We start from the raw sequence: 72,089 nt of genomic DNA, 5'->3' as shown, positions 1-72,089 counted from the left end.
CCAAGACATCACAACTTTCCACATTTGATGAATGTTATAAACCTTTAATACTTTTTACTCATTATCACAATCTTAACTTTAAGACTTGTTATTGGAACAAAGTATGATTGTCTTCTTGATTTGACCATTTCATCAATCTTTGATTCCTCTTCTTGGACATACAATTGTACCAAGACTCACTTAGAGGATCAATTGAGATATGGTTCTTAATCATTAAGACCTATCATAAAGCATAAAAGCCACTCTCCCTTCTTCTTAGAATGGAGAAACTCTTATCTTTCTGCCTATTTGATTCTTCTTATTCGTTTTGCTATTGATCTAAACCCTTTAATCAATTCAAAATTACACTTAATCTTGTAAGTATAATCATATTTACTAAACCTTTAGTAAATGATGACGAATATCTTTGTTACTCTTATGGTGAACTTGATCAACACACAACTTTGTGTACTCGATCTCCTAGTCCTTCACTTGACACTTTGTCAACGAATTAGTCTAATTAACAAATATGAAATTTCTCATTCATCATGCAACCAAGTTGCATGATTCCAAGTTTCTGTCCAATTGAAACTTGGGCGATGAGAAACTCTCCCTATTTGGTAAATTCTTGACTTTCCATAACACAATAAGAAACAAATCCATTATTGCTAATAATTTTAACATCAATTTTTCATACACGCCATTGTAAGTATAAATAAATAAAATTTAAAATCAAATTTTATTTTATTGCGGAAAAATTTGTCCTTCACAATGCAACTCATTGAAAAACTTATGCGAATAAATCTTTCTTAGCAATCTAATTCTAACTCTAAGTAGTAGCTCAAGAATCTAATCTTCGAGAAACGCAATCGAAATCCATTCCTTCACGGTTAGATTCTGCTCACTTCTTCCCTTAAGCTTCTTTTCTTTTCTTTGATCCTTCTAAACATCAATTGTAATCTTATCACATTATGTATTCAGAACCTAGAATGAAGCTTAAAAGAGTTAGTCAATGGATTTTACCTAAATTAGAGCCATACGTTTCGACTCTCCCATCTCTTAGATCTCTTAGGTAAATAGGGCAGCTTCGTCTCCAATGCCCCTTCTCTTGGCAATAAAAGCAAATTGACTCTTTTTGGAACAACACATGGAACTACTTCAGACATCGCCTTTCTCTTATGATCAAACTTTTCGATCATTGCATGTCTTTCATTGCCATTGTCTATATCCACAGAGGTCTCGAAGGCAGATTCACCAATCAACTTTGCTTTTCTATTGCGCCAAACCATTGCTGATTCAGCAGCAATAAGCATATAGGTGAGATCTATAAGGGTCACGTTGCGGTTCATCATATAGTACTCTCTTACGAACTCACTATATGAGTTAGGAAGTGATTGAAGAACCCAATCAACAGCCATCTCTTCACCGACAATGGATCCTATCATTCTTAGTCTATCAATGTGCGACTTCATCCCTAGGACGTGTGCACACACCGACTTTCCTTCTTTATGTTTACTTGCCAAAAGGGCTTGAGTGATATTGAACTTTTCAATTTTACAATCTTGTGGGTTAGGGAGAATAATTGGAGGAGGAGGAGGAAGTGAAGCATGATTTCTTGTTCCTCGATCGAATCGTGGAATATCATCTTCATGTGGAATGCTTGTTCCACGGAATTTGCGAAGACCATAGTTGTCGAACTTTGACATCGGGAGAAAAACGAATTCAAGTTAGTTGATTGATTGAGTCCTTGGTAAATCACCCAAATGAAATTCCAAGGCTAGGACCCAACACAATATCCTACAACTCGGGAGAGGGATGCCGTAACCCAAATGCAGAACATTTGAAGGTAAATGAATGACGATTCACTAGTTTTCACCATGAGAAACGAAAAAGAAATTTAAGTTTTAAATCTATGAAAACTCCTAGATCCTTTGAGATTCATTGAACATTTCAATGGCATATTTAAATCTCGATATGCCCCTCTTGTTTGTGACTGGGATGTCGAGGATCACAAAGCGGGTGTGAATAACCATGCAAACTACATGGTGCCCTCACATGTTACAATCACCTATTTGATGTGCCGGTAAACCACACACGCTCCACCGAACTATGACAAACATTGAGTCACCCTTTGCTACCTTTGCTTAGAACCATTTAGTGTGCCGGTAAACCACACACGCTCCACTAACGTCTTCGCAAGGGCACAAAGTGTAATTTCATGGAATTGCATCAATTCACTTTTGCCTAAGTAACTAAGATTGGGAATTTGCGAAACATTTAGTTACTCTGTATTATACTTATAATGGAAGGTTTCGTCCTATCCTACCCGTTCGGCTAACGACCCTCCACTAGTCAAGAGTGCGGTGGGTAAGAGTGGATACCCATTCAATCGCCATTTTATAGGCAATTTCCTTAAACACCCCTTATAGACCAGTTTCGTGAATGAGGCCTACTAACGGTAAGACTGACTTTTGCTTATACATATATATATATATATATATATATATATATATATATATATATATATAATGTTAGACTTTTAATGTTATATATAGTATAGGGTGTACTTTATACTTTTAAAATACTATATGGTTAACTTTAACAATTACACTTTTAATTCAATTAAAAGGTTAACCTAAATTTTTATGGATTTATTAAACCTCCTTTAATTATACACCTTAATTAATTAATTAAACCATAAAGGGTGATTTGAACTTTTCAAAACATTACTAGAGTTTTAGAATTTAACATTTCTAATTAACCTTTTAATCAACCTTTAAATTCCAAAACTTGAGGGCAAGTTTTGAAACATTTCAAAACATTAGGGTTTTAACTATTTAAATTTCAAAACAACAAAACTTTTGGGGTTCAAATTTAAACTATAAAACCTAAAGGGATAAATTGAAACTATTTCACAAGATAATTCAAATCTAAATTACAAATAATCATACTTTATCTAATAAAACAAGTGATTATCTAAATTTTGACAATTATCTTCTATTTTAGTAAGGATAATCACATAATAATGAAAAAATTCGGATTTTATCACAAAAGAAAGTTTATGGTAATTATCCAAAACCAAAACAGGAAGAAAATCGCGAATCTGAGCTGTCAGACCCTTTGACTCGTCGAGTCTGGACCTGGACTCGTCGAGTACAGCTGACTCGGCGAGTTCACCAAGTGACTCGGCGAGTCAAACATTCAGAAACTCAAAAAATCGATTTTCAGTGCTTATTTCGATCAAATATGCATCAATACAATTGAAACCAATCAAGGCTCTAATACCACTGATGGGTTTTGGTCATAAGACATCCTATGTGCTCATACAAACCCTAATGCTTGGATCTAGGTTTCTCTATTGTACATGCTTTGAATCCAAGACTATAAACCCTAATTCTAGCATACATATAATCATATTAACATGAGAATAAGTTTATAGTGTTACCTTGATTGTTATGTAGCAATAACAATCCCAAATCTCCTTGTATTGACTTTGGAAGGCTTAGAGTCACAAGTGTCACTCCTCTAATGGCTCACAAACACCATAAGCAAGTGGAGAAGGTATAAGGAGAGAGGTGAGAGGTTAGAATTCGTATCTAGAACCTCTTGGGAAGGGATACACGAATTCATAGCCCTAGGGGTGTTTATATAGGTGTAGAGATAGGGTTTCAGTCATTATCCTTATCTAGTTGATTATCCATTAAGCAACCAATAAGATAATCCTTGAATCCTTATCATACTCGAATTCTAAGGGATTTACACCTCAAATTCGTTCACCATATATATAAGATAATCCTTACCTTATTTTGTAACTATCACATAATTACAATTCAGCCCCTCTAGTTTAATTAATTACATTTGATCACAAAACTAATTCTTAATTAATTATTGACCAATATTAATTAAACAAATATGATTTCTCCTTTAATATATTATTCTTATAACATATTAATAAATCATATTATCCTCTCTCTCTTTATTCATTTCTCCAATCAAGTTGCTTTGGTGAAGGCAACCCAAAAGGACCATGCACCATCGGGTCAAGTACATACCAAAATAGTTATGGACTTAGACACTAATCCAACACGAACAACCTTCCCATCAATAGATTACAACTCTACTTTTTAGGGTTAGGTTCACGAAGACTTGCAAGCAGCCGGCAATGGAGTTCTCAGCAGTAGACGACGATGAAAGAGGGGGTGGCGAAAAAGGAGAGAGAGAAATGAAGCACCTTCATTCTCCTCAAATTGAAAACATATGTGTTACTTAAAGAGGAAACACAGAAGTGAATTCCATAAACTCGCAAACTTTGTTATTGAAGAAAAACTATCTCAAAACTCCAATTTCTGATAATGTGTTTACAGGATCCTATCTATATTTATACTAAACATGTCACATTAGTATAAGACTAGGATAATAAACACATAAACTTTCCTAATCATTGTCTCCTGATAACACAAGGAAACATAGGAAGTCTTGGACACCACTCCACGTTACTTGGACACCATTCTAAGGTATGGAACCTAGTACACGCCTAAAGCCATAACCGGTTCTCAGAAGTTCTCAACAATCACCCCCTGAATTTCTGAGTTGAGGGTAAATCTTGCACGCCAAGCAACGCTCTCATCTCTACGAACCTTATTCGAGCTAAGGCCTTTGTAAGTGGATCTGCTCGTTGCTTATCTCCCGAAACATGTTCAACAATCACTTGCTCATTTTCCACACACTCTCGAATGAAGTGGAATCGAGTGTGAATGTGTCTACTTCTTCCATGAAAGACATGATTCTTTGACAATGCTATTGCTGATTTGTTGTCTATGCGAATCAGCACCTTCTGTTTCTTCATTCCTGTCAGCTCAGCCAATAACTCCCTTAACCAAACTGTCTGACACATAGCTGCAGTAGCTACCATGAACTCAACTTCACATGAGGACAAAGCTATTGTATCTTGCTTTTGGGAGGACCAGGTGATAGGTGAGTCACAAAGGTAGAAGACATGCCCTGTTGTACTTTTGCCATCATCAATATCCACATTGTGACTACTATCACTGTAACCTATCAAGCTCATATTTTTACTTCGTTTATATACTATCCCAAAAGATGGAGTACCACGCAAGTAATGAAGAATTTTCTTAATAGCATGTGCATGAGATTCTCTTGGGCTTTGCATATAATGGCTAACTACTCCAACTGAATATGCTAAATTTGGTCGAGTGTGTAGGAGATATCGTAAGCAACCTACTATTTTTCGATAATAGGTAGCTTCAACTTCTGGTTCATCCTCAACTTTTGAGAACTTTAGTCCTGGCTCCATCGGACATTGAGTTACATTACACTCTTGCATGCCTGCCTCTTTTAGAATCTTCATAGCATAGCTCTCTTGCTTTACCTTTACACAACCATTTTCTTGCAATACCTCAATATCCAAGTAGCAAGTTAGTTCACCAAGGTCCAACATTTCAAACCGTAACGCCATTAGTCTCTTGAATTGGTTTATAAACTCTATACTTGTTCCCGTCACGAACAAATCATCTACATAAACTGAAACTATTATGTATTCTCCATTGGCAACCTTTCTATAAACCGCATTATCTTTCATGCACCGTTTAAAACCCATATTTTTCAATGTGTTATTAAGCTTCAAATTCCATGCACATGGAGATTGTCGGAGGCCGTATAAAGCTTTTGCCAATTTGTAGACTTTTTTTTCTTCACCTTGCTTCACGAAACCTTCCGGTTGGCACACGTACACTTCTTTTAAATCTCCATATAATAATGCAGTTTTTACATCTAAGTGATAAATCTTCCATCCGTTCACAGCCGCGAGAGCAATCAATAGTCTTATTGTCTCAAGTCGAGCTACTGGTGCAAATACTTCTTCAAAGTCAATGTCTTGCTCTTGTACATAACCTTTTGCTACTAGACGCGCTTTGTACCTTGTAATTGATCCATTCGTATTTCTTTTAATTTTATACAACCATCTTAACCCAATAGGTTTAACATCTTTAGGCAGAGGAACTAATTTCCAAGTATCATTCTTCTCGATGGAGTCAATTTCGGCCTTCATTGCATCGAGCTAATTTTTGTTCACTTTGGCTTCCTTAAAATTCTTTGGTTCTTCATCGAATGGCAGCATTAAATGATCCACATCTCGCTCGTAGTCATTTAATCTTCTTGGCAATACTGAAGTTCGAGTGGACCGCCGAAGTTGGACAAAACTTGCATCGTTATTTTGATCATCAATAGGTTGCGATGGGCTGCTATCATCGTTATAATTGTCATTGGTTTGTTTGGTTTGGCCCGAAGCTATGAACTGTTCGGTTTCTATTGCAGTTAGGCTCGAACCATCATTATCTTGGGTTGCTTGACCATTACTCCACAAGACCGTATTGGCCATTTTAGCAGAGATTGTATTGTTACCATCACCTAGGGACTTGAACCGATATGTTTCCATTGTAGTCAGAGGGGCCACAAGAAGGCCCACTGTCCGAGTTTGCATACAGCAGGGCAGGTGATAGCTCCTGCCCCTATGACTTCGAGAACCACTAACGGTTGTCGGAGCCGGGGAAAGGGCGCCCACGGCTCAGAGCCAAGTATTCTAGTTGATTTCAACAAGGATTCGGGAAGCACTAAATGTTGGGGGTACGTATCTTTTACCTTCCTGTCAATTATTATTCATGATATTATTGTTATGTTGTTGCATTGATATCAATAAGCATATGTGTTGGGGTATGATATTACCTACTTGTGACTGAGTTTTATGCCATCTGCATACCTTGGAATTAGAATGGTAAATTGGAGGTCGTCCCCTCTAGATCAGGTTACTTCAGATGCGGTGACTGTAGCATGTATGTGTAAGATTCAGTAGTGCCTCACTACTTTCGGAAGATGCCATTCGAGTATTGATCAATTATATCCTCAGTTTAAAGCTTCTAGTGAAGTAGCTAGCGGATAGTAGGGAAGTGAGTTGGAGATGTTTACCTTGAACGCAATTTCTCAGGATGTAGTCACTAAAGAAAATACAGTGAAGGATTGAAAAGTGCTCGGTTAGTTAAGCAGGAATGGTTCGGATCTGGTAAGGGTTAGTTGGAGTGCCAACAGAGGTAAGTGTGGGCGGGAATCAGATTGCCCCTTTTCATGGAAGGAAGGTTGGGGAATCCTTTTGACCAGTGAGCAGTAAGGAGTTAGCCAGATCCAAGTGAGAGAGAACCCTCCGAGTATACAAGGGTAAGAGTACGCAAATCCAGAATGAGTACGCGATCTCCTAGAAGAAAAGTTGTAGCACAGTGATTGATGGATTGAGGAGTTCAGGGTTGGGAGTTTGAGGAACTTCCCAACAATTAGTTCATGTTATCGAGATGGTTAGTTGCTGGTTGGGAATCCAGGGTTGGAGGACCGCCTGTAGGACGCTAGTGAGTCGAAATGAGGATCTTGAGAACAGTTAGCAAGAGATGCTTTCGTGTTAGTAGTCAGTGGCAGAGACAGCCTGAAGAGTATGGTAGAGCGGCGGGAAAGTTGCAGCATTTTTCCAGTAACAGCCAGTTAGTAAGGAAAGTGTTGTAAGTTTGCGGGGGTAGCCGTAGCATTCACTAGAAGTCAGATAGTAGTAGAGTGTTGTAAGTCTGCGGGGGTAGCCGTAGCATTCACTAGCAGTCAGATAGTAGTAGAGTGTTGTAAGTCTGCGGGGGTAGCCGTAACATTCACTAACAGACAGATAGTAGTAGAGTGTTGTAAGTCTGTGGGGGTAGCCGTAGCATTCACTAGCAGCCAGATAGTATTAGAGAGTTGTAAGTCCGTGGGTGTAGCTGTAGCATTTATCAGGTTGGTAGGCAGCATGAGCGCATTGTTTGGATGCGGGGGGAAGCAGTCGTACCCACCAGTTCGGGTGCAGCAGTGAGGATATGGGAATCCACGGGTTAGATTTCGGATTTACCAAATGGTTCAGTTATGGTTAAGTCAGCGATTTGTCAATGGATCGTCACCGCAGTTATGAGATCAGGGAAGCAGTGGACCGCTTGGGTTCATGTATGTTAAGGGCTACCGTTAGTCTGGGAGCCATCATTTTTAGTATTGGATTTGATGATGTCAGGATTCGACGTATGGACCCGGTTGGTTGGATCGGGAGGTTGTTAGGGTCACAGTGACAGGATGACTAGTGGAAACTAGTTCTAGAGAAAGATTTCGTTCAGAAGTCATGGGAACAACTAAGTAAGGAGTCCTTGGGCTCCACAATTGAGTTGGAACTCGGTGTTGCAGATAATCGACAAATGATTGGAGACCAGGAAGGTCTTGAGATATTTTGGGAAGCAGCCATATAGCAGTTCAGTGTTTCAGTCAGTTCAGTGTTTCAGGCAGTTCAGTGTTTCAGATAGTTCAGTGTTTCAGTCAGTTCAGTGTTGCAGGCAGTTCAGTGTTTCAGATAGTTTCAGTGTTATGGAAAGTATTAGTATTTGTGTTGGAATGCAAGTGCTGATGGTATAGTTTGTTGATTTGGAAATGGAAAGCCCCCTCTCAGCAGGATCAGTTGAGTCTTCTACCAAGTATAAGTGATCTGCAAGGATAATTAGGCAGGTAGCCTTTCTTTCAGGATGGAAGACTCGAGTTATTGGAAGTTGAGTAGGCAGATGAGAAATAAGCAGGTTGGTTCCAGCAGCATCGATTCAGTATGGTGGCAGAGTGGATAGAACAATTATAGTTAGTCGAAGTATCTTTAGAAGTCGTTGGAAGCGACTAGGAGATTGTGATGGGGTGTAGTGACCGGTGGGAGTCCGGTAACCCACATATCGGCATATTAGTTGGACCAGGGTGGTCTCAGTGCATCCGGTAGGCGGATGAGGGGCAACAGAATTTTCAGTCAGAGGCAGTAATGATAAGGGAAGTATGGTAAGAGGCAACAAGTTGTCAGAGGGTGCTACGCCTCTCAAAGCAGGGTTGGATAATCTCAGAGGGGATGGTTTGACCTTGTTGCGCAGCTCTCGTATGAGTCTTAACCGTTGCAGGGATGAATCTTTCACTCGAAGGATTATCTGATCCATTCGATGGGACGGATGCTCAGCATTAAGTTATGGAAATAAGAAGCATTCAGTATGTACCAGCAGTAGTGACCAGCACTGAGAATGGCTGGAGTGATGGAAAAAAAGGTTAGAGTCACCAGGCAGGGTGTGGAGGCGGATTGCAGGTCAGTTGGCCATAGCGAACTTCGAGGATGAACTTTAGTTTAAGTGGGGGAGAGTTGTAACACTCAAAATCAGAAAGGCCAAGAAAGGAAAGAAAACCCTAAGTCAAAGGGTCAACTCGTCGAGTCCAGGGAGAAACTCGACGAGTCGGAGCGGGATCCAGGGGATCAATTGGACTCGGCGAGTCCGGTCTGAAGAGGGGAACCCTAAATCCGGGACTTTGTGCACTATATAAGCATCTTATTCTCTCCCTTAGGGTTCCTTGTAGCCTCTCTTATCGAGAATACGAAACCCTAATCCTCCATTGTTGCACATTCAAGCTTTCTTGCCATTTTGGGTGATTTGAAGGAAGAAGGTAGAAGGGAACCATTGGGGATTCACGGAGTGGCACTAGATCCAGAGTTTGTGGGATTTTTCAGAGCATTTGAAGGTAATGAGTCGCTACCCTCACTCTTTTGCATATAGATCAACCTTTATCATGATATTTGGGGTTTTAAGGGCAAGTTTAAGAACCATTTCGAGTTAGAAGCCCAAATCTGAAGTTGCTACTTCGGATCTAAGTGTATCTTGGCCAAGAGAATCATAAATAATCAGTTTATGGGTTGATTGTAAAGCCTCCTTGTCTTAAATCCTAGTTTATAGTGTTTTAAGCCTAGATCTCCTTAGCTACACGTAAAGTTTTCCACTTTACGTGAGGAATAGGCTTTAGAAGAGTGGATCTGCAGTTTGGAGTCCATGCATGACTCAAAAGCCTCTGAATGTTTGAAGGACTGAATAGACTCGGCGAGTCCTTCGAGTGGACTCGGCGAGTAGTATGAAGATGGAGATGAACTCGACGAGTTGGATGAACAACTCGGCGAGTCTGTTGAAGATTACCTTGGACTCGGTGAGTCTGTTCTTGGACTCGGCGAGTCAAGTCGCGAAACCCCAAACCCTTCGAGTTAAGACTCAGATCAGTGAGTTGAGTGGGGACTCAGTGAGTTGGACAGGTCAGGACTCGGAAATCGGTAGACTCGATGAGTCACGGTTTGACTCGACGAGCCGAGTCGCGAATGAAAGGGGTTTCTGAGCTTATGAACTCGGCGAGTCAGTAGGCTGACTCGGCGAGTAGGGTCAACCTGGAAGGTTGACTTTGACCAGGACTTTGACTTTGTCAAGAGTTGACTTAGTTGACTTTTGGAGGACTGTCAGACTAAGTGTTATATTGATATTGGTAGCACGGAGAGCTAGAGGAGTAGCGCCTCAGAGGATTGTCGGTTAGCAGCCAGAGGGTTATCAGCAGAGCTCAGCAGTTCAGGTGAGTTACCTTCCAGTAGCGGTGGGTCTACGGCCAGAATGTCGGCCCACCAGTAGGAGTTATGTGTTAGATGATTGTCTTTGTGATATCATCTAGTTTTGCTGCTACCTGATATGTTACATGCTAGCTTGAAGTATTATAGGAGTAGAGTTCGGTTGTTAGGACCGAAGGGTAGTCAGACACCCCAGATACGTCTGACAGTATGTGATGTCATGATTATATGCTAGCATGATCTGAGATATGTGTTAGGGGTAGTTGGAGGGGAATAGTCCTCGAGTTCGGTTATTAAGACCGAAGGGTAGTCAAACATCCCATATATGTCTGTTAGTATGTTATGTTATGGTATGTGATAGTAGTAGTAGTAGGGTGAAACAGTCCCCGAGGTTCGGTTGTTAGGACTGAAGGGTGGTCGACACCCCAGAATGGCCGCGCGGGTAGAACGGCACCCCAGAATGGTCGCACGGGTAGGTCGGCATCCCAGAATGATCGTACCGGGAAGGTCGGGCACCCCAGAAATATCTGACAAATATGGTATGTTATATGATTGTACAATATGTATGCTATGTGATTGTATGATATGTGGTATGATGGGGGAGCTCACTAAGCTTCATGCTTACGATTTCAGTTTTTGGTTTCAGGTACTCAGTTTTCAAAAGAGGAGCTCGGAGAGATTGCAGTGCACACACCATAGTCAGTTAGCCTGGGAATGTCTTACTTTGATACTAAGATTATGTTTCGAATTAATACTCGGAAATTATGTTATTACTTATGATACGGTTTTTATAAATATGGTTTCAGTAATGTTTTAAAAGAAATTTTTAGTGGTGATTTTTGGGTCGTATTATATATATATATATATATATATATATATATATATATATATATATATATATATATATATATATATATATATATATATATATATATATATATAGGGTTAGGTTCATGTTAAACGGCTTAATTTTGTGAAACCATGAGACGCAATTCTAGTCACTCATTAAATAGATAAAAAAACATTTTTAAAATGCAAAATAATTGAAAATTTTCGGAAAAAAATTTTCAAATATTATTTTCAGAATTTATATTTTCCAAAAATAAAAAATACTAAAAAAATAAAAAAATATATTTTTTTACATATTCTAGTAGAATATTAGAATATTCTACATATCTGACAAATCTAGTAGAATATTCTAACATTCTAAAAATCACATTAGAATATTTACAGTGTAATATTCAATTAGAATATTTCACATATTTTTAAAAAAAACGGTAACTTTTTTTTATTATTTTTTCTATTTTTTTAGGTAATTAAAGTTCCGAAAATAATAATTAAAAAAAGAATTTGGATTTTTCCTTTTATTTTGTATTTCAAAATTATTTTTTGATTTGATCTTACGGTCTCACAAAATTAACATTATCTCAAATGAACCTGAATATATATATATATATATATATATATATATATATATATATATATATATATATATATATATATATATATATATATATATATATATATATATATATATATATATATATATATATATATATATATATATCGGAGATCTACAAGGGACATATGGCTATTGAGGGGTCTTTTTATTAGGAATAAAAAATATGGGTTTTTTTAAAAGGGAAATATGATCGTTTAGAAGATGTTTATTGCTTATTGCTTATTCTCATCAAAATAAGATAAGTTTAATTGTTTGGATATCAATCCTTAAAAATCAGCTTATTGTGGTAGGAAGTAGTTAAATAAACTAATTTTAATAAGTATTCCCCTCTTTGCTTATTGCTTATTGCTTATTCTACAGAAACATTTTTATAAAACCTGCTTATTTCTACCGTAATAAGCTAATAAGCAATATACTAATTGATCTAAACACCCTCAAAATGAAATGGACTTACACGCTTCTTCGATGTCAAATATGAAATGACTATATTGTTGTTACCTAGTATTATTTTTTATTAACTTATTATTTATCCACTACTTATAATTAAAAAAATGAGCCCACCCATTATTGGTTATACCTCTTCTCGGCGACCAACATCTTCGGCCACCATTCAGCATCACCACCCACCACAACCCTTTAAATCATCTCCAGTGACACCCTCATCTTCACCACTCATCCATCGAAGAAGATTAATCAAATACAAAAGAACCAAATCCAACGCTTTAATTGCATCGCAAATCCAAATAAACCAAATCATGGAGTGCATTCCATTTGAATCAAACCAAGAAAAAACAAAATCCAGATGAATCAAATAAAAAAACTAATTAGCACAAAAGTAACAAAAAGGAAATAAATCGGGTGTTCAGACCCTCAAAAGAAAATACAAAAATCATACATTGATACCTACAACTGGATGTGAAGAGAAAACCCCCATTTTTCGCAACGACGCATCACAACCATCGCCCCCACTGCCACCACCTCAACCGTCATTGTCACCACCACCCCCACAATCACCAATGCCGCCATTTACTATTTTTATAATTTATATAATATATCTTTACATATAAATTATAAAGCAAAGTAATATTAAGCAAAAAGTAATAAGGACAATTATATCATTTTACATTATTTCAATTCTATTTCTTGCTCACCAAACGAAATATGGAATTAGATTCAAATTTCATTTCGTGTCTACTAAACAAAATATAAAATTGCATTACAATTCCTACCAGGTTCCAATATTTTGATAGATTCAAATTCATTCAAAAATATTATGCGAACCAATCGACATAAAGTTGTGGTGGTGTAGATGGATGTCGATAACAAGGTAGAAGATGCTAGTGGCGGAATAGATAGGTTTGTTGGATTGAATGACGGTGGCATGCAGTTTGATTCATCGAAAGATGATTCTACTGAAAGACGATGCAAGTTGTTGGGATGTGAGTGAGCGTGAGAAAGCGGGGTAGAGACAGTAATAGACATAGAGAGCAAGAGCATGTTACGGAAGAATAATGGTGACAAAGACAGGGGCAGTTCCACTATGGTGCCTATAGTGGTATAGTGGCACCCGTAACCCCTGTTTTTTTAGATGCAGTGTAAAATTTTCGAATTTTTCGTTTTTTCTATTATGCCACTATGTAAAAAAAAGTATGCCACCGGAAACACCTACTAAGAAATCCTACGTCTGCCCTAGATGTTAGGTGACGGTCTAATTAGGATGGTCCGAATGGAAAACAAAAGACAGGGACGAAACACACACATTGAACAAAGCCGCAAGGACCATTCATGTAATTTATTTTTAGATAAATAGTTACCGTCTTAAAGGTAATACACTAAACCACGTTTTTTTGATTTCACCCATTAAATTATTCTGTCCGGATCAAGTCAAAAATATATACAGCGGTCCAAATTAAAAGCTTAACTCATTAAGCCCATATTAAGTCAAAAAAAACATTACTTTCTTAATAACGTTGTGCTACTATGCATTCAATCAAATCGTAAGCCATAATACAAGTGTTTTATTCAGTTTGTGTTCCGTATAAGGTATTAACAAGGTCAAATTGGTAAATTAGACGAATATAACACCTCCTCCTAGAGGATAGTTAGCCACACCTGGCGACAGAAACCTCCTGCAAGCATGCAACACTGATGAGTGAAAGCCCTTTGCATTGTCCAGAAACACAAAGTGACCAGCCTGCAAATTATAATAAAATATATAAATACCATTAAAAAAAATACATTTCTATTAAAATATATTAAAAAAATAACAGCCATTTGTTTCAATGCATATAAAGAAAAGAGACCTGTGGGACCCGTATGATTTCACACGGGACATTCATATTCTTCCGTGCTGCCTCCGCCCCCTTGTAATCCATCCAATCCTGGAAACCATATATAAACGTCGTTGGCACTTTCCACTCTGAAGATCTACAGCCAAATGAGAAAAGTAAATGTCATTTTTACCCTTGATTGGTGGTGGTGGGTGAACTAAGCCAAATAAAGAAAAAGGGTAAAATGGTCATCTACTCGTATTTAGACAGTTCAATCGTTTTGAAAAAGAAACAACCCCTTGATAGTTACTGAATAGGTAATGATATTTGTATGGATAAAATGCCGCAAGCAAAAGGTCTGTTTCTTCACTTTCTAGACTGAATAAACCGCCTCAATGAAACCTAATGACCATTTTACCCTTAGGCTCATTAAGTATAAAAGAAACAACTCCTTAACAGTTACCCCAAACAGATATCATTTATCCATTCATCACTTGATAGAATAAATAAGAGTAAACTACCATTTTACCCTTTTGCATGAATACAAAAACCCTACATGTACATCAAAACCTTTTTGTATCGAGTCAAAAAGAAATCTATATATATATATATATATATATATATATATATATATATATATATATATATATATATATATATATATATATATATATATATATATATATATATATATAAGAAATACGGACCTTTGTAATAGAGAACTCCGAGCAAATGCACCCAATGAAAAAATATACTTCAAACAGAGCTCTCCACTAGCCTTTGCAACCAAAGTATGGTACAAATAATCTTCAATAAAAACATTAATAATTACTAAATATTAATATAAATATTTATTCCAAAATGTTTTAATATGTGAAAATGGTAAATTCGGTCACTTTTCAATAACCTGTGAGTAATGCAGACTCTTGCTCAGCCAACCCTTCACCTTCACCAAATCTTGCACTTGTGTATTTACGGACCAAATCTGGACCAAAGGGGCCTAAACCTCTGCAAAAAATAAAAATAAATAAATAAATAAATAATTGAAACACTATAAAAATAAAGATGATAATTAAATAAAGAAAACATGTTTTACCTGACAACCTTCATAGGAGTAAAATTAGACTCCCATAAATGATTCAAAATAGCTCCTGTCCATGTTGCTTGAAATTTTGTAAGTCTTTCTGATTTTTGTTCGATTTCTGATGTAACTCCAGCGGGTCCCACCAAAATCAGATGTTGTACGTGCTCTGGGTGCTTTTAATATTTTCAATAATCAGTAAAAAAAAAAACAGTTATCGTATTTATTATTTTGTTTTTTTGTTGATATAAGAAAACTTACTTTGAGAGCATATTTGGATGCAATGTATCCTCCAAATGAGTGTCCAAGCAAAACAAAGTTGCTGAGGTTTTTGGCCTTTCGCCATTCCTCAAAGGAATCAATAAACCAAGCTTCAGTTTCTGCACTAGAAAATTTAACACAGTTAAGTGCTGTTTCTTTTTTACTTAATGACCATTTTACCCTTATTGTATAAGAAACAACTTAATACATATGATTAATCTGGATATGATTAAGAAGCAATTAGTTTGGTGCACCCATCATCAATAAGACAAGAAAGGGTAATAATGACATTCTGATAATGACCATTTTACCCTTAATGTAGAAAAAGCTTAATCTGGCAAGTTATATGTGAGTGTTTCCTTGTAAAAAGAATAACTTAATAGAGAAACAAGGGGAATGAGGTTTTCCTATTAGCCCTAACTTTTAACAAACTTATCCTCAACTATTTTTTCTTTCCATTTCCCCAAATGTCACGTCATTCTTTTCAAATACTTTTTAAACATCACTTATAGTTTTCTTTTCATGGGAAAGAAAAGTAATAGGCTAGTAAAAACCTAACCTTCTGTACTTGTGCAAGTGAAATCAGGCCTGCTAGATGCACCCCAACTGCCATACAAGAAACAAAAGCACAATAAATAAGCTAGAAATTTGAAACTATGTAGAAGAAAATGAATCCCTACAATAATAATGTGCAGAATTTGGTCAAAGATTATGTGAAGAACTGACCCTAGCTGATCGATTGCAATCACTCTGAAGTGTTTGGCAAGAGTGTCGAAATTTTTAAAAAAGAAACCTTGAGAAGCTGCATATCCATGCACCATTACAAGAGTAGGAGAATCCTGTTTGCTGTCAAAGGTGATGGTGTTGATGAATCTTGATTCATTGCTAGCAGAACGAAACCACCTGACTTTAGATCCTGGTGGGCCAGATCCTATATCAACCAGCTCTTGAGTATATGGTGTCCTGTTATTTAATCGAACATAAAGAAACAAACTTTAGGTATTCTATTCTAGGACGAGGGATGATCGGAAGTATAACATACCAAATAATAAGAGAAATTTTACAATTTTGATAACTGAATGAGAACAATTGGCCAAGGAAGATAGGGAATTACTTGACAAGAGATAGAAGGCGTTTTTCAGCGGAAATAATGTGATCAGTAGATGTGGGAATCCAACGAATAGCAGAAGGCCATAGAGATTTCTTCGTCCTTGACGTTGAAGTTACAGTGGCGGCTGTTTCCGTTGCGGTTGCCGGCGCAGATGAGTTCAATTCCTGCGCCATAGCCTTGGCCAGGGAACTCGACTCCGCACGTCTCAGACCAAGTCTATAGCTCATAAACTGGATTCTGTTAAGTGTTCTCGCTTAGACCGATTGGTATCCAAAACAGGACTTGAAACGAAGATCGAAAACCCGCAATCTTTCTTCGGAATTGAAATACAAGGGAGGAGAATGGTCACGTTTGCCGGCTTCCCACGTAAATGGCGGTTGAGGGCCATCAGAATTTTGCCTATAAATATAATGGAAAAGGAAGGGGAAACAAATTCGAACTTCTGCACTAATTTTAGTAAAAATAAAGGCATATTTTCGGAAAAAAAAAACGTTGAATACACGTGTACACAAGTGATTGTAAGAAAATTTAACTATTTTCCTATATTTTACTACTTATTTTTTCTATTCTTATAAAACATGCATGTGAAATTCATTAATTTTTTCCTTTTGATTTTATTTTTTTATTTTGATATTTATCTTAATTTTTGATTTTGACACTTATCTTAATTTAATGAAGTGAGTAAGAATATTAGTAAGAATAAAAAGTATAAAAATATTTGATTTCTCAACCAAATTAGTTGGTATTATAATAGATACTTGGTAATCGATAGTTAGTAGTTGGAAACTATATATCTTATACTAGGTTAAAACCCGTGAAACCCACGGGTGTTGTTTTTGAATTGAATTTAAAAATTAATTATTTAATAAAATAATATTTCAATAATTCTGATAACTTATAAATTGTGATATTGAATATTTCAATAAATTTTTTTATTTGTAAGTATTTAATTACAAAGTAAATGGGAAATATTTAATTAGGAATGAAGATTTTTGAAAACTTTTTTTTTTATGCATGATTCTTGTTGGAGATATGCAGATGATGCATTACCAATGTGTAATGAAATTAACATAAAATACAATAATACGTAATTATAAAAAAAAAAAAATACAGTAATATGATGGATTAAGTGTGATTTGCTAAAACTGAATAAAACGACGTTACAAAAAAGTTGGCTACAAATTTCGAAAAACTTCCTTATCAACAACATTGGAAGTTTTATTTGTGAGTTTGCCATCTTTATCTAAAATTAATAATTTTAATCCCTCTCTGCTCTGAATTCTAGATAAGGCAACATATAATTGTCTATGTGAAAAAACTGAATCTTTCAGAAACAAACCAACCTTTGATAACGATTGTCCTTGACTTTTATTAATAGTCATTGCAAAACATACGGCTAAAGGAAACTGTTTTCTTGTGAATTTGAAGGGAATCTTTTTTCTGATGGAGTTAAAAACATTCTTGAAATAAAAGTCTGATTTCCAATATTAGTTCCAGTTATTATACGTGCCTCAGTAACACGTTTGCCCAATGATAACACCTGTAATATTGTGCCATTACATAAGTCGTTTTTCTGATCAATATTTCTCAGTAACATTACTGGAACACCAATTTTTAAAACTAACTTATGATTTGGTAAACCGGATACTTTGAGACCATTTAATACATCAGGAGAGTATAGATTTGCATCAAATTGATCATGGAGAAATTCGGATTCACATGTGTTGTCTGAACTTAAATATTCAACTTCGTCTCCTGGAAACTTCTTAAGCAAACGGTCGTTTATTTCCTGGACAACTTCATTTTTTGGAGCAAGTATCGCTCTTTCTTGGAAATAATTTATATCGCTATAGTTCTCTAAAATTGAAGGATATACAAACTCAATTAAGGAACCTATAGGATCATGTGAATCATTAATGAGAATATCATCCAGAATATCGATAATAGTTTCACCGTCGTTCGGACCAGCAAGTTTTCCTTCTTCCAGTGCCACAATCAATTATTTCCATGATGACCATCATGACTCATCATCCTCGTTTCCAACCTAGGGTTTATTCGATTTACATCTGCTCTTTCCTCAATTTCAACCAATCGTGGGTTCAGATGATTTCAGGGGTTAAAACCCTAGATCTCCAATGAAACAATGAAGGTAAAATCATGTGATAGACGAAAAGCGTGATGATTAAAAATTGATTATTGATCATAAACATCTATTCCAACATATTTTTTTACAGTTAGTAAAATGAAAGTTTATTTAGATTTCGGTAACACGTTTCGTTCTAGTATTTCCATATCTCGATTAAACATCGGTTAACTGCAACTGTTTCACAAGAGATAAAAGATTTTGCTCTATTATTTTTATATATTATAACAAATGAAGATCTTCAAAAACCAAGAACACATAAGTTTGTTTGAACTTGTATGAAACAGTTTGTTGTAAATTTCAACCATAAATTCATAGAGAAACCAATGTAATGTAAACTCATAATACTAACCTGACATATGGATATGGAAATCTTGCAGGAAGTAAGACGACTTTAAAATGAAAAGCAGTTGATTTGTGAACTGGAATGAGGATTAGAACTTGAATGAAGCACCCTGATGTAAGTTTGATGAAAAAAGAATCGCAGAAGCAATTGAAACATAAAGAAGACGAATAAGGAGTTTCAAAATTTTTGGTTTCAAGTTCTGAGGTAAAGTTATATATATTGGAAAAAGGTTTTGATTTTATGATTTTATTGTTGTTGCATCTTTATTGGATAAAATTTTGTTCGTGATTTTTTGGGATTTATAAGATTACAACTGAAATTCAGTTTAATATAAGATATTCATTTAAAAATGGAGTATAGAATATTAGGAAATAGAATCTTAAATATACGAAATTTATAGAAGATCAGTAAATATGCTGACACGATTACAAAAATGTATGAATTAATTGAAGAAAATAAAAGATATAAATTTTGTTTAGAATTGGTTATTGATTATTTAATAAAAATAACATAATTATCGTGACAAAAGTAATAGTTATTCATAACTCATTTGCCATGCTTCAGAAGGATAATTTTAAAAAATAGGTCCATTTTGCATATTCAGTATCGAGATGGAGTGTGCTGGTGGAAAGGGTGTCTTTGCTAAGACTACACATGATCATTTTATTTAATTTTTAATTCATATATAAAAAGAAATTTACTCAAGTAAATTGTTATGTTAAAGTTTTTTATTGCATTCTTTTTACCTGTACTTTTTCTAGATTATTACAACAATGTGTTTTTTTTTCTATGATAGCAAAAGAAGTTTGAATGCCTATGTGCTTATCGAACGAATTGCAATTAGATTCAGAGCATTTGCAACCTTTAATATAACAAAAGATCTTAGGGGTATTTTCGGAAAATTGTTTATTAAAAACAAAAAATCTGGAAATTTTTATTGATCCGAATCGGTCTACCTCGTTTCATAAAACTTATCTAGTTTACAAAACTGATTATTTGAATCGGATTAAAATAAATAAATAAAGCTGATCTAGGTTGTTTATTTTTTTTTTCTATATTTTTGTTTGAAAATATTACTCAATCATGTATAATCCTAACCTAATAGAACCAGAAAACCTAAAAATCATAATCAAACAATATGCCCTTATCAATCTTAATTATATATTGATTAAGACACATGCAAACCATGTTTTTCTTAACATAAATTTCGTCAATAATATTAAGATATTTTATCACATGACAAACAGTTAAAAAGGTTCTTTAAGACCATCAAACTTAAAAATTCTCTAAGACCGCCAAACTTATAAAAAAGTCATGAACTTATATCGTAACATTCCATACGACAAAGTTATCATGTTCTTATATTGTGTTGAAAATCTTATAAATCATGATGATTGTGTCATTATTTGTTGTTTCAAAATGACTTTTGCATTATTTTTACCTGTACTTTTTCTGAATTATTACAACAATTTTTTTTTTTTTTTTTTTTTTTTTTTTTTTTTTTTGTGATAGCAAAAGAAGTTTGAATGCCTATGTGCTTATCAAATGAATTGCAATTAGATTCATAGCATTTGCAACCTTTAATATAACAAAAGATCTTAGGGGTATTTTCGGAAAATTGTTTATTAAAACCAAAAAATTTAGAATTTTTTTATTGATTCGAATCATTGCTACTTTAAATTTACTAATTGTTGTTACAGTATTGTACAAGTGAAAGTAAAGAAGTTACATTGGAAGGGAGAGTTCAGTTTGAAAGAATTCATGTCATAACTTCTGTAAAAATATTATCGAAAAAGTAAGTTGATATGTAGGGATAATTATAAAGTTTTAATTCATTATATTATTTTCTACAGGCTATGCAAAGAGATTATAAGTTAAGCTCGTACTCACTGAATTCTATTCCAGCACCTTTTCTTAATTAACAGGTATTATTATCATTATCATTTTTTGTTTAAATATTGAGCTAAATGCTAGAAATAAAAATGTATTTCAAGTATTTTGATTATTATAGCATCGTAATTTCATTTATTATTATCACAAAATTGTACTTTGATAAATATACCAAGTTATAACAATATAATTCAAATGTAAAGCAATTTTCATTTGTATAATAAGGTAAACTTTTATAAGTATAATAGGGGTAAAATGTGTAAAATAGTCATTTTATCAATACATAACATGTAACGTCACGTCCGAAAATTTCGTTTTAAAACATTACTTTAGAAAACATTAATAAATAAAAACATTGTTTGATCACACCATAACACAACGTAAACCATGTTTAAAAGCCAAACCATACAACCCATCAAAATATCAGAGTACAAATCCCAGTGAATCTCGTAAATGCCGAAACCAGAGTGTGTGCAAGACGTGCCGCTACCGCGCCAGCTCCTTCCCCTTCGGTGAAGAGGTACCTGAAAACAAAACTGTAAAACGTAAGCACAAAGCTTAGTGAGTTCCCCCAACGTACCACATACCATACAAACACATAACATGCATACTGCCAGGTTATTATGGGGTGCCTGACTACCCGGTACGGCCATTCTGGGGTGCCGACCTACCCATGCGGCCATTCTGGGGTGCCGTCCTACCCGTGTCAAGCCATTCTGGGGTGCTGACTACCCATATCAAGCCATTCTGGGGTGCTGACTACCCATCGGTCCTAACAACCGAACTCTACTATTATCGCATATAACGTATCATGCTAGCATATAACATATCAGGTAATAGCAAACCCAGATGATATCACAAAGACAATCATCTATCATACGTCTCCTACTGGTGGGCCGGCATTATGGCCTTAGACCCACCACTACTGGAAGGTAACAAACCTCAAAGTAGCTGCTAAACTGATCGGGAACTAACTGACTGCTGCTGCTGCTCCGGAAATCCTCCGGCTGCAATTCCCACAACATACTCAATCAAACACTGCTAACTGTCCTTTGGGTAAAATGACCATTTTACCCCTGGTCTGGCCCTAAGTCAAAGTCAGAGTCAACTTTCAGTTGACCCGACTCGCCGAGTTGGCTCTCCAACTCGCCGAATCCCTATCCAGACGATTGTCCTGAGTCCCTGTTTCTACTCGTCGAGTTAGGTTATGACTCGACGAGTTCTTCTTCTAAACTGACATTCAAGCCCTTCATCCTACTCGCCGAGTTGTATGAACAACTCGTCGAGTTCATCTTCATCCGAAGAACACTTATGCTAAGACTCGCCGAGTTGTATGAACAACTCGCCGAGTCTGTTCTTGATCTATGAAGATTGCCTTGGACTCGCCGATTCAGGGCATTGACTCGCCGAGTCCTAACATGGGTGAGTTCAGCTTCCAACTCACCGAGTCACCCCCCTGTGACTCACGGCTCAAACTCGATACATCATAAAGGGACCAATTCGGTGACTCGCGAGCAGACTCGCCGAGTCGTCGCCATGCATCCATCAAATACACCGATTTGCTCGATTCCAGTCCATGCCATTCACAGATCTGGGCTTCTAAGACACGAATCACACGTAAAGTTTCCAACTTTACGTGTAGATATTCACCAATATGGATTTTAGGGCTCAAAGTGCACCAAAAGAGGTAGATCTAGGGCTTTCATGCAATATGACCCCATAAAGGCATTAGATCCAAGCTCCAAGGACTAAATCATGCCTAGATCTAAAGGCTAATGTGACATCCCCAAAATCACGGCCAGAAAAGACCGGTTTTGTTTATACTTTATTTCAAAATCAGAGTTATCTTTTAATAAAAAGGGTTGCGGAATTTGTCCCAAAACAATAATATGATAAAGATTTATCAAAAGCATTTCCATAGAAATGTATTTCATTAAAAGACTCGGGATGTCATGTTCGTACAGATCAAAAGTATAAACAGTACAATATAAGCCTTACTACATTATTTCATATCTACATGCCTATATCCGTAATCCCTCGTCCAAAACATCACAACTATGCTCATGCGCCACTACCTGTAATGCATAAAACTGAGTGGGTCAGGCTTGGGAGCCTGGTGAGCACATAGGGTTTTCAACCCACAATAAATAAGTTTATTAATTTCATCAATCAACAATAACCCGATTACCCGTTCCCGTTATCCTCACTTTACGTCCCTAAACACCTATCATAAGGGACCTAGCCTAAGGATTATTATCGGGACGGACACTACTGCTAAGGGGATTCCTCAGCAATAAATGTCCTAATAGGCAACCATGTGGGGGATGGAGTACACCGGTGAACACATCGTTCACAACACCTACAGGTTGCGAGCCTGCTAGTGTTCCACTGGACTGTCTAGAAGAGTCTGTGGTCGTCATCTATACTCCGCTAGATGACTGGATCAACAACAACAACATCGAGGCCTCTCATCATTTTATCACACATCACCTATTACATCTACCCATGTTTTACCCCAACATTTTCGTAGATATAAAATACATATACAGTTTAAATCATTGAAAACATGTATAACAACGTTCATCTAGCATAGATAGCAAGTATTCAGATAATATGCACACATAGCACGTAATTTATATAAAATACTTCATATCTATGTGTAAGTTGAAGGTAACTATGCACTCACCTGATTAGGTGGTGACTCAGCACTCGGACAGCGCTTCGCTACTCTCAAAATGATATTCCTTCGATAAAACCTAGTATCGATACCACTAGGGTTTAGTCTAATGATAACTGTGACAAATTAATTGTCTGACTATTATTATTATTATATAAGCGTTAATAACACTCAATATAACTCATAATAATAGCCCAAATAATTGTTTTAAGGACCTAATAACATTCCTATATTAAAACATAAGCTAAACTAAAGATAGGTTAGGCGTAGCTCACTTACAGCGGGTTTTCTCGAAAACCAGGCTTCGCTGGAGCAGCGTTCCCGAGCCGAAAGGCTCTTTTCTCGGGACTCCGGGAGCCTCGGGGCTTCCTTCGGGTGCTAGGGGGTTTACATAGGCTTTTAGGGGGTTAGGGAGCTTAGAGAGAGAGTTTAGAGAGAGAAAGAAGATGGGTGAGGGGTGAGGAAATGAGGGAACCCGGCACCTCTATTTATAGGGAGAATTCTGCTGGACTCGTCGAGTCTGAGTCATGACTCGATGAGTTGGTCCATGTGGTGGCCTTCTGGTGGTGCCACGTCACCCCCTATTGCGTATCAGCCTTCAAACTTAGAAAAATCATAACTTTTGCATACGAGATCCGTTTTTGACGTTATTTATATCCACGCGTAGGTAAAATCAAGATCTACAACTTTCGTTTAGACTCCGTCGGCTAATTCTCGACCGATCTCAAATTTAACAGTAGGAGGCGTTTAGACTGTTAAATGACCGCGAAGAGTTCATAACTCCTTCATACGGACTCCGTTTTCGTCTGTCTTTTTACCGTTGAGTTCCTATCAATGAGATCTTCAACTCTCATTTAGGTCGCGTAAGCCAAAAACCGCTCGAACTAAAATTCGAGTTTCGGGTCGTGCACTGCTAAGCCGAATCTTAGAAAAATCATAACTTCTTCATACGAAGTCAGATTTGGGCGTTCTTTTTATCGATGTTCTTAGTTTAACATATTCTACGACTTTTGTTTATATTGCTAAGGCTAAAAAGTCTTCTATCGTAAATTCACTATTTACGTCTCCCGGTGCCGTGCCGGTTTTGCCGTAAAACTTCGGCGGGCCATAACTTCTTCGTTATAGCTCGGATTTCGGCATTCTTTATATGTACGGAAACCTTGAGACATATTCTACAACTTTATGAAGAGATATCGGGATTATTTCACACTTTAATTTTGACGCTCATTTTTTATTTTTTATTAATTATACATTTATAATTAAATAATAAACACATAAACACACATAATTCACATAATACTCAAATATTTCATATTTATTACTTCAAAAAGAGTTACAATAGTTGACCTAGACTATTACACTGATAAAAATGCTTAGTCCTGAAACCCGGGCGTTACAGCTAACAACATATTACAACCCACAATGCACAAACAAGCTTGGGGAAAAACTCAAGAAGGACTTCCATGGAGCTAAAAGAGACTACAAGCTTGAAAAAAGAGGGGAAACGAGCTATACCTCAAGGAAAACGTTGAGATGACACAAAGATGCCTGGCCTCCTTCTCCTCTTCTTGATCTACTCTTCTTTCTCCTCAAAATCTTCAAGAACACACCAAAACACTTCAATCTCTCAAGGAAATAAGGGTATAAACGATGTTGGGAGCTCTGAGGGTGAATGGGGGCGAGTTTGGGGCGGAAATGAGGGTTTAAATAGGGTGCAAACCCTTGAAATTTAGGGTTTCATCCAGTAGCGGTGACTCGCCGAGTCCAGGATATGGACTCGCCGAGTCGCCAACTTAAACGTGTCCTGAGTCTCGTCCCTACTCGGCGAGTCGGACCTATGACTCGCCGAGTCCAAGGCTAAAATGGGAAATACTCAAATAAGATTTACATACCGGGAACCAGGTGCTACATAACAATTTAGACTTCATTTATTTTACTTTTTAAATAAAAGAGTCAATCATTGCTAATTAAGAATCTAAATAAAAACTATTTATAAAACAAAAATTAAATATTAAAATAAAACATACTACTACACCTGTAGATATGAATAGCAATACACTTCAAAGGGGAGAATCAACAATAGCATTATGCTTAAAGGAAGAGACAACAAAGGCATTATACTTTTTAACTAAAAGGGGTAGCCAAAAAATCATAAAAACCTTATACTAATTAACGACCTGGATGAGATGTAACATTTGAACAATAATAACCCCATAGGATCTATCGGCCAAAATTTTTAAATATTAAGATAAAATTCAAAATATATTTACAAGCTAATAAACTTCAAAATATATTTAATTTGAGTTAAAACCAAAATCAACTAACTTGTCCACTTTAAAACAATAAAAATATCCAAAAATATTCAAAACCAATAATATTTCACATCGTAAATATCTCAAAATAAAAATCATACCAACCAATCAAAATATCTTTAAAACCAAAACAAATGATCAAAATATATTAAATGTGTGTTATAACCAATAACAACTCACTTTTCCATTTTTGGAATTAAGAGTGGAGTTTCCTCTCCGGTTGACTTTCTTTTAGCCTTAGTTGAACTTAAAACATCTCCAGAATCAACATCATAAATTTCTTGGAGGTTGCGCTTCAAATCACGTGATATTTTGCTTGGACTTGTTGCGGTTGACTTATCAACTGTAGAGGGTGTAAAACTTTCATCTGTTTGTGAGATCACATCCTAATTTAAAAAATAATAATAAGTGTTTAATTCCAAATAAAAACTAATCTAAATAAAAGTTTATAAAAGGGAATTCAAAAACCTTTTGATCAGGTTGTACAACATCATCTGATTCCAAAGCAACTTGATTTAAGGAGAAAGATTGAATACTCTAAAAAATAAAATGGAAATATGTTAATCTTTATGTATTTTAACAGTAAAGAATTGTAAATTTTCAACAATAAAAGGTTACATACCATAAGTTCTATTTTACTTTCCAATTCAGAAACAATGGACATATCTTCTGTAACTCTAAGAATTATGTAGATGTTATTATAGTTGTTGACATTGTATTCTGTAATATCTACAACAAAACCAAACTTGCGGTTTTTCAACACATTAAGTTGCATTGGAAATAGTGAATCACTGTCTCTGGCCTGTAAGATATATTTTAATAAATTAAAAAAAAAAAAGTAAATGTTTTCTAATTTTAAGGTATGAATAATATAGCGCATCATGTATCTTTTCAACTCGTATGCACTTATATTTAACAACTTCTTTGCTTTCCTATCAAAAAGAGTCAATCCAATGGTTCCAGTACAATCTTGTACGTTGATTGAAATTATATACCTAAAACAAAAAAATTATGTCATTGTTAGTGTTGTTTTACAGATTGACAAAATTAATAGAAATAAATATGTGTTTACTTTATAACTGTCTGAAATTCAGATTTTTTGCATTGTGCATTTGTACACTCGACAACCATAGTTTCTGAAATTCCCTCAAGGTTGGTATACGAATGATTGGCTTTGGGAAAATTTGCAACCTTTTTCATTTTCTGGTCAATGTTATTCAGGTAAACCTTATTTCCTATATTCATTTTCTGCAAGAAAATTTAAACCATATAGAATTGTAAGGAAAATTAGCAACCTTTTAGAATGTACAGAACATCCTAACCAATAAGTAAAACAGAAAAATTATAAATCAACACATGACAATAACAAATAATTGAATATACTCATAATTTTTTAAATTCAACAAATCATTTTATAATAAAATGGAATACAAACAAAAACAAATAATTCATATGAAATAATGTTTTAGATTGAATAAAAGTTTTTATAATAAGATGGAACACAAATATAAAATTAACATGAAAACGATAATTATACCGACAATGCCCCTGCAACATACTAATAGATAACATAACAATGAATCAACTTGGCTTATCAATTAGGATTACAGTAACTGCAAATTAAATTAAATGAAACAGCAAAACTAAAAAAAAGATACTAACGTAAAGAGCATCCTAACTAACAATTAAAACAGAAAAATTATAAATCAGCACCTAATAATTTTTTCTTAAAGTAAGTAATATATATTTTTTAATGTGTAAACCAAATGAGTAGATTTCTTACAGACCGTGGTTTATACGGAGGGTAACTTGTATGCTATTATTAATCATTTTATTGAGATTGTATTTAGATAAATACAAACAAATTTTAAAATTTCATACCATCAAAACAAAAGTTACTGTGCAAGACTGACCATTTAGAATTTTAATAACTTTGTAGGTCAACTTCAATGGTTTGGCATATCATGTCAGAATTATGGGTTAATTCACTAATTTGTAGTAATGAACTTGAAGCTGGATCACAACAATCATGTTAAAGAAAAAATAGTTCTTATGTTCATTAGTTTTTTCGTATACATCTACATTAATACGTAAATAGATAAAGTAAAAATAATTGACATCATAAATTAGATTTAATATAACAGCAAATCAAAGTAAATGTAACACTAAAACAAAAAAAATGTAATAGTAAAGTTTCAGATCTGAAAACGACTATTTTTTATTCTTTTAAAGAAAATGAACTTGTCATGTTCATTAGTTTTTCGTCTTTTAAACTGAAAAGGTAGAAGAAGTAGACGATTAAGAAGAACTACAAAAAAGAAGAAGAAGAATACCAATCATACAATCAGAAATGTGATAGATACCAATAAATAAGACCATGAAAGGAATACAAATATTTGTAATTCTGATATTTGAATACACTAACCTGATTTAATTATTGAAGCGTTGTAGAATCAAGAAGAATGAAGAAGAATACGTTTGTTGTGGTTTCTATGGAGCATAATTGTTATGGAGCAGAATGGTAAAAACAAAATAACCGTATAAATGGTATTTAGGTTTGCTGAGAAGAATACTGTAGATTTTTAGGGATTTAATGATTGCAATATATTTAATTTGCAATCAAAAGAAACAAACTTTCAAATTTAATCGTGAATTTCGAATCTGATTTTTGATTAACATATTTTTTCAAATTATTTCCATAATTTTTATTCATTTAAAATTAATGATTGAATATTTTGAATGCAGTTGACTGCTCAAATTTCCGGATTTTTTGCATCAGTTTGAAGTTTGATTTAATTTGGATTGAATGATATTTACGTAAATATAGATGAATAAATGAGTAGGAAAACTCGATTTTGGGGGTCCTTAGAGAGTGACACGTGGCAGAGTTGTACTTATTTATTAGAATTATGATTTATTATATGAATATTTGATAAAAATAATTGAAATATTTTGAAATATATAAAATTACATAAATGATAATAGTTTAAAAAAGATAAATATATAGATATATTTTTAAAGACATATGAAAACTTATTTTAAAACTCAATAGTTTTTTCTTAACGTTAGATGAAGTAGATTTTTTAGATTTGTAAAGTTTTTTTTTATCTAAAAGCTAAAAATTAATACTGCAAAAAAAAAAAGTTTAAATCGAAGGTTTTGTTAAAAACTAAAAGGTAAAATACTCATAAACATTTATTTTGATACTAATCAAATCAGTTATTTTAAGTTACACAATAATATCTTTTATTACTTTATTTTTATTTCGGAAAAGTATCATATAAAACGAAAGTATATTATCATCCAATAAATTTATTTTTTAATAGCGGAGCAAAGGAACCACACGCCACACTAAATAGTATATACAAAGCATGGAGGCTCCTTTTGTCATATAAAATCTTCGCTTTACATTCACAAAAATATTTGGTTTTGTGTGATTAATTTAAGATAATTTCAACGTCTCCACCAAACAACAATTTCTAATAAAACGAAAGTATATTATCATCCAATAAATTTATTTTTTAATAGCGGAGCAGAGGAACCACAAACCACACTAAATAGTATTTACAAACTTACGATAAAACATGTAGGCTCCTTTTGTGATATAAAATCCTCGCTACACATTCACAAGAATATTTGGTTTTTCATTTGTGTGATTAATTTAAGATAATTTCAACGTCTCCACCAAGCAACAATTTCCAGGCTTATGAGATAAATAAATTTTGCACATTTGTGGTGCTTCATTCAATCATTCATATATAAATGTTCATCGCGATCAAGGCATGAGGTTATACATTTACGTGCTTTAAACTCACTAAACCTTAAATTTATAACCCTAACTAATTTTACCAGTTAAAACACAATAGACGGTGTACCTAATCACATAATATTATAGTAGAATAATTAAACTAAAAACTAAATGCTAATAATTAAACTAAAGAAATAACTTTAAAGGGTGTTTTATCTGATTTTACGAGTTTCGAAAAACTTAAATTTAGCACTTAAGTAAAAACAAAAGCAAACACCTAGAATACGATTTTTAATCAGGTATAAAATCCGTTTAATTTAGAATCTCCCATTTTTCTATGGTTTATTCCATTGGTTACCAATTTATGAATTACTAGTTATCATGATCCTAATACCTAGCACATATCAACTCATGAACTTCAATTACCATGGTCAAGTAACCTGAGAACAACAAATTGATTTTAAGATTTTTATTGGACTATGAATGATAAGATTTAACAATTACTTTTTTATGGTCAAGACAAGCAATTTAAGTGCACAATAAGATTATTAATGTTTTCTTACACAATTAAAACAACTAACTTTTACCACCTAACTTTAGGTGTAACGTCTCAATTTTCAAATACAAATATTAATTTAACATAGTTTCAAAACATCTAAAATTCAAATATTCAAATACTAATGTCATTATTAATAATAACTGCGGAAACGAATAGAAATTTAAATAAACACTTGGCGCATTACGTCCTCTTCAACTGAGCTTTATCATTTCCATTCCCGCTACCACTCGCTATGTTATTTCCTGGGTTGCGTGCATTTAAAGATTCTAATGGGTAAGCCTAGGGCCTACTGAGTTTGTGGTTTTTATACATATTGACGTCGATAAAATAAAAATAATGCAACAAATTATCAAAAATAATTTTTTTCATTTCTTTCAACCCTTGGTGACACATTAAGAAACTACTGTCATTTTTAGGGAACACATCCATCCGTCGGGCACAACAAATATGCTTACAGCTAATTAATCAAAGCATAAGCTCTCCGCCGCGTACCGATACCCTGTACGACGACTAATAATAAGACCGTGTAGTTAATACACATGTTCCCTATATACATGTCACCCACCCTTTTTACCCTTCCACATAAAAATTCATACAAATATTCATAGCAATAACAGCGGTAACATGTAATTGCAAATAAAACAGAATCAATATTTCATGCAAGCAACCACAAAATTCACACGAAACTCACATTAATAGCGTTAGGTCTTAACCAAGGTTTGCCACGCTACACGCACCTTACATTTAACCAACATACATTCTAAGGCTCACTTCCAGAAAACACTCTTTACGATCACTTTTGTTCAACCGTCCATATGTCTCATCTAACCAAATATTAGTTATAAACAATAATTACGTTTTTTTGTAACAACCTTTTGAATAATTGTTATTTCCTTTTAGAAATAGTATTCTAAACTAATAAAAACCCAATGGTAAAATATTTGACGACACTTTCGTTATTATCCAAAAATAATTTTAACTAAAAAAATGAAAATAACAAGGGCTAAACTCGAAGTATATTGGTTTATACAATTCTAATTAATCAACAAGTTTTAAAACTCAGGGACTGGATTTGTAATTTTTATTTCCTTTAGTTTAGCCTAAAATAAATAGAACTCAAAGTTTAGGGGTAAAAACTGTTATTTTTGAATAACTGAATTAATAGACGTCTTTTTTAATTGGTAAGCGACCCAAAGAGCAAACAGTGGCATCCAATGCAATTTTTGACTTTTGACCCACTGATAAGAATAACTTATATATCAGACCCGATATTATCTCCTTCTTCACCCGAAAAATTCATATTTTCTGCTTTTATATTGAAGTTTCGATTATACAAAACAATATCAGTTAATTTAATAAAAATCACTATCATTTACCTTCACTTCTGCCTAACAACCTTCCAAAAAAGTTATGAAAATTATGCACCCAAACAATGTGGATTAAAACAGGTGAAAAAAACGTTTCTTATAAATCTTGTTGATTTGGTAGTGGTTGGATGAAATTGAGACAAGAGATTGAACCAAAACATGTTTAGCAGCACATTAATCTATCTAAGTAACTTAATCAAGCTTAAATCGAGTGTTCATACCTTAATTTCAAAAAGAACTCCGAAAATTTTCAACAACTTCCACACCTAATTTTTCCTTCAAATCTTAGTCATTTCTTGCAATTCCAATGGGGTTTCCACTAAAAATTTCGAGCTCTATATATTGCCTAAGGTTTCATTTGTTACTGTCCCTTTAGTTGTTCTAATTATGGCCTAATCAAGGATGACGGTTTTCTAGACATAATACCTCATAATTTGCATCTAATTAACCCAATAATTCTAAAGAAATCATTTTTTGTATATATAAGCTGATTATATACATTATATATTTTTATTTGACATGAGTTATCACAAGCTTCCCCCCTTAGAGAAATTTCGTCCTCGGAATTTTGAATTAAGCAAACAAATGAGGGTATGTAGTCTTCATATCTCGCTTGGTCTCCCATGTTGCATTTGAACCTTTATTATACTTCCATTGAACTTTCACTAGTGATATCTCCACATTTCTTAAATTTTTGACCTTTCGATTTATAATTGCAATAGGTTCTTTCGTATATCGCAGCTTCTCATCAACCTTAATTTCTTGAAGTGACACTTCTATGGTGGCATCCGCTAGACACTTCTTTAGATTAGAGACATGGAATGTGCTATGAATGCCCTGTATTTCCCTTGGTAGCTCCAATCGATAGGCTACTTCCCCAACTCGTTCCTTAATTATAAAGGGTCCAACGTAGCGAGGACTTAACTTCCCGCGCTTACCAAAACGCACAACACACTTCCATAGGGACACCTTTAACATAACTTTATCACCAACCTGAAACACTATTGGCTTCTCCGCTTATCTGCATAACTTTTCTGCCGATCCTGAGCAACTTTAATGTTATCCCTATCGTCTGGATTTTATCGGTAGTTAGTTGAACGAGTTCAGGTCCAACCAATTGTTTCTTCCCCACCTCATTCCAACATAATGGAGTTCTACACTTCCTACCATATAGAGCCTCATATGGTGCGACTTTTATACTTGCGTGATAGCTATTGTTGTAGACAAACTCAGTTAATGGCAAATGAGTTTCCCACGACCCTCCAAAATCAATAACATAAGACCTTAACATATCTTCCAAGGTCTGTATTGTCCGTCCACTTTGCCCATCGATTTGTGGAAGGTAGGCTGTGCTCAATTTCACTCAAGTACCCATTTCTCGTTGGAAGCTACCCCAAAATGTCGATGTAAAGCGACTATCCCGATCCGAAACAATAGACAACGGAACTCCATGTAGTTTCACTATCTCGTCAACGTACAATTTAGCTAACCTTTCCAACGGGTATGTCTCCTTAATCTGAAGGAAGTGCATCGATTTAGTTAATCTATCCACGACCACCCAAATCGCGTCATAGCCTTTCGGTGTCCTCGGTAACTTAGTCACAAAGTCCATCGTGATGTGATCTCATTTCCACACTGCAATCTCCATCGACTGTAACTGTGCATAAGGCCTTTGGTGCTCAACCTTCACCTTCAAGCACGTCAAACACCTTTCAACAACCCTGGGCACCAGTAAGATTTGGGTAGGTCTTGATACATCTTGTTTGTTCCCGGATGGATTGAGTACTACAACATGTGCGCTTCCTTGAGAAGTAAGTTACACACTTCACCCACTCGTGGTACCCAAACCCTTCCTTGGAAACACTTCAAGCCATGACTATCCTTTTCCAATGATTGTATTACTTCTCTTCCTTCGAGGCCTCCTCCTGGCTCTTTCTCAAATCATACATTAATCTTCGTCATTCGAATCTTAGGTGGTCCTCTTATTTCCTTACGACTTAATGCATCAGCTACAACTTTTCCTTCCCTGGATGGTACAATATCTCACAGTCGTAATCCTTTAATAGCTCCATCCACTGTTGTTGTCTCATGTTTAGATCTTTCTGATCAAACAAGTATTTCAGGCTCTTGTGATCAGTGAAGATCTTACACCTTGTCCCATACAAATAATGTCTCCAAATCTTTAGAGAGAACACTACTGCAGCCAACTCCATATCATGTGTTGGGTATTTACACTCGTAAAGCTTCAACTGCCGTGAGGCATAAGCAATCACCTTACCGTTTTGCATCAAAACACACCCCAAGCCTAACTTGGATGCATCACTATAAACAAAAAAACCATCATTGCCTTTTGGTAATGATAATACTGGTGCACTGCTAAGCTTTTCCTTTAAGACCTTAAAGGCATTATCTTGCTCTAGCTTCCACTCGAGCTTTACATTTTTCCTTGTTAGGGTAGTTAGTGGTGCATCTATGTGCTAGAACTCTTGTATAAACCTTCGATAGTATCCTACCAACCCAAGAAAACTTCGAACTTCTGATGGGGTCCTTGGTGGTTCTCATTTTTCAATTGCCTCAATCTTTGCTGGGTCCACCTTGATACCATGTTCGTTTACAACATGTCCCAAAAACTGGACATCCTGAAGCCAAAACTCGCACTTAGAAAATTTGGCAAATAGTTTTTCTTTCCTCAATAAGCTAAGTGTTAGTCGTAGATGTTGCTCATGGTTCGCTTTATTTTTAGAGTATATCAAGATGTCATTGATAAATATAATTACAAACTTGTCTAGGTATGACTTGCACACCGGGTTCATCAGATCTATGAACGCAGCTAGTGCATTGGTCAAACCAAATGGCATTAATAGAAACTCATAATGACCATACCTAGTTCGAAAGATTGTCTTTGACACATCTTCTTCCCTGACTTTCAATCGGTGATACCCCGGCCGCAAATCGATCTTTAAGAAGTAACTTGCTCCTTGAAGTTGATCAAATAGATCATCGATTCTCGGTAACGGATACCGGTTCTTTATAGTCACCTTGTTTAGCTCCCTTTAGTCAATGCACATTCGCATTGTCCCATCCTTCTTCTTAACGAACAATACTAGAGCACCCTACGGTGAGGTACAGGGCCGAATAAAACCCTTGTCGACCAGATTTTTGCAACTGAGCCATCAACTCCTTCATTTCGGTTGGTGCTAACCGATAGGGCGCACGAGCTATCGGTGTTACTCTTGGGGTAAGATCGATTCGAAACTTCACTTGCCTATCTGGTGGCAAGCTAGTTAGGTCATCAGGGAACACATCTTGGAACTCGCGTACTGTAACGCTCGTAGATCTGGGCTAGTCAATTTAGAGATAATAGAGGTCGAAAACGAATTTTTGACAAAAGATTATTTAGAATAAATAATCTTAATCAAGTTGTATAATATGTCTCAAGGGTTCCGTACAGATAAAGAACGTCAAAATCCGAGTTATAACAAAGAAGTTATAGCTCGTTCAATTTTTACGGCAACCCCGACATTGCACCGGGAGACGAAAATAGTGAATTTTTTGATAAATAAATCTTTAGCCTTATAAATCTAAACAAAATTTGTAGTATACATTAAACTGAGAACATACAAAAAAAGAACGCCCAAATCTGACTTCGTATGAGGAAGTTATGAATTTTCTAAGATTTGGCATAGCAGTGTACGACCCGAAACTCGAATTTTAGTTCGAGCGGTTTTTGTCCTACGCAACCTAAATGAGATTTGAATATATCATTAATAGGAACTCAACAATAAAAAGAAAGACGAAAACGGAGTCCGTATGTAGAACTTATGAATTTTACGCGGATATTTAACAATATAATTTCCTCTCACTGTTAAATTTAAGATCGATCGAGAATTAGCCGACGGAGTTTAAATGAAAATTGTATAGATTGTTTTTACCTATGTGTGGATATAAAGAACATCAAAAATAGAGTTCGTATGCGAAAATTATGAACTTTTGAAAAATCGGCTGATTTCCACCCTATGTGCGATGCCACGTGTCAGCACCAGGCTGTGCCTGGGTGTCTCCAGCTGGCTCACGACGTGAACATCATAAAACTCATGAAGTGAGTGACCCTCCAGCCCCATATAAATAAGAGGTGAAGTCCTCTTCATTCATCACACCTCCCATCATTTCCCTTTCTATCTAGAACTTCTCTCTAGCCCCGAAACCCCCCGAAAAGCCTAGGGAACCTCCCTAGCACGAGGAGGAAGCCCCGGAGTTCCCGAAGGCTCTGAGAAAAAGAGTCTTTCAACTCGGGAACGCTACTCCAACGGTTCCCGGTTTTGAGAAAAACCCGTTGTAAGTGAGCTACGCCTAACCTATCTTTAGTATAGCTTATGATTCAATATAGTAATGTTATTAGGACCTTATAATAATTACTTGGGCTATTATTATGGGTTATATAAGTATTGTTTAATGTTTATATAATATTAATAATAGCTAAATTATTAATTAGTCTCGGTGAATAATAGACTAAACTCTAGTGGTAATGATACTACGTTTTGTCAAAGGAAAATTGTGTTAAGAGTAACGAAGTGTTGTCCGAGTGTCGAGTCACCACCTTTTCAAGTGAGTGCATGGTCCCTTTCATCTTAAACATAGATATGAAGTATTTTATATAAACTACGTGCTATGTGTGCATATTATCTGTATACTTTCTATCTATGCTGGATGAACGATTTTATACAAGTTTTATATGATTTAAACTATATATGTATTTATATCTACATAATATGTTGGGTAAAACATGTGTAGATGAAATATGAGTTGGATGATGAGTTGAGAGGTGATATAGACCAGAGGTAAGGGTGAGAGGTGGACGATGTGAGAAGCCTTGTTCCTAAATGCTGGTCTCGTCATCTAGCAGAGTATGGATGATAACCACAAACTCTTCTAGACAGTCCAGTGGAACACTGCCAGGCTCGCAACCTGTAGGTGTTGTGAACGATGTGTTCACCGGTGTACTCTAAAACCCATTAATATGTATTGCGAGTGGACTCTCAAAAACGATATTGTCAATTAACAAAATAACCTTAGCAGATGTGCCCGAAGGACAATACCGGCAGCTGCGCCTCATAGAAAATGTCACAATTCTGGCAGTTGCGCTTAAGTGATAGAACTAGCAGATGTGCTTGATAGTTGTGTCATTGACAGTTGTGTCATTGACAACGATGGACTTCGTACCTATTCCTTAGTATAATCCTTAGGAATGAATGAATAAGAAATAGCTGATTCTTAGGGTAGATCCTTAAGAGTAATGAAGATAATGGAGATGGGTAATTGGGTTAACTGTTTGATGATTAAACATAATAATTATATTATTGTGGGTTGAAAACCCTATGTACTCACCAAGTTTACCAACCTGACCCACTCAGTTTATTTATATCACAGGTGTTGATATGAAGTCACATTACACTGAAAGATTAAGGAGATATAAATCACTAGTGATAATGAATGTAAGTTCTGTTTATGCTTATGTTTTTGTATTGACGATGACATCCCAAATGTTTTCAAATGAATAAAAATATTTTTGTTTAGAAATGTTTTGATAACATATTTATCATGTTTTACTGGGAACAAATTCCGCAACATTTTTATTAAAAGAGGTACTCTGATTTTTATAAAGCATAAACAAAATCGGTCTTTTTCTGGCCGTGAAAATGGGGATGTCACACGTACAACAGATATATGTGCTATTTTAGGCTTGTCCTGCTTGGCATCGAGAACATATGTGTAACATCCATAAATTTTACGCTGAATTTAAACCTTTTCAATCATAAATAAATTCAAACAACGTTTGTTTACAAAAATGTTTTCAAATCAATATTCATCAGAGTGTCCCAAAATCATAACATAAGGATGAGGAGCGGTACGATCATGCCTTTGCCTTGCCATGATCTCTTGAAGTACCTGAAACAATAAGCTAAAAACTGTAAGCCCGAGGGCTTAGTGAGCTACCCTCAAAATACCAATACCATACTGATAATACCATAACAATAATAATCAATCAATCAACATGCGTACTAGGCCATCGGCCTGACTGGACTGCCCTATTGGGCCTACAGTCTGTCTGGATCTATCCCGAGCCTTCGGTATGATTGGTCCGCCATGTGGGCCTACAGTCTCCCCGGGCAGCTCATAGGGTATGTTGGCCTTCAGTACAAAGCAGGAGCGCCTCAACCCAACCAACAAGCAAATAACCATGTGTGCCTAACTATCATATACTGGCATATACAAACATCAAACATATTTATCTCACTGATCATCAATCATAGAATTCTCCTGTAACTAGAGTACCGACCTAGCAGGTGACTAACATACCAATCCCTACGAATCATAAGAGCATAACGTACTGTCTACCCTAATTCCGATCTAGCAGATCATAACCACATGTAGCATACCATAACAATAACAACTAAAAGGGTCGGCCTTGGTGTCGTAGACCCTATCGATATAGTGAGGATAACTCACCTCGCAGATATCGACTCGAAAGTTAAACTCCAACTCTCGGATCACTTGACACAGGCTCCACCACCTATTATCATAGTACAACATACTCATAAGTCCTTAACCTTATAAGGTACTCCATAACCCACTAGTTAACCCCTGGTCAAAGTCAAAGTCCTCAGTCAAGGTCAACAGTCCATGTTGACCTATTATCATATTGAAAATCTCATTTTTATTAATGAATCTATAAACATAATAGTACAAGTATTTTATTCGATACAAAATAAATAATAAAAAATAAAAAATGCTACAAATTTCAAAGCATTTTGATGTTTTCGTGTCAATATTTCTTTATTTTCTTCAATTTATCATTTTTCATCTTTTCAATATTCACCACAATTTATTCGAAATCTACAAGAAAATTTTAAAAAATGATTGATGCAAAAACACTCAAAAAATACATATGTGATTAACATATGAATCACATGTGATTCACATATGAATCACATGTGATTCACATGTGAATCACATTTACATATGACATCATATGTAAATCACATATGAATCACATGTGATTCACATATGAATCACATTTACATATGACATCATATGTAAATGACATGTGATTCACATGTGAATCACATGTGAATCATATGTGATTTACATGTGAAGTGCATATGATTTACATGTGAATCAAATGTGAATTCATATGTGACTCACTTGTGATGTCACACCCCCGAACCAGACGGCGGAAACGTCCGGGGGCTATCGTGACTCATTGAATACCATAACAATGCATATACATGAAACATAACATAAAACATCACCAACATTTGGAAATGATACAACTGGTAACGTTTACATACATTACATTGTTCCAAAAATTACATTCAAAGAAATAACTGTTTGGTACTACTTAAATCACAGCAAAACGTCAGAGAGTACAAATCATCTTCACTTTATCTGTTACCTGAGAATACAAGTATTTTGAAAAACGTCAACATATGAAATGTTGGTGAGTTCATAAGTAGAGTTTGAAATCCAATGTGTTGTTTGAAAACCTTTAGAAAATCCGATATTTTCTAGAAATTGAATGGTGTAATAAAAATAAGTAATGATCCATGAGTATGCTTGTTTGAATTCTATAGATGTAAGCGTAAGAGTTGTGAAATTCGACCGGAAATTTGTAATCGTTATTGAAATCCTGGGAAAACCCAACGTTTTCCTATCGTTGTATCGTTGTATTCCGGAGGCATCGAGAATACAGAGGGTGGTGAAGTGTTGGGACATGCGTTAGTGAAAACGACAAGTCAACAACCTTACAAGCGATCCTCATAGGCGTCACTCGTAAATCTTCACGCGACTCGATCCTCCCAGACTTGTAAAGTCCCACGACCGGAGGGAAGGAAGAAGGTACGAAACCTTCGGGGTTTCCCCGCGTCGTCCGAGACCAAATGCAATTGCGAAGGGCCCGAAGCCCAACTCGCAATCTTGAGTTACAGACTTTACTAGCAGCACTGAAGGACCCTTGGGGACCAGCAGCATGTTGCCATTGAAAGTCTTGTTACGTCATGTAGGGTCGGTAAAACCCAACACTTCGTAAGAGAGAGAGAGACCTTCGGGCCTTAAGATCAGGTCGTTGGGCTAGCTAGGCTCAACAGACAAGATTTTACACTTTTGGGGCCCAAAGATGGTGCGTAGACGTCTGTGCACACTCGCATGTAATCGTAATCGTTATGGTTATGAATCGAAATGTCGTAGCTTCGTCGTGTTAGTGATTTTGGATTTTTATTGGTTCGAGACCGAACCAATTCGTTTGACAACGACTTTTGGTATTGTAGTATATTGTATTTCGTCGACAAGCGTGTTACCATCAATTGGTCAAATTGCATATATTAACTAGCCTTGAAGATTTTCTGTTTTCAGCCCCTCCTTAATTGAAGAATTTACTCTTTTTACCCCTTTATTTAAAAACTTTCCGGTTTGGTCCTTAAATCAATTTTTTGACATTTTTATACCAAAAATTATTGACATAAGTATTTTTCCAGCAAACTTATCATAGAAAACAGTTTAAGCCCTTGAAACTTCAGTTTTCTCGGTTATAGCCCCTATTTTTCGCAACTTTTACATTTTTGACCCAATTTGGAAAAAATTTACAATTTTGGTCCCTTTTAAATTTGGAAAGCATTTTAAACCTTTGAAAAGCATATGGAACACTTATAGCCCACTGTTTTACAGAAAAATGCAGTTTTGGTCCTCCAATTTAGAAAATTTCGCATATTGGGCCTTATTGGGCCGAAAATGTCACATTTAGCCCAATAAGCTTAGAATTTATGTTTTTAACCCTCTAAATAGCATATTTTCAGAAAAATACATTATGCAAACTGTTTTGACTCATCACACCCATCAGATTTCGAAATGTTTCATATTAGGCCCTTCAACTTTGCATTTTCAACATTTTATGTCAAAAAAATGAGTTTTTAGCCCAAGTTAAGTGTTGTTAAGCTATTTAGCCGTTTTCTTAGTACACTTTGCATGTGATAGTCTATTTTGTGCTATGATAAAATGTATGTCTCGGTTTTTAGCATATCACCCTAGATCTATCAATAAAATCATACAAAACATGCATATAAGCATAGAAATCAACCACAACATACACATAATGATGGATCTTCACATTTTCTTGTATTCTCCCCCATAAAAACTCATAAAAATCGAAAATAAGGGGATATGAAACTCACTTTGGGTGTTGATTCGGTTTTTGGAAGAAAGAATGGAAGAAATGAAGTGACTTTGGCCTTTGCACCCTTGATGAAGTTTTCGAGTTTATGAAGCTTTCTAAGGTGAAAATCACGATTTTTGCATGGATTAGGAAGGGATTTTGAGAAAATAAGGAATACAAGTCATAGATCCAAGCAAACCTTACCTTAGATGATGATTTTTGTGGAAGAACTCCTTTGAAGGCTCCTAAATCTCGAGATTTTTAAGTGAAGAGGGAGGATATGTTCTTGAGGGAGTTTGAGAGATTTTTGTGTTTGTGTGTGTGTGTTCGGCCGAGAGTGAGAAGAGAGAGGAATGGAGGTGATTTTTGAAGTGATGTTGCATGGAAATATGGACTAGCTTGCATGGATATCCAATGGTTAAAGATGAGGTGGCATACTAAAGTCAACTCTCTTCTCTTGGGCTTGTTTTGGGCCTTGGGCCGAGATTTTTGGAATGGAAGGAGAAAAATTGGGCTTTAATGCTCTAAACCCATGTAGATGTTAAGTTGGATGGTTTTTAGTCCCAAAAGAAATATAGTATGATTTTTACACTTTGTTGGGCTAGTTTAGGTTAATCATGGTCCAAAATTTTGTATTTATTTCATTCTAGGCCCAATGTGACCCATAATATTGAAATAAATGAATGTGGGTCCAATTAGAGCCCAATTAGGGTTCTAAGCCCATGATAGTCCAATTGGAAGCTTATTGGTCCATTTGGATCCAATAAGGAAGTTCTAGTCCAAAATGGACTTAACAAGAACTTCTAGGGTTTTCAAATTGTTAGATGACTATTTGTAGTACTTGTATAATGTATTTGATTGAAGTTTTTGATTCACATTAGCTTGAATGTATGGATTACATGACACAAAATTTCCAGTTGTGACATGTGATTTACATGTGAATCACATGTGATTTACATGTGAATCACATATAATTCATATGTGATTTACTTGTGATTTACATGTGAATATAATTCATATGTGGATTACATGTGATTTACATGTAATTCATATGTGAATTACATGTAATTCATATTTGATTTATATGTGATTTACATGTAAATCACATTCACTTGTAAACCACGAGTGAATCATATATGAATTACATGTGATTTACAGTTAAATTACTTATGAATTACATGTAATTCACATGTGAATCGTATGTGATTAATATATGAACTACATGTGAATCACATATGATCTACATGTAGTTCATACTTTAATCCAACCTCATATTAAAACATATTTTCACCTCTATTTACAATAACTTCTTTTGAAACAAGGTTTTAAAGGGGTCTTATAAGATTGTTTAATCATAAAACTGAAGATACTTTAAACATAATAATGTAGTATTAATAAAAAAAAATCACCGAATTGAATTGAATTGATGTTTGGTAGGTGTTGGACTTCTTCAATAGCCGAATGGATGCACAAAACTTGGATGGTGAATGGTCAGCTGGGAAGGTGCTTCATGTAAAAGAGAGCAGCCCTTGGATCATTCGAGAACTAAGTAACCAGAAAGTGCACTGCCATGTAAAGGTCCTTAGGTTAAATGTGGAATGGAATCAATGATTGTAATCCAGGGACTGGATTCATGGAATCAAAAAATGTCAACATGCCTTGAACCAGATTGTTTTTGTTTGGTCATTGCACATGTTTTGCTTAAATGATTCAGTTGTCTAACATTTACAACCGAATCATCATCCGACTTATCCACCAACAACTGTTTCTTCTTGCCCCGATTACAATGTAGTAGTACCAATACATTAATAATATTATAAAAAGGATTGCTAATTTCATAAAACAGAATATACGGATAACAACTGTTGAGTTTATCATTAGAATTAGAATAGCACCTGTCTTCTTTTTACCAGTAATAGCTTCTTTCTCTGCTTTTATTTTTTCATTTGCAATTGCAGCAACAGAAGAAGCAACTTCTTTTGCATTTGTATCTTTTAAGCTAGTCATTGACAGTCTCATCACATGCTTCAACAACCTAATATAATGAAAGCTTTTTCTGCATACACACAAATCAACAACCGAATTAATTATTTTATGTTGTATACACAAGTAGCAACCTACGTTCAATCACTTGTTTATTACACTGTAATTTGAAGAATCTACCAATTATGTCAACTTACTTTCAACCTACTTCCACAGACCACCTCACATGAATTTGCCTTACAAGGTTGAGAATTGTTTGTGTGATGCATCAATAACTTACTATCAAAAGGTAACAACATGAATATTGCATTTAACTATTTATTTATTTATTTTTCATCAAAGTTCTTCAGTTTTCATCAAAATTCTTCACATGAAGGATGCAATCTCAATCATTACTAATGTTTTTCTAATGAGTTCCTTCACAGAGTGCACGAATGATTCAAAGAGATACGAAAGTAGGTAATTACCTCAGATTGATCCTAGAGTTGATTGAAGGCGACAAAGTCTCCGGAAGAGGTGAAGATGTTGACATCTCCGAGTACATCAGTGATTTCAGGGGAGAATTCGGCGGTGGAAGAAGCTTTTAGGACAAATGTCGTTGGAGTTTTTCTGCTTGGATGTAGATTTAGGGAGCGTATGGTGTTGGTTGTGGTAGGAGACAAGAGAGATGGATGCGACACCAAAATCGAATACAAAAATTATGTCAACTCCACTGGAAACACAACGTCGTTCTCCGCCTGAGACTCCTCGATGTCCTTCGTCACCGATGATTGTTTTGGCGTCATTTCGGAGCCTAACTGATCAATTAAGGCTTGAACTCTCAACTTCTTCTTTGTTATTGATATTCTTCTTTGTTATTGATAACAGCTGAAGGATATGGTCGATGTAGGTGGTGGTCTCCGGTAATGACCTAGATGCGGTGTTGAAGAGTCGACTCGCCGGCGTCGGCTGTGGGGGAGGCGGAATCGCGACACCAGAATCGGAGAAGGTGAGGATCGTTTGGGGAAAATCGCATGTGACGTTAGGATTTTTTCCTTTTTTAGTAAATAAGATTTAACAAATAATGTAATAAACTAATAATATATTTGTTTCCAATAATACCCTTCTCTAATTTAATTAGTAATGCCCCCGCCTCTTTAGTTTTTTGATTATTTACAAAAATGTCACCTTGCATTTTGATCGTCATTTATTTTGATTCAACGTTCCACTTTTAGTTCTCGGCTTCTCGTGAAATTATGAGTTCTCAAATAATTATTTACAAAAATGATTATTACTGTATATATATCCAAAATTTTCAGTAATTATTCATGAAGTGAGATCATTGTGTGTTTCTCAGTTTTTGTGAACTCACATATATCTAATTTTGTTATATATTTCAATAAAGTTTTGTTTTTAACTTATGATTTTGAGATATATAATTTGCTTATAAATTTTTCTACATGAATTACCGAATCCGAGTACTCCCGAGTACTAGCTACTCGGTAGTCGGCCGAACATTCTCTCGGACATCGGCACAGAGATCAAATTATATATTTTTCTTCAAATACATTCTCCGGGACATTGGTACGGAGATCAAGTTCCAATCACTAAAAATGCGTGAAATATTTATTACATTTCAGTTGAATGTTTGGTTTTTATTTGTATAGATAACCAATGAGAAGAGAGTAGATCAAAGTCATTGAAGATTCTATGTAACTATGCAAGATACTAGTTTATTGCTGTATAACAAACCAACAATACACCTAGTATTAATTTTAAGATTTTAATTAGTTTCTTATTTATCCTTTATTTACAATAATAAAAAAGAAATGAGCCCACACCACCCCTTACGAGTTAACTCATCTCATGCTCCTCTCTTTTCTCTCCCCACACTCAACACCTTTTCTCACTGGCCATCTTCGCCCACCGTCCAACATCAAAACTCACTCGTTACAACATTTTATTTCCTAAAATCACATACTTTTTTTTCCCCTTTTAATCTTGTATGACTTGGATAAGTTAGCTCACGTTCAACCTCTAACTTATTTATGTAGTCACCAATTACAACATTTTGAACTAGAGATTTTGGCCTAAAAACTTTTTTTTATACACCCATTTCATACATTTTATTCAAACTCTCTTACATATAGTAACAAAAGCATCATTTATAATTTTATATTGTAAGAACAACTCAAAGTATACGTTTCATAATTATGCCTATATCTTTGTAAGCTTCAAATAACATGTACTTTCTAATGAAACTTATAAACTTTCATATATAACAAAACATTTAAATTAGTCATAATAAATTTATTTAAAAATTAAAAACTCTTTAAATTGATTTTTTATTATTAAAAAAAAATTAATTAACTTGTAACAATATTTACCCATCTCCTAAATCTCCCGAACATTTCGACATCTAAACTCAAATTATTTTTTTGAACAACAATTTCATTAAATTATAAAGAATATCCTACATACAACATCTCCCTATCTATTTGACTAGATTATAAGGGATTAATATAACCATGAAATACATTGTTTAGAAATCGATTAGGAATATGCAATCATCAGACTTTGCTATATGATTACTGAAAATATGAAGACAAAAAAACCATATCGTGAACAAGGTGATCAATTAAGAGCTTAACTCATCAAGACCATTAACTCAAAAAAAAAAAAAAAAAAATAGGAATAATAATAATAAACAACTCATTACTTTTGTGCCAATACATATTCAATCAAATTGTAAGCTATAATACAAGTGTTGTATTGAGTTTGTGTTGCATATAATTAAGGTATTAACAAGGTCAAATTGGTAAATTAGACAGATATAACACCTTCTTCTAGTGGATAGTTAGCCATATCTGGAGACAGAAACCTCCTACAAGCATGCAACACCGATGAGTGAAAGCCCTTTGCATTGTCCAGAAACACAAAGTGACCAGCCTGCAAATTATAATCAAATATATAAATACCATAAAAAATATATATTTCTATTAAAATATATAAAAAATAACAGCCATTTGTTTCAATGCATATAAAGAAAAGAGACCTGTGGGACCCGTATGATTTCACACGGGACATTCATATTCTTCCGTGCTGCCTCCGCCCCCTTGTAATCCATCCAATCCTGGAAACCGTATATAAACGTTGTGGGCACTTTCCACTCTGAAGATCTACAGCCAAACGAGAAAAGTAAATGTCATTTTTACCCTTGATTGTTGGTGGTGGGTGAACTAAGCCAAATAAAGAAAAAGGGTAAAATGGTTATTTACACATCATATTCAGACATTCCATTCGGTCTGTGAAAGAGAAGCAAATGTTTCTTTTTTTCTTTTTTCACGTTAAGTCTCGTATAGACAAAGTGGCTGAATGGATAATGACCATTTTACCCTTGCTTGTGTGTATTAAGTTCATCAAGTCAGAAAGAAACACACACACACACACGGACCTTTGTAATAGAGGACTCCGAGCAAACGCCCCGAATGAAAAAATATGCTTCAAACAGAGCTCTCCACTGGCCTTTGCAGCCAAAGTATGGTACACATAATCTTCAATAAAAAAAAATTAATAATTACTAAATATTAATATATATATATATATATATATATATATATATATATATATATATATATATATATATATATATATTCCAAAATATTTTAATATGTGAAAATGGTCAATTCGGTCAATTTTCAATCACCTGTGAGTAATGCAGACTCTTGCTCAGCCAACCCTTCACCTTCACCAAATCTTGCACTTGTGTATTTACGGACTAAATTTGGACCAAATGGCCCTAAACCTCTGAAAATAAAAAATAAAAATTAAAGAAGTATCAAGAAAAGAAAATGATAAAAAAAAAAAAAAAAAGAAAAAGATATTTACCTGACAACCTTCATTGGAGTAAAATTAGACTCCCATAAATGATTCAAAACAGCTCCTTTCCATGTTGCTTGGAATTTTGTAAGTCTTTCTGATTTATGTTCGGTCTCTGATGTAAATCCAGCGGGTCCCACCAAAATCAGATGTTGTACATGCTCCGGGTGCTTTTAATATTTTCAATTATCAGTAAAAAAAAAAAAATTATATTTTGTTTTTTATTGGTATATATATCAGTAAGAAAACTTACTTTGAGAGCATATTTGGATGCAATGTATCCTCCAAATGAGTGTCCAAGCAAAACAAAGTTACTGAGGTTTTTGGCCTTTCGCCATTCCTCAAAGGAATCAACAAACCAAGCTTCAGTTTCTACAATAGAAAAAATATCTTACTTAATGACCATTTTACCCTTAATGTAGAAAAAACTTATATGTGGGTGTTTCCATGTAGAAATAATAACTTAATAGAGAAAGTAGGGAAAGAATAACTTATCCAAAAAGCTATTCAGGGGAAAGAAAAGTAACAGGCTAGTAAAAACCTAACCTTCTGTACTTGTGCAAGTGAAATCAGGCCTGCTAGATGCACCCCAACTGCCATACAAGAAACAAAAGCACAATAAATAAGCTAGAAATTGAAACCATTTATGTCATAACGAATACCTACAGTAATATGCAGAATTTTGTCAAAGATTATGTGAAGAACTGACCCTAGCTGATCGATTGCAATCACTCTGAAGTGTTTGGCAAGAGTGTCGAAATTTTTAAAAAAGAAACCTTGAGAAGCTGCATATCCATGCACCATTACAAGAGTAGGAGAATCCTGTTTGCTGTCAAAGGTGATGGTGTTGATGAATCTTGATTCATTGCTAGCAGAACGAAACCACCTGACTTTAGATCCTGGTGGGCCAGATCCTATATCAACCAGCTCTTGAGTATATGGTGTCCTGGTATTTAATCGAACACAAAGAACAACATCTACATTACATTACTATCAATACTAGGAAGTTGCAGATTCATAAAATGGTTCCTTTTTCACAATTCAGATTGTATACTGTTGGATCAATAGAGAAACACTTGCACTACTCATGTTGTGTCAGTAAATACTTAACCAGAGAATGTCTGAGATTAGACCTCAAGCTTCCATTGTTGGAGATATGTGAGTTTGCAGACTTTTTTTTGCGTATAAACTGATCTCTCAGTTTATACTCATGCAAAGGCTGCACACTTGCCAATGGATCTAATTTAATTGAGATACTAACTACTAGAATTTAGGTATTCTATTCCAGGACGAGGGATGATTCAGAAGTAAAACATACCAAGAGAAATTTTACAATTTTGATAGGTGAATGATAACAATAAAGAGGGATAACAATAAAGAGGGAGAATTACTTGACGAGAGATAGAAGGCGTTTTTCAGCGGATATAATGTGATCCGTAGATGTGGGAATCCAACGAAGGGCAGAAGGCCATAGCGATTTCTTCGTTGTTGACGTTGAAGTTACAGTGGCGGCTGTTGCCGTTGCGGTTGCCGGCGCAGATGAGTTCAATTCCTGCGCCATAGCCTTACCCAGAGAACTCGACTCCGCACGTCTCAGACCAAGTCTAAAGCTCATAAACTGGTTTCTGTGAACTGTTCTCGCTTAACCGATTGGTTTCCAAAACAGGAATTGAAACGAAGATCGGAAACAGGCAAACTTTCGTCGGAATTGATATACAAGTGAGGAGGATGGACAGGTTTGCCGGCTGCCCGCGTCAATGGCGGTTGAGGGCGATCTGATTTTGACTATAATCTCTGGAAAAGGAAGGGGAAACGAATCCGAACTTCTGCACTAAAATTTTAGTAAAAAGAAAGGCATATTCTTGGAAAAGACGTAAGCGCTTATTCTGATACGAATCAAACTAATTATTATTTTAAGTTACAATAATACAGTATTTTTTTTTATAACACAAAAGTATAATATAAAGTGAAATTTATATTATTCATCCAACCACGTTTTTTTTAAGGGCGGAATAAAGTTAGAACTTAGAAGGAAACTAGGAAGGTGCTAACTATCAATTTTTCTTTAAACATCTATCTATATTTCAATCAATTGAAACTTATTAATTGAATTTTATCAGCTGTCTTGTCTTCGTTGGGCTGCTCTTGAAACTCTATAACTCTTGAAAACTAAAGCCACATGTCACAGTAAATGGTATCTATAAAACATGTAGATGCATTTTGCGATATAGAGCCTTCGCTACACATTCACAAGAATACTTTATTTTCGTGTGATTAATTTAAATTGGTTTCAACCGATGGCGAATTTAGGTGTCTCTCGGGGGTGTCCGACCACCGCTCAATTTTCCGTCGTAGTGTATTTTTTTTCTATTAATGTGCACCACTAAAAAAATATGTGCACTTACCCGTGCAAGGTGCAACTACATCAATAGTTCTTGCATTTGTTAGTTATTACTATTTTAAGCATCTCCACCAAACAGTAACTGCTGAGTATATGCAAGAAAATAATTTTCACACATTCTTGGCGTTTTGTTCAATCATTCATAATATAAAGCTTTGTGAGGTTCTACATATAAAGTTATTTAAGGATTAGATATAATATTTCTTTAAGTGTTTGTGTGATTGTTGGTCTTTTTCCATTTGTTGGTGATTTATTAAGTCATTCGTATACAACAACACATTTCAAACAAGTCATTCTAATATTCTATCTTTGGTTTATTAAAAATAAATATATCATTACTTCCAACATAAATATTGAGAACAACAAACAATCAACTTAAAAAATCTCAAAAGGATCACAAATAACATGTTGAGATATATGAAACTTATGATAAGTCAATAAACACGTTCCCGACCACGGAGACATATGTTTGAGAAAGCAAACAAGGAGTTTAGAAAGATCCCAAAATGAGCAAGAAAACATGTCGACGGGTATGAAATTGTTCAGTAGTTGGATATACACACCCCATGACATGAAGATATCACAATAACCAAAACACACATTCTTAAATGAAATCATCTACAATAATATTGCACAACACTCATTCATAATGTAAATAAGTATTTGAGGCATTATGAGTTTTCAATATAAGATTTCAAGATCCTAACAATGACAATATCAATAGCTTATCCATTTTTTAGATATATTTGGTAGTTAGTTAGAGGTGAAGAGGCATACTGTTATGTAGACTATGAGAGAGTATAATTTCAATTATATTATCATTAGACTGTCCATTTGACTAATTGTATGTAATGTTATGTAACAATTCATTCTATAGCAATCTATCCTATATTGAAATAAAAGGTAACAAGTTAATGTAACTACACAACATACTTGTTTATTGCTTAATAATGAACCACCAATCAATGGCGGAGCCAGAAATATTGATATGGGGGTACAAACTTTGTCAATATATATTTTATGTAGTTATCATATCCCGAGCATTAAAAAACATTATACAATCTCTTTAGTTGGTGGCACAATAACATAGAGCATGTTTACAAATAATTTTTTTATATATAAAACAATTTTGTTTTCGGAGATGTTGTAGTACCCCCAACACACCATATAACTTCGATACTGCCACCAATGCACCCATACAAGGGAACAAGAACATCACATTAGCACATACTATATAACAACATATTTGTTATTGTTTTTTGAGCATGTTATTTTGCAATTTTGTTGCCTAATGGGTAATCCTTGCAACATTATGATTTTTAAATGTTTCCTTATGGGTTTATATTTTCCTTTTTGCTACTTAGGGGCATTCTTGTGGCGTTCTTTTTCAATGGATGAAACCTTGATGACACTTAGTGTAACGTCTGTGTTTTCGGGCTTGCCATTTTTAGCAATGAAATAGTCTAGGTTAACCTTTGTAACCTGTTTTGAAATAATAAGAGTGTATTATTTGAGTATTATGTGTTTTGTGCTTAATTGCTTAATTATGTGGTTTGATTAATTAAGAATAAAAATAAGCGTCAAAATTGAAGTATAAAATAAACTTGATATCTTTGGATAATGTTGTAGTAGTTGAAACAAGTTTTCCGAAGATATAAAGAATGCCGAAATCCGAGTTATAACGAAGAAGTTATGACCTGTCGAAGTTTCGCGACGGAACCGGCAATGCTGAATGACGTAAAAAGTGAAATTTACGTTAGAGCGATATTTAGCCTTAGTGATCTAAACAAGAATCGAAGATCTCGTTGTTAGTATCGAAGCGATAAAAAGTTAGGCGAGAACGGACGTCAAACGAAGAAGTTATGAATTTATAACGAAAATTTCTGTCCCAGCCTATTAAAAATAAATAATAAAAATAAATTCAAAATTAGCCGACGGAGTCTAAGCGAAAGTTGTAGAGCATGGTTTCACCTTCGCGTGGATATAAAGAACGTCGAAAATGGAGTTCGTATGAGAAAGATATGAATTTTCGAAGTTTATTAAATAATTAATAATTAAATTTAATTATTAAATATCGGTATTATCCGGAGGCGAGTCATCGGACTCATCCGAAGTACGCCCCGCGTACTCGTGTACACCCCGTGTACACCGAGGAATGTCGACACTCGCACTCGAGGACTTCGGATGACGCATGCAATGACGTTTCGAAGGCAGTACGCCCTGCGTACTCCGAGGCTCCAGCCTCCTATAAATAGGATGCAAGGCTGCCGAGTTTCTTTGCTATTTTTCTCTCTTCTCTCTCCCGTTTTACCTCGATTTGCGTGCCAGAAGTACCCCGAAGCCCCGGTAATATTCTGAGTCCCGAAGCAAGTCCCGAGATCCCGAAGATCCCGAGAAGTGCGGTTTCCGAGCCGAAGCTCTGCCCGCGAGAAGTTCGATTTTTGTAGAGATCTTCCAGATCTGCTGAGGATTACTACTTCTACAAGCCGTAGTGCTGTCCGATCATCTTTTGATCAAGTGAGTGTGTAGTTAATTTCTTCTAACGCATAACTATGAAGTATTTTATACGAAATACGTGTTATGTGTATAATTTTGTTGTTATGTGCGTGAATGTATATTCACTCTCTTCAATCTCATAGATCTGATTTGTTTTCTATGAAATATGTGTTAAGTGGGTATGCCTCATCTGTTATGTGAAATATGTATTGGATGAAAATGCTATACAGGTTTTAAACTATGTATATAAATATATATTTTTATCTACTAATATGTTGGGTAGAACATGGGTAGATAGTTGGTGTGTAATAAACATATGAGAGGCCTCGATGTTGTTGTTGACCTAGTTATTCAGCGGAGTATTGTCACACCCCCGAACCAGACGGCGGAAACGTCCGGGGGCTGTCGTGACTCAATTGAATATCATCACAATGAATATACATGAAACATAACATTATACATCACCAACATTTGGAATGATACAACTGGTAGCGTTTACATCCATTACATTGTTCCAAAACATTACATTCTCAAAAGTAACTGTTCGATACTAAATTAAACCACAGCAAAACGTCATAGAGTACAATTCATCCTTCACTTTATCTGTTACCTGAGAATACAAGTATTTTGAAAAAAACGTCAACATATGAAATGTTGGTGAGTTCATAAGTAATGTTTGAAATCCAATGTTTGTAATGTTTTGAAAAAAAATCACCAGAAAATCCGATATTTTCTGAAAATAGAATAACGTAAAAATATGTGAAGATCCGTGAGTATGCTTGTTTGAATTCTATAGATGTAAGCGTAAGAGTTGTGAAATTCGACATGTAGTTCGTAAGTGTACTTGTTGAAAACCCTAGGAAAACCCGACGTTTTCCTATCACTTTGCTTTAGTTATTTTGGGTACTGTTATTTCGTTACGTTAGAGGTATTCGTTGAGCTCCGGAGGCATTGAGTATACAGAGGGTGGTGAATTGTTGTATCGTACGTTAATGAAAACGTCCAATTGGCAACCGTTCTAGTGATCCCTTAGGCGTCACTCGCACTTATTCACACAACTCAATCCTCCCGGACTTGTGTAGTCCCACGACCGGAGAGAAAAAGTGAAGGTGCGAAACCCTCGGTATTTCCCTGCGTCGTTCAAGACCATTGCAATTGCGAAGGGCCCGAAGCCCAACCCGCAATCGTGAGTTACCGACTTTACTAGCAGCACTGAAGGACCCTTGGGGACCAGCAGGATGTTTGCCATTGAAAGTCCTTTTACACGCGGTCGAGTCGCATTAGACCCAACTACATGTAAGCAAGTGTCCTTTGGGCCTAAAGATCATGTCATCGGGCTAGCTAGGCTCGACAAGCATGATTTGCAACTTTTGGGCCTAAGGAGTGTACGTCGACGTATTGAGTAATTCCACGAGAGTAAAGAGTTCCAAGAGTTTCATATGTGTATTGAGCGTTATAGTGTTAGTAGTTTTGGATTTGTTATTGATTCGAGACCGAATCAATTCGTTTGATAACGATTGTTGGTGATATTGTATATTGTAATTTATCGAGAGTCGTAGTGTCAATCTTTGTTCACAACGAGTGTATTGAATTACCCTTGAAAATTTTCTGTTTACAACCCCTCTTAATTTTGTAAATTTACTTTTTCACCCCTTTAGGTAAAATAATTTCCGGTTTAGTCCTTAAACCATTTTTTCTTGACATTTTAACACCAAAAATTATTGAAATTAATATTTTTCAGCATATTTTTCATTTAAAACAGTTTAAGTCCCTGAAATTGCAGTTTTCTCGGTTATAACCCCTCTTTTTCGCAATTTTTACATTTTTGGCCCAATTTGGAAAATTTTTGCAACTTTGGTCCTTTTTAAATTTGAAAAGCGTTTTAAACCTTTGAAAAGTACATGTAACACTAATAGTCCACTGTTTTACAGGAAAACACAGTTTTGGCCCTCCAAAACAGAAATTTTCGCATAATGGGCCCTATTGGGCCGAAATTGTCATTTTTAGCCCATTAAGCTTGAAATTTATGTTTTTGATCTTCCAAAAGAGTATATTTTCAAAAAATACATTATGGAATCTGTTTTGACTCATCTCACCCATCAGATTTCGAAATATTTCATTTTGGGCCCTTTAACTTTGTATTTTTAACATTTATGTCAAAAAAATGAGTTTTTAGCCCAAAGTATGTATTGTTAAGCCACTTAGCTATTTTTCTTGGCATACTTTGTATGTAGTAGTATATTTCATGCTAGTATAAGATATATCTCGGTTTTTAGCAATTCATAACTAGATCTAGCATCAAAATCATACAAAACATACATATAAGCATAGAAATCAACCAAAACATACACATAATGATGGATCTACACCTTTACTTGTATTTTCCCCCACAAAAACTTATAAAAACCGAAAATAAGGGGGGGTATGAAGCTCACCTTGAGTTGTAGTTTCGGTTTTGAAGAGAGAAAAGAAGAAAATTTCGATCCTAGCAAGTCTCCTTGGTAGATCTCGAGTTTAGTGACTTCTAAGGTGCATGATCACAAGTTGGAATAGATTTAGGAGAGATTTTTGATGAAATGAAGTAGCTAGATCATGGATTAGTCATCAACTTACCTTAGATGATGTGTTTGTGGGAAAAACCTCCTTGAAAAGCTCTTGATTCTCGAAATTTTTGAAGAAGGAGGAAGGAGATGTCCTTCAAGACTTAGAGAGAATGAAATGAATTTTTGTGAGTGTGTGTGTGTTGTGTTCGGCCGAGAGCAAGAAGAGAGAGGAGAGGAGTGTGATTCTTGAATTGATTTGCATGAAAACATGAGATGGTGCATGGGAGTCCTATGGATAATTATGAGGTGGCATAGGAAAGTCAACTCTCTTTCTTTGGTTGGGCTTGGGCCGAGATTTGGAGAGAAAAAGATGAGTATTGGGCCTTGTATGCTTAAGCCCATTTCATGGTTATGTTAAGTGATGTTTGGCCCCAATTAATTATAAATGTGATTTTTATGAGCTATTAAGGCTAAATTAGGTTAATTATGGTCCAAAATAGTTTATAATATTTGATTTATTTCATTCTAGGCCCAATATGGCCCAATATGTTGAAATAAATGAAAGTGGGTCCAATTAGAGCCCATTTAAGAGTTCTAAACCCAAGATAGTCAAATTGGAAGTTTATTGGTCCATTAAGCCCAATAAGGAAGTTCTAGTCCAAAATGGACCTAAATAAGAACTTCTAGGGTTTCCAATTGCTTGTTGACTATTTGTAATGCTTGTATGGTGTATTTGATTGCAATTTTGTTGTCACAGAGTAAGCATCATACATGCCCTTATGTTTTTGGATTCATAATCCGACTTGAGTGTTGTAGTTACAAGGCACAAAATTCCTAGTTGTGACATCATCCCCCCGTTAGAGGGAATTTCGTCCCGAAATTCTGTTTGAAAGCTAGATTTGAGAATGCTAGAATAGGTGAGGGTACTTTTGCTTCATTTGATCTTCGCATTCCCAAGTGAATTCTGGCCCACGCTTTGCATTCCACCGTACCTTCACGATCGGGATGCGGCTCTGTTTAGTACGCTTTACCTCCCTGTCCATGATTTCGATTGGTTCTTCGACGAACAGGAGATTCTTATTGATTTCGATTTCATCAAGAGGAATGACAAGGGTTTCGTCTGATAGGCACTTCTTTAGGTTAGAGACATGAAACACGGGGTGTACACCGTTTAGCTCTGCGGGTAGTTGCAGTCTGTATGCTACTGGACCAATTCGGGCGATGATTTCGAAAGGTCCAATGTATCGTGGATTTAGTTTTCCCCGCTTCCCAAAACGAATGAATCCTTTCCAGGGCGCGACTTTTAACAGTACTCGATCACCGACCTGAAATTCTAAGGGCTTTCGGCGTTTATCAGCATAGCTCTTTTGTCGGTCACGCGATGCTTGCAATCGAGCTTTGATTTGAACGATCTTTTCCGTGGTTTCACGGATGATCTCCGGTCCCGTTAGTGCTTTGTACGATGTGTGTGTTTTTGCTAGCTGGGTGTCACCTACTTCAGCCCAACATAACGGTGATCTACATTTACGCCCGTACAGTGCTTCGAAAGGAGCCACCTTGATGCTCGAATGGTAACTATTGTTGTATGAGAACTCGATTAAGGGTAGGTGGGTATCCCAAGACTTTCCAAAGTCTATCACGCTTGCGCGGAGCATATCTTCGAGCGTTTGGATGGTTCGCTCGCTTTGACCATCCGTTTGTGGATGATAAGCGGTGCTCATATCGAGGTTTGTTCCCATCGCCTTATGGAGTGATTGCCAAAATCGGGACGTGAACCTACTATCCCTATCCGAGATGATAAATGTTGGTATTCCGTGGAGTCTCACGATCTCTCGAATGTATAAACGCGTCAATCTCTCCATCTTGTACGATTCTTTAATTGGCAGGAAATGGGCAGATTTCGTCAGTCGGTCAATTATTACCCATATGGTGTCTAATCCATCCGACGTTTTGGGTAGCTTGGTCACGAAATCCATAGAAATCCCTTCCCATTTCCACTCAGGGATTGCCGGTTGCTGTAACAATCCTGAGGGTTTTTGGTATTCCACCTTTACTTTGGCGCACGTAAGGCACTTACTGACGTAGGTCGCGATTTCCGCCTTCATGTTAGGCCACCAATAGTGTTGTTTAATATCCAAATACATCTTATCGGAACCGGGATGAATGGAGTATCGCGTCTTGTGGGCTTCCTTCATGACAACATCTCTAAACCCTCCAAATTTAGGGACCCAAATACGGTTCATGAAATAGTATACTCCATTCTCCTTTGCCTCCAGGTTCTTTTCCATTCCGCGCAATACTTCGCTTGCTCTATTTTCCGTCTTCATGGCCTCTGACTGGGCTACTGCAATTTGAGTGGCCAGGTGCGATTGAATGGTTATCGAGAGAGTTTTCGTACAACGATTAGAGTACTCCTTCCGACTTAAGGCATCAGCTACCACGTTGGCCTTGCCTGGGTGGTACTTAATCTCACACTCATAATCGTTTAGCAATTCAACCCATCTTTGTTGCCTCATGTTCAACTCCTTTTGGTTTAAGATGTGTTGGAGACTCTTGTGATCCGTGAAAACGGTGCACTTTGTACCGTAAAGGTAATGCCTCCAAATCTTTAGGGCAAAGACTACAGCTCCCAACTCTAGGTCATGGGTCGTGTAGTTTACTTCATGCGTCTTTAGCTGGCGGGATGCGTAGGCTATCACTCTCCCACGTTGCATGAGAACGCAACCTAAGCCCTGATTTGACGCGTCGCAGTAGACTACAAAATCTTCCATTCCTTCAGGCAGAGATAGTACAGGTGCGCTACAGAGAGCTTGTTTCAAGGTTTGAAATGCAATCTCTTGTTTGTCTGTCCATTTGAATGGTACGCCCTTTTGCGTAAGCGAGGTAAGTGGCTTGGCGATCTTAGAGAAGTTTTGAATGAATCTCCTATAGTAGCCTGCTAATCCCAAGAATTGACGAATTTCTGTGGGCGTTGTCGGGATTGCCCATCCTTCTACAGCTTTGACCTTAGAGGGATCCACATGGATTCCATCTTGGCTGACTACATGACCTAGGAAGTTCACACTTCGCAGCCAGAACTCACACTTAGAGAGTTTGGCGTAAAGTTTTTCTGATCGCAGAGTTTCTAAGACTTGTCGGAGATGTTGGCCATGCTCTTCCTTGCTTCGAGAATAGACGAGGATGTCATCGATAAAAACAATGACAAAGTTGTCGAGGAACGGTCGGCAGATTCGATTCATTAGGTCCATAAATGCGGCAGGGGCATTCGTTAGACCGAAGGGCATTACGACAAATTCATAATGTCCGTAGCGAGTTCGGAAAGCGGTTTTTGGAATATCCTCTTCCCGGACTTTGAGTTGGTGGTATCCAGACTGTAGATCTATTTTAGAAAAATAACTAGCTCCTTGGAGTTGGTCAAATAGGTCATCGATTCGTGGGAGTGGGTAGCGGTTCTTGATTGAGAGTTTATTTAACTCTCTGTAATCGATGCAAATTCTAAAAGATCCGTCTTTCTTTTTGACAAAGAGCATCGGAGCTCCCCATGGCGAGTAACTAGGTCGAATAAATACCTTGTCCAAAAGTTCGCTGAGTTGGCTGGATAATTCCTGCATCTCGGCAGGAGCCAGCCGGTAGGGTGATTTAGCGAGAGGAGTTGTTCCTGGAATAAGGTCGATTCGAAACTCAACCTGTCTCTCTGGGGGTACTCCCAGAAGATCTTCAGGAAACACGTCTGGAAATTCACATGCTACGGGAATGTCTCGAACGTTAATCTCCTCCTTGGTTTTATCCACCACGTGAGCCAGGAACGCCAAATTGTTCCTTCTTAGATATTTCTGTGCCTTGATGCACGAAACAAGGCGAAGGTTCATGCTAGATTTGTCTCCGTAAATTACTAGGGTTTCGTGATTTGGAAGACGAAGACGAACGGCCTTCTCATGGCACATAATTTCGACATGGTGGGGGCTTAACCAGTCCATGCCGATGATCACATCGAAACTCCTAATTGACACTGGCATTAGATCTATTCGAAAGACGTGTTGATTAAGAGTTAGGGTACATCCGGTGTAGATTTCCCCAGTGGATTCGGTTTTCCCATTGGCCATTTCCACCGTATAGGTTTCATTTAGCTTTTGGGGCAGTTGTTTTAATAAATGCTTAAACTTATTGCTTACGAAGCTTCGCTCCGCTCCGGTGTCAAATAAGATGCACGCATAAGCGTGGTTTAAGGGAAACGTACCGGTAACAACAGAGGGGTCTTGAATAGCCTCACCCTGACCCATGGTCAACATCCTTCCTGTTCCCCCATTTCTTAAATTGTTGTTGTTAGGACAGTCTCGGCGGATGTGTCCAGTCTTCCCACATCCGATGCAGGTGTGGCTAGGCCCTGCGTTATTGCCGCTAGCATGGGTGTTGTTGTTGTTGGTTCCCTGATTTTGGTTCTGGGGAGGGTAAGCCTTGCAGTACTTTACAGTGTGTCCCCTTCGGTTGCAACTGGTGCACTGAAAATCCTTGCATTCTCCATAGTGATGGAAACCGCACTTGTTGCATTTGGGAAGATTACCGGAATAAGGTCTGGAAGCATTTGAAGTGGCTGAGGTTGGAGCATGTGGTGCGGCTGGAACCGGTGCGGTAACAGCATTAACCGCCACAGTCTGCTGCTTCTTGGAGGTGTCGGGGCCCTGGCGCCCTTTCCTCTTATTGTTCTTTCCCCTCTTGCCATCACTTTCCTTCGTCTTCTCAGTCTCCACTGGCTTCTCTCCCTTCTTGTTGTTATGGTCATACAACCTTTTTGCCAATCTTTTCGCAATGTCAAATGTTTTGGGGTTTGCAGCTATCACATTCCCTTGAATTGGTGATGTGAGTCCCCAGATGAATCGCTCAATCTTCTTTCCTTCCGAGGTGATCATACCCGGGCACAGCAGAGATAGTTCGCTAAATCTCGATATGTAGGCATCGATATTCGCGTTCTACACAGTGAGGTTCCATAGCTCTTGCTCCATCTTCTGTATTTCGCCTCGTGGGCAGTACTCAGCCATTAACATTTCTTTCATCTCTGTCCACGACATAGAGTTGGCTACAGGGAGCGTCATGGATTCTACATGTCCGTTCCACCAGGTGAGCGCTTGATCCACAAAAGTGCAGGCCGCGAACTTCACCTTCATGTGCTCAGGGCAGTCGCATATCTCGAATACCGACTCCACCTTTTCGATCCATCGCTTCAGAGTGATCACCCCTCCAGTGCCATTAAAAGTTCGTGGTTTGGCGTTTGTGAAGTCCTTGTAGGTACATGTCTTGGGGGGGTCCTTGATTCATTCCGTTGTTCGAACTTCCGGCTCCTTGCCCATTGACTCCTCCATTGTTCCCTTGATGAATTTGCGCAATCGCTGCCGTGACTGCTGCAGATACAGCTGCCTGGAATGCGGCCGAGTCAATTTCAGGTGGGGTTGGTCCTGGGTTTCCGCGAGTAGGTCGGAGAGGCATCTTTCTGTGACAAAACGGAAAGATGTTGAGGGTATGTGGTTTCTGTGAGGTCGTGATCCTACTGACTAGGTGCATGGTACGAACTTAAACACTACTACCATTGACCAATCAATAATAATTTCTCAGCACATAGCAATTTGTAATATCGTAATAAAACACGTAAAAATTTATTAATATTATCCGCATTTGATACATGAAAATTTTGCTCGTAAGAGCATACATGAGTGATACTAGTTCGACAGCATGACGGCTCTATGAGTAGTGTAGCCACTTAAACATAGAGTCGGAGTACATAGCATATTTCCTAACGACCTACCAAGATAAGTCTACCCCTAACCGCGATGAGCTGCATCTGAAGGTGGTGCCGAGGATGTGGATGCTCCCTGAAGACGAGCCACCAAGCGTTCTGCGTCCCGAAGTCGAGACTCCCACCGAACCTGCCTCATGTGAAACTCTCGAAGGACGTCACGCATCTCCTGCTCCGCACGCTCGACCCTAGTCCTTAACTGGCGCACCTGATCAGCAGTGTCCTGGGCAAGGTCGCCCGTATTCCGCAACCGTTTCACCATGACTGGAAGGGCTCGATCAGCCGGTCCTCCATCTCTCAGGTCAAAGAACTCGCGTGACATGCCGTACGGGGGTCGCTGTCCCTGCTGTCTGCTCCATCTCCAAAGATCAACACCCCAGGGCGGTGTAGGACCAGTGGGGCCTACACGATAGGCAGGCACCCTGATCGGGTAAGGGGGGTTGATGACTTCGGACTCCGCATCCGAATCACCCCCTTCACTATCATCAGCATCCTCCTCGAGGCTTCCTTCATCTTCCTCTGATTCGGCAGGCTCGCCATCAACTTCGGCCTCTGGTTCCCCGTCAGATTCCTCTTCGGGGTCTTCCTCAGGCTCCTCCTCAGGCTCTTCCTCGGGCTCCTCCTCAGGCTCTTCCTCGGGCTCCTCCTCTAGCCATCCGTTGTTCCCCTGGTTAGGGAAGTAGGGGTCTCCAGGGTGATGAAAACCAGCCATGCGGTCTGCGAGAGTGCGTAATTATGCTAACGTTATTCCTAGGATGCTACAATTATCGCATAGATCAAGTAGGCGTTCTCTTTTCGGTGGTAGGGGTATAGTTTTAGATTCCCTAGCAATCCCAATCTCATCAGGACGTGTGTTAGTTTTACTTTGGAGAGAATGTAGTTGATCAGGCTACATTCACTCCTTGGTATCACTAAGAACAGTCCCGAATTAACCGAGACACTAGTATTATTTTTGTTTGGTTCGGTGTTATGTTCCTATTCCTAATGCAAGCAAGGGTGTTTTATTTACTTGTTTTGTTCAGAGTTATGTTAGTCCCTCTTTTTGGTTTATAGTTGCATATCCATGTGTGGCTAGATATGCTAGTTCACTATAAACAAAGCTCTGATACCAACCTGTCACACCCCCGAACCAGACGGCGGAAACGTCCGGGGGCTGTCGTGACTCAATTGAATACCATCACAATGAATATACATGAAACATAACATTATACATCACCAACATTTGGAATGATACAACTGGTAGCGTTTACATCCATTACATTGTTCCAAAACATTACATTCTCAAAAGTAACTGTTCGATACTAAATTAAACCACAGCAAAACGTCATAGAGTACAATTCATCATTCACTTTATCTGTTACCTGAGAATACAAGTATTTTGAAAAAAACGTCAACATATGAAATGTTGGTGAGTTCATAAGTAATGTTTGAAATCCAATGTTTGTAATGTTTTGAAAAAAAATCACCAGAAAATCCGATATTTTCTGAAAATAGAATAACGCAAAAATATGTGAAGATCCGTGAGTATGCTTGTTTGAATTCTATAGATGTAAGCGTAAGAGTTGTGAAATTCGACATGTAGTTCGTAAGTGTACTTGTTGAAAACCCTAGGAAAACCCGACGTTTTCCTATCACTTTGCTTTAGTTATTTTGGGTACTGTTATTTCGTTACGTTAGAGGTATTCGTTAAGCTCCGGAGGCATTGAGTATACAGAGGGTGGTGAATTGTTGTATCGTACGTTAATGAAAACGTCCAATTGGCAACCGTGCTAGTGATCCCTTAGGCGTCACTCGCACTTATTCACACAACTCAATCCTCCCGGACTTGTGTAGTCCCACGACCGGAGAGAAAAAGTGAAGGTGCGAAACCCTCGGTATTTCCCTGCGTCGTTCAAGACCATTGCAATTGCGAAGGGCCCGAAGCCTAACCCGCAATCGTGAGTTACCGACTTTACTAGCAGCACTGAAGGACCCTTGGGGACCAGCAACATGTTTGCCATTGAAAGTCCTTTTACATGCGGTCGAGTCGCATTAGACCCAACTACATGTAAGCAAGTGTCCTTTGGGCCTAAAGATCATGTCATCGGGCTAGCTAGGCTTGACAAGCATGATTTGCAACTTTTGGGCCTAAGGAGTGTACGTCGACGTATTGAGTAATTCCACGAGAGTAAAGAGTTCCAAGAGTTTCATATGTGTATTGAGCGTTATAGTGTTAGTAGTTTTGGATTTGTTATTGATTCGAGACCGAATCAATTCGTTTGATAACGATTGTTGGTGATATTGTATATTGTAATTTATCGAGAGTCGTAGTGTCAATCTTTGTTCACAACGAGTGTATTGAATTACCCTTGAAAATTTTCTGTTTACAACCCCTCTTAATTTTGTAAATTTACTTTTTCACCCCTTTAGGTAAAATAATTTCCGGTTTAGTCCTTAAACCATTTTTTCTTGACATTTTAACCCCAAAAATTATTGAAATTAATATTTTTTAGCATATTTTTCATTTAAAACAGTTTAAGTCCCTGAAATTGCAGTTTTCTCGGTTATAACCCCTCTTTTTCGCAATTTTTACATTTTTGGCCCAATTTGGAAATTTTTTGCAACTTTGGTCCTTTTTAAATTTGAAAAGCGTTTTAAACCTTTGAAAAGTACATGTAACACTAATAGTCCACTGTTTTATAGGAAAACACAGTTTTGGCCCTCCAAAACAGAAATTTTCGCATAATGGGCCCTATTGGGCCGAAATTGTCATTTTTAGCCCATTAAGCTTGAAATTTATGTTTTTGATCTTCCAAAAGAGTATATTTTCAGAAAATACATTATGGAATCTGTTTTGACTCATCTCAACCATCAGATTTCGAAATATTTCATTTTGGGCCCTTTAACTTTGTATTTTTAACATTTATGTCAAAAAAATGAGTTTTTAGCCCAAAGTATGTATTGTTAAGCCACTTAGCTATTTTTCTTGGTATACTTTGTATGTAGTAGTATATTTCATGCTAGTATAAGATATATCTCGGTTTTTAGCAATTCATAACTAGATCTAGCATCAAAATCATACAAAACATACATATAAGCATAGAAATCAACCAAAACATACACATAATGATGGATCTACACCTTTACTTGTATTCTCCCCCACAAAAACTTATAAAAACCGAAAATAAGGGGGTATGAAGCTCACCTTGAGTTGTAGTTTCGGTTTTGAAGAGAGAAAAGAAGAAAATTTCGATCCTAGCAAGTCTCCTTGGTAGATCTCGAGTTTAGTGACTTCTAAGGTGCATGATCACAAGTTGGAATAGATTTAGGAGAGATTTTTGATGAAATGAAGTATCTAGATCATGGATTAGTCATCAACTTACCTTAGATGATGTGTTTGTGGGAAAAACCTCCTTGAAAAGCTCTTGATTCTCGAAATTTTTGAAGAAGGAGGAAGGAGATGTCCTTCAAGACTTAGAGAGAATGAAATGAATTTTTGTGAGTGTGTGTGTGTTGTGTTCGGCCGAGAGCAAGAAGAGAGAGGAGAGGAGTGTGATTCTTGAATTGATTTGCATGAAAACATGAGATGGTGCACGGGAGTCCTATGGATAATTATGAGGTGGCATAGGAAAGTCAACTCTCTTTCTTTGGTTGGGCTTGGGCCGAGATTTGGAGAGAAAAAGATGAGTATTGGGCCTTGTATGCTTAAGCCCATTTCATGGTTATGTTAAGTGATGTTTGGCCCCAATTAATTATAAATGTGATTTTTATGAGCTATTAAGGCTAAATTAGGTTAATTATGGTCCAAAATAGTTTATAATATTTGATTTATTTCATTCTAGGCCCAATATGGCCCAATATGTTGAAATAAATGAAAGTGGGTCCAATTAGAGCCCATTTAAGAGTTCTAAACCCAAGATAGTCAAATTGGAAGTTTATTGGTCCATTAGGCCCAATAAGGAAGTTCTAGTCCAAAATGGACCTAAATAAGAACTTCTAGGGTTTCCAATTGCTTGTTGACTATTTGTAATGCTTGTATGGTGTATTTGATTGCAATTTTGTTGTCACAGAGTAAGCATCATACATGCCCTTATGTTTTTGGATTCATAATCCGACTTAAGTGTTGTAGTTACAAGGCACAAAATTCCTAGTTGTGACAAGTATGGATAACGACCACAGACTCCTTCTAGACAGTCTCGTAGAATGCTAGCAGGTTCATAACCTGTAGGTGTTGTGAACGATGTGTTCACCGGTGTACTCTATCCCCCTCATGGTTGCCTTTAGGATATCTATTGTTGAGGAAACCCCTTAGCAGTAATGTCCGTCCCGATGAAAATCCTAGATTAGGTCCCTTAAGATAGATGTTGTTTTAGGGACGTAAATTGAGGATAACGGGAATGGGTAATCGGGATAGTGATTGGTTGGTGAAATTAAATATAATTTATTTATTATGGGTTGAAAACCGTATATGCTCACCAGACTCCCAAGCCTGACCCACTCAGTTTTATTTGTATTACAGGAAGTGGCGTAAGGGCGTAAGATGGATGAACCATCAAGTTGTTTTGTTTACAAGTCTGTATATGTATATATTTTTTGAATGACTTGTAATATTATCGTTTATGCTTAATGGTCTGTATCGGAACATGACACCCCGAGTTTTGATTATATAATGAAAATACATTTCTTTTATGAAATGTTTTGGTAAACATTGTTTTATCATGTTTTGTTTTTGCGAACAAATTCCGCAACTCTTTCAAATCAAAAGGATTTACTCTGAAATTATTTTAAAAGCATAAATGAAAAGCGGTCTTTTCTGACCGAGATTTTGGGGATATCACACTTAGTGGGTATTCATTATAGTATTTGTCATTAGCCTTAATAAGAAAAAGAAATAGGCAAGTTGAGGACTAGAAAACAGTTAACAAAGATATGATAGAGAAGAAACACAACAAGAATGACATAAATGAAAGCAATTATTTGTTCCCTTAAGAAGTTAATTCACATAGGAGACAAAAAGGGAACTAAACATTTGGCTAGAGGGGAGTGTACCATTTCTATCATATATTTTTGCCTCAGACGTTAGCATCACCTCAATTTTATCCTATTTTCATGCTTTCTTGTCACATACAAAGAGTGGTCACCATGACATGTATTAATTAATTATTTAATTTTTTAAACAATTCAATTTAAATAAAAAACTTAAACTTCATTAATTCAAACTAAAAATGCATAACAAGAAAATAAAAAGCTAAAAACTAAAAAAAAAGCATAACATTAAATAAAAAAAACCTAAAAAACAACCCAATATACACTTAAAAAAATCTAAATGTTATATTTTTTATCCTAATTTTGATTTTAACTGTTAAAGCCAATTCATGCACTTCCCTACTCCCTAATGTAGTGACTTGGGTCCTACTCCCTAGTGTAGTGACTTTTCGTATGCTCTCTTTACGTAGCGAAATCTAAAAATTTATCTATTCTTGTATTCAGACCCTTAATCTCTGCCCCTATCGCTTTTCAACTTATTTGGAAATGTGGATTAACCTATGTCTTTGCATTTCGTTTCATCCCTTCTCGGTGGGGGAAGGCAATGTAATTTAAATGGTATCATCATCGTGGAGGTCAATTCCAACACAATCATTTAATGTAGTGTAATCGGATACAATGTTTTTGACCGTTTTGAACCACCACTGACCGACATGTTGTTTGGTGTTTTTACTCGTTTTCGATTTTTCATTATCTTTCACAAAATTCGAAAACTCAATAAATTTGAGAATGTTTCTTGTTTTCTTTTTGGTACACTTTTGGCGCTTTCTTGAAAATCACGCCATCACTTTTTGTGTTACGCTATTGATGTTTCATATTATGCAAATCGTTAAACAACATGACTTCCTTGTTTGTCTTTCCCTATTTCAAGTACACTTAATCTTTGGTACAATATTCTCCTTGCTTCATTTCTTTGTGGAAACAGTTAAGAACTCGTCTCTAAAAATAATCATGTTTCTTTGTCATTGCCCATTTTCACATCCTTGGATATATCGACCCATTAATGTGTTGATGCCATCACTTCTACTGGTTCCCAAGGTTTAGTTAGGGCCTTCCATTTTATTTTAGGTACTTCGTCATGTTGAGTGAATGTATTCGAGTTTGGAATTGCCATAACGGTAGATAAATGTTAAATCTAGGCGATCAAATGAAGGTATAGTTCTCGATCTTCTGAATACTGAATTTGCTCAAAATCCCGAGTACCAGACCCATTTAGAGGGAGTATGGTACCAGTACCGAGGGGTAAAATGGTCAAGTTGATTGTTATGGGGCAAATATCTTTAATAAATGGAAAAATTAGTAGAAAAGGTCAAATAAATGAAAATAGGAATGAAGCACATTGTGATAGCTTGTGTGGCTTGTTGGGAAAATGAAAACGTCTTTTTGTATGATTTTTTTATATTATTGCTCATTTTGTAGTTATGTTGCTTTATTAGAAAATATTTTGTTTTGCTTTTATAGTTTTGTATGTTTTTGTATTTGTAGTTTTGTATGCTTCTTTAGACAAAAGCAACATATCCTTAAAACTTTAGAAGACATGAGAATTGAGATATTAATATGCCAAGGTTTTGATTTTTTGGAAAAATTTGCTCATTTTCATAATTCATATCTATAACTCATAATAGAATTCCTTTTAAAACATTACTCACTCACTGTCATACGGATATAATGCATGCGTATCAAATGTGTGTACATTGAAACCTTAACAACATAGTATGGATATTATGGTATATAAGAATAGACAAATTTAATTTAATGGTGGGTATGCTTACAATCTAGGAACACAGTTAACAAGGTTGATCGCTTAATTGTTTCTTTAAGGCATTCAAAGCATGACATGTGTTACACATGAATTTTATATTTTAATTATTCATACAACATGAGACGTATTTTTACTTTTGGACTATGTATAATGTGGAAAAAAGATGCCAACTACCAAAAACAATCGAAGTGAAGTACAAATTCTCACAAATATATTTCATCTTTTTTAGGTTGCTTATTCCATGGTTCTCATCAACATTATTTGGGGTCCTCTGACTGAAACAATACCATACCAAAACATTATGAATATCTTTTTCAAAATCAAGCAAATCAAATACAACGAAAGCATACAAATCCCAACATGTTGTTTGCAAATAAATAAATAATACGAGTAATGAGAGTATGAGACATCTTTATTATAGTGAAAACCCACAATCTACCCTACACCCTACCCCCTCAACACACATATCATCACCATTTACCACCCACAAATTATGAAAAAACGACTTATAACTACAGCTTCAACTCTCCTCAAAATGAAAGATCAAAAAAACACATAAGTTATAGCTGTAGAACACACGATTATGCCACTGAACGAATACCTTCTAATCTGCTCTGGATTGACCAGCACGAGAAGAAAGAATGATGCCAACAATGAGACCATACAGGGCAAGAGCTTCAGCAAAAATGAGGATGAGAATCATCCCAACAAATAGTTTTGGTTGTTGTGCATTGGCTCTGAAAAAACAAATTAAAGTTAGCAAGAGTTCAAGAAACTATAGATGAATGAAGGGTTGTAGTCTTGTTGCAGTTGCAAACTTGCAATGTATGAAAACGGTAAAGATTTTAAGGTTACGAGACATTGAATTAATCCTAATGGATTCATGATAAAGCATTCATGTTATCTTACAGATTACCATGTGCATACTGATTTGAAATGTGGAGAATATAGGTTTGAAGTGATTACAATAAAACAGTAACAGAGATGTAGAGAATGAGAGAGTTAAGGAAAATTACCTAACACCAGCATCACCGACGATTCCGATAGCCATACCAGCAGAAAGACCAGCAAGGCCACAAGCAAGACCGGAGGAAAGATGAGCATACCCGTCGAAAAGGTAATAGGATTTAGCCTTAGGGTTAATTCCAGTACTGATAATCACAGCGATAATCAAACCGTAAATACCCAACACTCCAGCCATAACAACTGGCACAATAGACTTCATCACGAGCTCTGGCCTCATCACTCCCATAGACGCCACTCCAACACCGCTCTTCGCCGTCCCGTACGCCGCCCCCATACCTACATAACAAAGTCAAATGATATAAAAAAGGAGCACTTGAATCGTGGATCGATGTTTTTGATTTCGAATGTCAACGTTATAGCTTAGAACGCCAAAGATCGATGTTAATAGATCGGCGTTAAACAGGATCATCACGTGTGTAGATTGATATCGGTTAATTAGATCGAATTTGGAATTCAGTGGATCTAGAAAAGCGATAAAACTTACAGGAGAAGACTAACGCGGCAGCGGCACCGAGAAAGCCGAAGAACGGAGCCGTTTCATCGCCGGAGAATGTTGAAGACATGATCGGTTGATTACGATCAAGTTTAGGGTTTATATTTTGCAGAGAAATTGATCGGATCTGAGGATCGAGAGAGGGAGAGAAAGAGCGAAAGGGGAGATGACGTTATATATGTTAGTTGAATTGTATGGCCCTGTTTAATCGTGGACGGGTTATACATAGGAGTGTGATTCATGTTCGAGTGTATCGGAAAATTTAAATAATTTAATTACTATAAAAGAAAAGGACAAATTTCCAAAATATACTAAAATCACTTGTCCAAAATTCACAATAAGTCTAAAAACTCATATTTTTATTGAAAATAATAATAATAAAATTAATAAATAAATAAATACTCTTTTTGGTTTATTTCACATTTGTATTTGAACCGAAACTTTATAATATGCTTCCACAAAACATATTTATTTATTTCATAAATATTCAACTCATTTATAGAGTATTTCGATACATCTTAAAAGGTCATATTTGCATAGAAATCAAAGTTTGAGTTATTTACTTCATTCATATTAAGCCAAAATCTTATGTTATTATTTCATTATATATAAAACTCATTTTTATACAAAAGTACTTTTACATAACTCACAGAAACCATTGAAATCATACACACATACGAAACCAAAATATGATGCTTTAAGCTTCACTATTTTAACCCAACTCAACACCATTTAATTTTTATACAAGAAATATTTTATAAACCGACTTGAAGTCATAAAATCAAGTAATCATACGTTGTATGTACATTTTTCTCAATCTAGGGTTGAACAACATTTTTCGTGTATTATAGTGTTATATTTAGTCTTTTTGTGACATGTGCATGCATGGATCGTTTTATGGAATACTAATAACATATATTATACATTTGAAAGTCCATAGGATATACTTTGTATGAATTTATATACACATAAAAACTTAAAAACTTGAGCTACATGATACTTTTTTCTCTTTCCTCTTTTGCCACAGAAGTTTTCATCCTCATTTTAAGGGCACAATGACAAATCCATTTTCTCCTTCTTTTGCGTTTTATCTGCTTTCATTACCGACTTCACCTTCCAATCATATAAACACCGTGTCTTTCACCACACCCCGCTTAATACAGTTATTTCTCAAATTATTTCTCAAAATATGTTGGTATTTTTCGAGAACTAGTTCCAACATCGAAGACCCATCAAAAACCGGTAATTCAATACATATGTGGATTATTAGCATAAAATCTACTTCTATCTTGTGATTAGACAGAATCAGATTTGCAATTGGATTAAACCCTTCTGATTTCACCAAGATTTCTTGATTTTTATAAAAAAATAAAAATGAAGGCATCAGTGGAGTACAATTTATAGGTTTTGAAGCAATATATTGAAGAATTGTATTCGGGCTCTGGTAAACGTGTGATGTTACTTGGTCATAGCAAGGCTCGTGTGGATGTTGCAGCTGCATTATCACATTATTGGTGTGATCTTAAAGATAAAGTTGCAGGATTGGCGCTTGTGCAGAGTCTTTATGGTGGAACCCCAATTGCATCTGATATCATGCGTGAAAGCGAAATGTTGATAAAGAAACTAGAAGAATCATGGAACTCATAGTCTGCAGGATCATCAAGGTAAATCTTTTTTTTCTTTTACTATATAAGAGTAAATGACCATTTTACCCACCGTTTTTTTCATGGGGGGACATAAAATCATATGCTAGGTGTTCTATTTATTTTCTCTTTTCCCAATTTTCTCATTCATCAGTTTTTTAACTTTCTTTTTTATTTACATATTCTTGGATCTACTGTATAGTTTTCTTGATGGTGCTATCGATGGTGCAAAATATGAAGATGAATGTCGAACAGTTCTTGGCACATGGTCGTTTCCCGTCTTCACATTAGACAAATTGATAGACAAGCTTCCAAAATCCGTAACATACTTTTTTTTTACAAAATAAATTTGTATTTTCAAATCTACCCTTGGACCTATAAATTGACAATGCCTTTGATAGCTGCTGGCTATTGCAACAGATGAGGTTAATAAGAAGCTTCTTCATCTTTATGCGTATGAAAATTTGAGAAAAGACAAGGTTTTCATATAGTCAATGGGCTTGAGTTCAGGATAGCCGCCTTTACATATAAGGTTAAGAAATTACATATTTACCCTTTTATCATCATTATAAATGGGTTGATACTAATACTATGAAAAATTACCGATATCCAAACATGTTAAAACAATTCAAGTAAAGTATTTTACTATGTGAAATGTCTCAACTTTAATGGGACATACATGGGTATTTTTGACATTTGGGCATGGTGTTTGTGACTGGTGTACTATGTCATGGGTACATTAATCATAAGAAATTATAATGTATTTTGTTTGTATGATTTCTTTCAGGAAAATCGAACACTTTTGTTCTTGGACTAGGTACTTGAGAAGATTTGTAACTCTACTTGCATATATGATCAAGTATTGTGATACTGCCCATACTGGTGGATCAAGGTAATTTCTTAATATTTTTTTATTAAATTTACATATTAAAAAAATATTTTTTTCATGAATTTTAATGTTCCTCAAAAGGCAACTCATATTTATGTTTGTTTATGTTTACACTTATGACTATTAAAATTAAAGTAATCATTTAAAAAAATGTTATGAAATTTGTTCCCAAAACAAAATGTGATAAGAATTTATCAAAACATTTCCTTAAAGAAATGTATTTTTCATTAAATAACAAAATCTCGGGATGTCATGTTCCGATACAGACCAAAAACATAAACAATATAAAATAGACCTTACAATAGTTATTTATAACTACTAATCTATAATCCAAAATCTCTCGTCAAGTCCATCAACTTTTACTCTTGTTCCATTACCTGTAATGGAAAGAAAACTGAGTGAGTCAGGCTTGGGAGCCTGGTGAGCATATAGGGGTTTCAACTCACATTAATATAATTATTATATTCAATCATCAAACAATCAACCCAATTACCCATCCCCATTATCTTCTTCATTAATAAGGTTTTACCTTAAGAATCGACTATCCTTCTTTCATTCGTTCCTGAGGATTAACCTAAGGAATTGGCACAAAGTCCATTGCTGCCCGAGGTTCCTATAACGAACACTAAATCCATAGCTGCCAAGGTTCATCTATACAATACTAAATCCATAGCTACCAACATTCATCTACACTGTACTAAATCCATAGCTACCAACATTCATCTATATTGTACTAAATCCATAGCTACCAACATTCATCTACACTGTACTAAATCAATAGCTACCATCGTTTTATTATGAGGCACTAAATTTATAGCTGACAAGGTTTTTAGAGTACACCGGTGAACATCAAGTCCACAGCACCTACAAGTTGCGAGCTTGCTAGTGTTCCACTGGATTGTCTAGAATCGTCCGTGGTTGTCATCCCTACTCTGCTGAATGACGGGTCCATCGTTTGGGTAAAGGTTTCACTCAATTTTTGTGACATCCCCAAAATCTCGGCCAGAAAAGACCGATTTTCATTTATGCTTTTAAAATAAATTCAGAGTAAATCCTTTTGATTTGAAAGAGTTGCGGAATTTGTTCCCCAAAACAAAACATGATAAAACAATGTTTACCAAAGCATTTCATAAAAGAAATGTATTTTCACTATATAATCAAAACTCGGGGTGTCATGTTCCGATACAGACCAATAAGCATAAATGATAACATTACAAGTCATACAACAAATATATACATATACAGACTTGTAAACAAAACAACTTGATGGTTCATCCATCTTATGCCCTTGCGCCACTTCCTGTAA

General features: G+C 36.0%; 2 protein-coding genes across 4 annotated transcripts; both read right to left on the bottom strand.

The window, feature by feature from the left end:
• Positions 1-13,863: 13,863 nt before the first annotated feature.
• Positions 13,864-48,589, bottom strand: LOC145048780 (putative 1-acylglycerol-3-phosphate O-acyltransferase). Of its 3 annotated transcripts, none has more exons than XM_078997383.1 (9): positions 48,109-48,589; positions 47,427-47,663; positions 47,264-47,310; positions 46,971-47,089; positions 46,727-46,887; positions 46,545-46,645; positions 46,293-46,392; positions 14,210-14,333; positions 13,864-14,100 (listed from the first exon to the last, which is right to left on the bottom strand). In XM_078997383.1, exons 1-9 carry the CDS (start codon positions 48,330-48,332, stop codon positions 13,975-13,977), a joined length of 1,239 nt encoding a protein of 412 aa, XP_078853509.1. In that variant the 5' UTR covers positions 48,333-48,589; the 3' UTR covers positions 13,864-13,974. The 3 variants fall into 3 exon arrangements, with proteins under 3 accessions (XP_078853509.1, XP_078853510.1, XP_078853508.1); XM_078997384.1 differs by lacking the exons at positions 46,293-46,392; positions 46,545-46,645; positions 46,727-46,887; ... (2 more) ...; positions 47,427-47,663; positions 48,109-48,589 and adding exons at positions 14,884-14,983; positions 15,084-15,184; positions 15,273-15,433; ... (2 more) ...; positions 16,245-16,481; positions 16,633-17,025; XM_078997382.1 differs by lacking the exons at positions 13,864-14,100; positions 14,210-14,333 and adding exons at positions 45,534-45,787; positions 45,894-46,017 and having other exon boundaries at positions 48,109-48,584.
• Positions 48,590-67,079: 18,490 nt separating this feature from the next.
• Positions 67,080-68,456, bottom strand: LOC145048996 (V-type proton ATPase 16 kDa proteolipid subunit). Its single transcript, XM_078997679.1, has 3 exons — positions 68,243-68,456; positions 67,749-68,034; positions 67,080-67,469 (listed from the first exon to the last, which is right to left on the bottom strand). The coding sequence occupies exons 1-3, from the start codon at positions 68,319-68,321 to the stop codon at positions 67,337-67,339; spliced, it is 498 nt and encodes a 165-aa protein (XP_078853805.1). The 5' UTR covers positions 68,322-68,456; the 3' UTR covers positions 67,080-67,336.
• Between the last annotated feature and the right edge of the window lie 3,633 nt (positions 68,457-72,089).

This window comes from Lactuca saligna, chromosome 5, assembly GCF_052625555.1.
Source record: "Lactuca saligna cultivar CGN05327 chromosome 5, ASM5262555v1, whole genome shotgun sequence".
NCBI classification, from domain to species: domain Eukaryota; kingdom Viridiplantae; phylum Streptophyta; class Magnoliopsida; order Asterales; family Asteraceae; genus Lactuca; species Lactuca saligna.
This window is presented reverse-complemented; position numbering and strand designations above follow the sequence as displayed.

Bases quoted from the DNA above. Each gene is read 5' to 3' on its own strand.
- LOC145048780 (XM_078997383.1), bottom strand. From the start codon at position 48,332: ATGAGCTTTAGACTTGGTCTGAGACGTGCGGAGTCGAGTTCTCTGGGT. The intron at 47,664-48,108 runs GTAATTCTCCCT...ATTAAATACCAG, and splicing joins CGCCTTCTATCTCTCGTCAA to GACACCATATACTCAAGAGC. The intron at 46,393-46,544 runs GTGATTGAAAAT...TTTTTATTGAAG, and splicing joins AGAGTCTGCATTACTCACAG to ATTATGTGTACCATACTTTG.
- LOC145048996 (XM_078997679.1), bottom strand. From the start codon at position 68,321: ATGTCTTCAACATTCTCCGGCGATGAAACGGCTCCGTTCTTCGGCTTT. The intron at 68,035-68,242 runs GTAAGTTTTATC...TTTGTTATGTAG, and splicing joins TGCCGCGTTAGTCTTCTCCT to GTATGGGGGCGGCGTACGGG. The intron at 67,470-67,748 runs GTAATTTTCCTT...TTGTTTTTTCAG, and splicing joins GTCGGTGATGCTGGTGTTAG to AGCCAATGCACAACAACCAA.